We start from the raw sequence: 60,948 nt of genomic DNA, 5'->3' as shown, positions 1-60,948 counted from the left end.
ATGAAATGAAGTAAGTTATTATAATTCACAATATCAGGTCAGCATATTGAACGTCACCTGACTTTCAATGCATCGATGAAGATATTAGGATTTGCTTATTTTCTTTTTACAGGCGCTAAACACAAAAAATACACACTAGGGTATAATTAATAATTATTGATTTGACACTAAATTGAAACGTTTAACTGAATTTTAATGTTTAATATTTCAGAAATATTACCAATACCCCCATAAATCACCAAATCCTCGTCACAAAGTTGAGCGAACTTAAAATTAAAAACAAAAATCCAAAAGAGGTTTAGACTTTAGGTGCATACCTCCTCTATATTCCTGCTGCATTTGTGGCATACCGTACCCATACCATGGGCATACCATATACGTATTTAACTACACGTACGACGCTAATCGTACGGCGTGAAATGAAGACCATGTTTGAATGACCATGCGTATTTGTCATATTTACTGATTAGATTAAATTATATAAAAGTTTTTAACTTATGTATTCACGTGTTGACGATTCCTGCCAGAATCAAATATTGCAGACAATGATGATTTTGTTTTTTTTCTATTAAGCTTTGTGTATGTGTTAGTAAAATATCTTTTTCATTAAGTAATAAATATTTGTTAGACAAACAAAGTAGAAATTTAGATAAAATAATGTCAAATAGGGATTGACGTAACGACTTAACTAACGACTGAGCAGAATTCAATTATGATATTTTAGTATCTCTTTGAGAGTTGAATATTATTTATTAGTATACTTAGAGGCAGGTCTAGATAGAGGTCGCGTGGTAACAACAATGAACGCACTATCAGATATAATTGCTGATAATAAAGACATCTTGGTGTCGCGTGCAATATTCTCTTAAGGAGAATACCTGTCACTTATGTTTTCTTAAGTAATATTTTGTTATTATCCTAATACATATCTGCCTAGCTGCTAAAATTGCAGTATAAAATCTATGGCCTGGTATAATTTGTGCAAAAGATTGCAAAAGCGTATCCGAGTTTTTAACGTTCATTGTCTCGTTAAAGTCGAAAAACTGTATTTGATCATTCAGTATTTTTATATATCGGAAGGTACAAAAGACTAGAGTAGATTTTGGAAATGGAACAAAAACAATATCGATAGTAATAATCTATTAAAAAAAACATTTAATGAAATAGTATCGTCGCCTTAAGTTTGATACACACGGCACCAGAGTCGTGTGCAAAAAGGCTTTTAGAAAATAAATTTATTGATTAATTTATTGCTTTAAAAGTCATTGACTATCACAATCATATCGATTCACATAATTCATCACTGATAGCAAGTATTAACAATTATTGCTTATTATTAATTAACCTTATATAATTATTATACTTCATAGTAGCATTTATGAAAACGTCTTATTCATAATCCTTAGAGGGCGGCAATTAATTACGTAGTTTTCTACGTTCTGATACCGAACTGAAGCTGATAAAGCTTTGGGCTTAGTGGTTCAGCCCCTTACTAACCACAGCACATCCTAACAGCTTCTTCATAACTATACAATTTTAATTTTAACAAAGTTATAATATACTCTTAATTTATTAGAACGACATCTAACGTTGACCACTGATAAACTCTAGACTACATTGAAGTAACTGCGGTCTCTTAATTGGTATATATAATGCAGATGTGGTTCTTATTAATACAACTAGATGGCGTAACAGAACCTTAAAGCTCTGACTTTTAGCGTCTATAGTCATAATAAAAAGAGAGGTACGTTTTAAATATCCTCGAAATACCGAAACCTAATCTCAACTATCTATAATCTCGTTACTAGAGATTCTAGATCTTCATTAAAAGTATGGTAAGTAAGATAGTCAATATAATGACGTACCAATATTGAAGAAAAAAATGTTTTCTTTTTCTTATTCTTAAGGCAACATTCTTCTCCAAGGATGTTTAAATGTTTTGGGTATTTTGTGTTTGACATGTATTAACTTAGGTAAATATGTGAATACTTGGGTGTAATAGTGGTGACGCCTAACTCATTTCTGAAACGTAAGGATAAAAGACGTCTGTACCATGTACCTACACTAAAACTTTAGTTGATTATTTCTTATTTTTTGTAAATCGGAAATAGTTCTACTATCCTTAGTTCATAAAATATCCAGACCTCTGTATGTTTGGATACATGAGTAGCTGTTGTAGTTCATAATTTTTAGTCCAATTCGCCGCAGTTGGTGATCCCTGGCTAATTCGCAAAAACAGAGATTTGACCCCGTCGTCGCTCGCTTTTGTAACCTGACCCGGCACGCCCATGGTTCTATTCATGGCGCGGTCAGGATTACACGGCGCCTGAGTCTGTCAACGTTGTTATGATCTATGATCGGTGACACTAAAAACTATTGATGGTTTGCCGACCAATATTTGAGCTCTGCCGATTCTATATCAATAAAGGTATTGAGAACTCAATGTCATGAGATATATATATTACATAGTATTCGCCAATGACTTTACAATTTACATCCAGCGCAGCTTCTTTGTTTTTAATTTACAGTCAAATTCAACTAAATAAGTAATGTTTTTCTAGAATAAATCAAGTAAGTACCTAGTAGTTTATTTAATTTAGAACAAAAACGATGCGACTATCGGCGGACGTAAAAAAGTTTACAACCGAGCCTCCAGGTCCTTTAAACGGGAAATCACTAAGCTAAAGTCAGAGTACATTGCCAGATTTGGGGAGAAAATGGCGCACCTCCCTTGAGCGACTCGAGCCTTCTCCTAAAGCTGTCCAAGGGAAATTCTGTCAGCTTTCCATTCCACCACTGCACAGTCATACTGACTTGCGGGCCCATACCGCGAAGGAAAAGGCCAATCTTCTAGGATGTTTCTTTGCGTCGAACTTCAATTTGAATGAACAAGGTTAGGCACCACAGGCATTATTGCGGAGTGATACTAAGATGTTTGAAATTATATCCATCCATCCAGCAACGTGCTATCCGAAAGATTTATCTTCCTTGGATATGCATAAGTCGAGCAGGCCTGATGGCATCCTCCCAATTTTGCTCCGCACTTGCGCTTCGGAATTGGCTCCGGTCTCCTGGCGCCTTTTCAGGTATACAGGTCGCCCGGCATAGTCTCCAAGTGCTGAAGTGGTGCTGGATATTAGTTGAGTCATTGTTGAGATTAACTCGGGTTAGACACAATTTTATTTTGATATATACATTTTGTTAATTATAATTGATAATAGTTACGTCCACTATTTAGAATTTTATAGTGAGTGTTTAGTGCGTTTTTGAGAACCATCGTGAGACAAAGTATTAGCTAATATCAGTCTAACCTCTCTTTGTTCCCAAACTAATAGAATTTCTCCAAATCCTGATATTATTGTGTGCCTTTCTTCCTGGAAAGAAGATATTGTAACGAGGTATGTACTCAAGACTTATTATTCTAGTATAAAATTGTGTATCGACGGCCACCGAACCGTTCTTTGTGGTACATAATTTTTTGATCTGATCTCTGATCTAACTTAGCAACATTCTTTACTATGTGCACGACATAGGAATGAATTTTGCTATGACGACTGGGGTAGACTAAATCTAGTCTAATTAAACTCCAAGATGATACAAAATTGCGCGCACGAATGTCCGGACCACAGGTTACAACTCTATTAGGCGCAAATTCGTCCCCACATGGAGTAGGTACTCTTCTATCCTCTAAGCGGGAGCTTCCCTGTACCAGCTCCTTTCCCGTATGACCGTATTCAACAAAGAGCGATTCGAATCGTCGTCGGCGGAGCGGCTTGATTCTTTGGCGTTGCGTAGAGGTCTCTGCATCTTCTACCGCAATCACCATGGAGAGAGTTCAAAGGAGTTATTCGGCCTTATACCTGCAGCTGAGTTTTTGCCGCGCACCACCACTATGTGGAACCAGCTGCCCACTGAAGTATTTTCGTACCGATTCGACTTAGGGTCGTTCAAGAAAAGAGCGTACCAATTCTCAAGGCACCAACCGGCACCGCAGTTGCGAGCCTTCTGGCAATGTCATTGTCCATGGGCGGCGGTATCATCCTGCCCACCCCGTTGGCCTTCCGTTACATAAAAACAAAACAAAAACTAAAATACAGAGTCGCGTTTCATAGGAGGCAGTGAAAACAGTTGGAGGAGGCCTATATATTTTATAATTGTAAATATTGGTGTAAGTAAATCATAAGTGTATATTTTTTGTTCTTTTGTTGTAAGTTGTGTATTTCGAAACCCTTGATAAAAATGCTAAACAGTGGCCCGAATAATATTCATAATTTTAATATTCACAAACAGTCGCTTTCCTTTTAATTACGTTGCTGGTGCGTGGAGCCGATCCTGGCGTCAAATGTCACTTTAACTGCGGCCGGGAAAAAAAAATCTAGTTTTTGTTGCCGCGCTTTTTCTGCGCTCGTAAAATTTGTTATTAATACAGTAAAATTTCGGATTAGGTGGTATTAAATTCGAAACAAAGCAACGATTTAATTGGTACTTCGTGTCCGGACGCCGATATTTTGTTCCCAACGTAATATTCCTTTATTGTTTTCGGTTGTAAACCAAACTCAATTCTGCGATCTTTTCATAAAACAATGAAGAAACAATTTCTGACTTTTAACGTTGTTTCAATATTTTTTAATGATTTTTTGAAGCGAAAAATTATCTGTACTACCTATCAATGTTCAAAACTGACCAAACAATTCTGAAGAGAGTGAGAAGAATCTCAAACTTTTTACTAAAATTGTCTAATAACTCTTCCTTATTAGACTATTTAGTCCTGCCATATCGTCTAAGCGGAAGACAGACGATTTCCAGGCATAAATTGACCACGATGGATGATTGCATATAATAATTTTCTTTACATTTGTATTCATTCATTTATCTTTGAATGTAACCAGGCATTCCATTACTAAACATATTTAACTGAAAGTGAAATAAGCCAATACTATCATGATATTCTTCGGTTTATTTATTACATTCGAATGGGCTTTAATATAAATCTTACTTTTGAATAAACCTGGAACTAGGTCTTACGAGTTTCACACGTAGGTAAACCGTAAGTTCTGGTACCTACTGTAGCTGGACGAAGATATACCATTCCGTCTTTTAATCCAAGGAAATTATTTCTTTATAGGTATATCATTCTTTAAGAATATCCTAGGCTAGTTACATTGTATAAAAATATTTAGATGATGGAGAAGAAAACTGTTTTTTTAAGATTACCAATCTCTCATTGTACTTTTTATTCAAGTTTGTTTTTGAACTTATAATTTTAATTGGTTTAAGGAAAAATATAAGATAATTTGTTTCTCAAATACTTTTATTCTCGAAATATAAGTACAACTTTATAATAATTAATAGAACTTACTTTATATGACACATAATACTTACCTAGAACTTATGTAATAAATGTTTAAACGTTTCTCTCAAGAAGATCTGTTATAACATTCATGGTGTGTGTAATAAATTAAAACAAATACAAACTTCTCTTTTCAGCGAATATTTCCTAGCCTAAAACCATAGGTAACAAAAAATATGTTTGTGTAAAATGAAGAAACTTAAAAATAATTTTATTTATCTTCAGATTCGTTGACCCTTTGACAGCTATTTACATGATTTAGGAATTTCTTCTAGTAAATTATAAAGTTAAATACAGCACAAATCGATATTAACTTATCATTACTTAAATATATTTGTTAAGTAACATTTCAGTATTTAAGTAGATTGACCATTTCCGAACCAATTCGACTTAGGGTCCTTCAAGAAATGAGCGTACCAATTCTTGAAAGGCCGGCAACGCACTTGCGAGCCTTCTGGCAATGTGAGTGTCCATGGGCGGCGGTATCGCTTCACATCAGGTGAGCCTCTTGCCCGTGTGCCTGCTATTACATAAAAAAATAAAAAAAATAACCGTTTTTTAAGGCCGTTGATTAAAACTTAGTAATAAATAGGTACATATTTACATTTCGCACCTTTCTGAGGTAAAATATTAACATACATACATACCGGATTATTATTTTGAACTCGAATATACATGTTTAATATTTAAAATACATTTTAACTTTTACATTCACATCTAAAAATAATTGCCGTTTTTTTAGAATATAATTTAACTTTGTATTATCTACTTATATCCTAACTTATCAAATTATTTATAATAGGTACACGCGAAACTGATAAAATTATTATTAGATTATTTACAATTAATTAATACTTGGTCAAAATGAACAAACGACTAAAATATATCTCTACCTTGTGTCATTTTCTCCGTTCACGACTACAAATCTCGAATGACATCGATGGTGTAGGATGTCAATCCAAATAGAAGAATATGCTCGTTATATTGCTGTTGTACCTTTGGTATATTCATTGTATTAATTCATTTAAAATTTGACGTCATCTCACATCCTTGTTGTGGGCAAATCTGCAGAATGACATTCTCGTTGGTAAATTAGGCATGTTAGATGCTGGAATGCTGTTTGCTGTCACTGATGTATTCACCGCCATATTCGTTTCGGTCATGTGAGACGGCGTCATGACTGTTGTAGCTGCTGGCCCTGCAATGAGGTTTGTGGTAGACAAGAACGGAGAGATTGGTGGTCATATGGCGTGGGCATGCGCCTGCGGCCCTGTCGGCTGGTGGGGATGGGGTAGGCCATGCGGCGCTCCTGTCGCGTGTTGACGACCCTGTATAATAAATATTTTTAGTTAAAAATGTTACTCTGTAAAGAGTTTTAGTTAATTTACCCCGATAGAAATGTTATTTGTAGCCTCCGAATGAAAACAAGCTTTTTTTGATTACTGATGACCTCCGAGCAACATATTATTTAAAAGTCAAGGTAAGAACAATCTTTCTACAATCTGTCTCCTATAAATGAAACCTTTGCAGTCTGCTGCAAATATCATGTCCTTAACTTGGTGTCGATTTTAGTAAATTACTTTTGATTTGATAGCTAAGCTCGTACTCACTTGTAGGTACATATAATAGTCGTAAGGCTGATGCAAAGGCCAGCATCTTTGCGGGGGCACGGGATAGAGAGGTGGAACGGGGTATAGGGCACCCCCAAGCTTGTTTCTTAAGATCCGGCTAATACTGGAGACGGAAGGCACGTTGTATTTATCACACACTCCATCCGCAAGTAATCTGTCCCTAATCTCCCAAGCGAATATTCCTGGATCTTTGGCTTTTAACTGCTTAATGTAGGATACCACCTAAAAATACATAAAACTGTAAAAAAAACTAAAAGAAATACGCAAATGCAACTCACTCGTATTTATTAGGTATACTCAATCATAATCTATGTATAAATACAGTGACGTACCTACCAAAAATAAAGTAGGTATCTGGAATACAAAATACTTGTAAACTAAGTATTTCAGATGCAAATAACTTTTTGGAATTGTATCTGAAATACTAGATATGAAATAAGTATGTTTTGAATTATTTTTATAGATAAAACACAATTAAAATATTTAACAGAACGTGTATTTTTTACATATAATTCGTGTTGATTGCGTAAACGTGACAGAATTATTATATTTTAAAGATGAATTGGGACTTAGATAAAAGCAGCCCTTCAAACAAATAAGTCGGCGGTGCGGCTAGTAAGTAGATCGAGAGGAATCGGAATGCATTTAAACCTTTGAATAAGAATCATCTTCTGACTTTGTTTAATTGGTATACGAGATACAAAATGTATTTAAAATAAAGTTTTATAGTTACAAGATGAAAATAAGTATTTTGTATTTGTATTTCAGATACTTGTATCTTAGCTAAGTTACATCTCTGTATTTATAGTAATAGTTTAATGCAATGTTACAATACAATTGTTTGTCAGCGTTAACATTTCAACCGATCTCACCTTAGGCGTCGTAACTCGAGGTTTGGAGCCTCCAATAGCCCCAGGCAAGATGGAGCCAGTCTCGTGGTACCGAGCTAGGATCTTTGACACACATCCGTGAGAAACTCGCAACTGTCGGCTTATATCACACGGCCTACAACAATGTCAACTTATTTATTAAGATTATTTTAGCAGTCGGCTAACGAAAACAATGGCAACGTCCAATTTCGTTAAAGACATATTCTTCCAGAATAACGTACTAAGTCGGTGTAGGTTAGGGTTTTTTGACTAATATTGTTTATTTATTATAAGTTCATTACAATTGAAACTAAAAAAACCTAGTTTAAATAGTATTTTAAGCCGTCAGTACTTTGTATAGTACCTACCTGATCCCTAACTGAGCAAGTTCTACAATCCTAAGGCGAACTGCGTTAGGTAAGGGTCGTCCGTTAACAAAAACGCCGCCCAGCTGGTTCACCTCACCGTACTGCTGGCCCCCAGCAGACCCCATTCCTGTGTTGCCCATCGCGGTTGCATTTGGATCTGTAAGAAATTGAATAAGACTTGAGGAGAAGATAAATTATTTAATTGTACTTCAACTAACGAAGACGATTTAAGTAAATCTATTTCAGTGATCAGTGACAGATGTCAGGCGACGTACGGAGGCGGCAATTTGTTGAACAAGACCGCGCCGACAGACCTGATGAATCGCTGATCGCTCCTCTATTTGTAATGTCGGAATAATTGTTGGGCGTCTTCACACCGCTTATCTTGAAATACTATTTGTTAATAAATTGTTTAGTTTGACGACAGTGTCTGCCAATATATTGGCCGCGCCTTCATCAAACGTTGAGGCTGTTCGCGGTCTATTTATATCTATCTCTCATTTTAATTTAAGGTAATTGTTTTGTTTAATGTTGGTTTTGTTTAATATTTGAATTATCTCTACGTGTATGTCATGTTTGCCTTTAAGTGCTTGTCACATTAAAACTTGTATTTTGTGTGTTTTTTTACCAATGTATCAGTGTGCCGAGCGTTGGCAAGCTTTTATCAATAAAATTAATAAGGCTCAATTTATTTCAGCGTATATGAGTGTATGTTAAGTAATTAATAATGTTTATTATTATTATGTTCATTTCAACTATTTATTATTATAAATTCCTAAGTATAATAGGGATGGATCAGGTAATGGTGTCGTTTGTATTTGAATAACAATATTCACACTTATTGGACATAGGTTAAAAATAATACTTTTGATTATACAAATTTTCTTCCACTTTCCAAACGTTTCCAGCGAAAGTTTAGAATGTTGGTAAACCGCACCTTGTAATGCAAAATCTCAATTAGTCGGAAAGGGTTAGGGTATGTTAAGTTTTATTTAGTTTGAAGTTTATTTTAGTTAAATGTATGTTCTTCTTTTGCTTCCCACTTTAATTAAATTGTTTTCATATTTCATACTACATAGTTTATTTATTTATAGCGTCTGTACACTGAAGATATCTCTATCTTCTGTCTCATTCACTAACTGACTTATATTATAACATTAAAAACCAACATTGCGTTAATTTTAATAAATTATCTATCAGGCAAATCATGTCCTGACAATAATGCACACAAATAATTAGAATAATGCTATTTCATTTACTCAAACTCAAACTCGCAATAACTTTATTCATATAGATATCCAAGTAAACTTATGAACGACAAGAACGTCAGAAAAGATGTTAAATTGATTCTAAATGATGATCGTGTAATTTACAAAAAGCTTTATTGATTAATTTACGCTTAACGTGAGATTTCACTTCATTCGGTGGGAATTATTATTAAAGTTTGTTGTAAAAACGAATAAAATTTCTATATAAGGAGTGGTTTATCTTCTGGAGCCTGGTTAGACGTATGCTAAGACTTGTTCTGTTTCGAGTATTATACTGGTGAACTTCACCATTTCTTTTAAAATCGTTTATATTTTTTGTGTATACAACAAGTCTGCAGCCTACAATAAAAGTCCATAATAAAATATTTAGAACGCTAGGCTTAATTGAACGGTCCTTAACTCATAGCTTCCATGTGTAAACTTATAGCAAGAAAAACTATTCGAACCTCAATTATTGAAGTTTGAAGGCATTTCGTAAATGCAACGATCTCACCTCATTTTATTGGCAACCTGATTACTGTGACTTAGTTGCGTTAATGTTGCCATAAAATAAGATCTACAATTATTCAGTCGACACTCCGTTTGCAACGTTAACGAGCAATGTCTACAATTTACACTTGCTGCTAAATTAGAAGCGGCCTATAAGCAAATGTATTAGACAGCTGGTGACTTCCGCAACTGCTTATTATTTTTTGATGAAAGTATTTTACGGTTCTCAGATCTGAGTAATCTGCTACTGCAGACACATAAATATGTTTTTAGAAACTGTGAATAATTTAAATAATCATCTATATCTATAAGATACTAAGACATGGCTTGGCATGATTCTTAGTAGTATTTAAGTAGTTTTAAAATACCTAAATAGGGATGCCAACTTACATACACCCTAACTTTGGAGGAAACAAGATGCCCAGGAGAAGGGGAAACGATTTAAAAGAAAAAAAAACACAACATTCTATTGAGCCTTGAATCGAAGCCTAAACCAAATATAAAAATAAATATTTAAATATAATACTCCAAGATCGAAATAACAGCAATTTCATAGTAATTAAATGTATTTTAATGCATATTTGAAAATTACTCTTCACCCAACAAAAACTTTAAAAGTTTTTAAACACTATTTACGAGCATTAAATGTTGACCTAGGGTCAAGGGGGGGCTACATTCTGTAGGAGTTAGCATCACTGAAGAATCAAAACTCAAATGAATTAAAAAATCTAATATTACAATTTTTTACAAATTTACCATTCGGAAAAAATCGATTGATAATTTGTATCCATGATAAAGTAGGTAAAGAAACTCAATGAAGAAGTTATTAACTTACTTATGGATAGTAATTATGTTGTTAGTACCTGCTTACCGGATCCACCGTTTTCCATTTTATATAATGTTGGCAATTATTGTTTCTAAAACGGACTACATACTCATTGTAGCAATAAACTAAGGCCTCCCGCGGCGGAGGCGCGGCGGGCTCTTTGATGATTTAGGGGCGTGGAACTCTAGTTCCGAGTGACACACGTGCACTACTGTGCGAAATGGGACAATAACGTTGTAGCTAACTCATAGTTTACTCATTTTATTAAAAATGTCAAAAGACAACACTAAATTAAACAAATCAAACAAACAGAGACAGTCTTCACGCTTATATTGTTCTTCTAATTTAACATCTGAACGAGAAATTTTGTAGGTACCCCGTAATAGACTAGCTATTTACTAATATTTAGTTCTGTACAAGTGCGCATGTTTGTCTCTGCTACTTTATATAATGATGTCACCCACCTGTACCTATTTGCGAACGTTGAATCGACATATCCTAAATAAAAATTGGAACATTATACATACTTATAACTTACTTTAATTTTGTGGTTACTATTAGTTACTAGTTGTGCTTCGACGAAATCAGAATGTTTATAAAAGCCCAATAAAACGAGGGGCTCGCGGCCATACTTGAGTGGGCGTATCTTTGGGCGGTAAGTCATAATTGTTTATGTAATTTTCTGATCTTAATATACCTTAGAAGTTGTCCATCTTTAGAATATTTTTACAAAAACACCTCTTCCTTATATATGTCAAGAGCAGTACAGCAGTCACACTTCGTTGTTCCAATATAATGGTGTGCAACTACTTAAAACATACTTAGCTATCAAATTCTGATAGGGATACACAATATCCATAAAGAATTGAACTATTTAGATCGTCTTCAAACACAATGTTAATTAAGATAAAATATCACTTTAACGTCTTATTATAGCAAACAGTGAAGGAAACTTACATCAAAAAGCGTAACCGTTCAAATTAAATATAATATTTTAGTGGCGTTTCAGAATGTTAATGAACCATCGATCCCTTTGTTCCGACGCAAACCGTGGTTGTTTAACATGAGCAGCGATATATTTGGAGTAATATAAAACCTCTGAAGTTGCGATTAATTCGGCGAAAACACCAGTAACTGTCAACGGTAAAACGTCAAAGAAACATCGTAAATTAAACTCAGAGAAAGATATTTCCCGCTTCGAAGTACGTCCCTCTCTAACTCGCTTTTGGAGGCATTGCGCGGTCTCTCTCTCGAACCAATTAGTATTCAAAGAAACCGATTCAAAAAGACTAGAATGAATGCCTAGTGATGTAGTTTCAGTGTATGTCGATAGCGTGACGATTCTAAGAGACAGAAATTAAGAATTACATAAGAATTGCACAATTACATCTCGTCAGATCTCGAGTAGTTTTCGAAAATCCAATTGTTGAAAGCGAACAACTGAAACACGATAAAAATGGCTTAACACATCTTGTGTTGGTGACGTTAATTTAGATACGACATTATTTAAAAAAAAATATCTCGCAGTAACACGTGAAGGACTTTTAGCTACTCTCAGAGCTTTAATAACATCGGCACGTAATTTTAAATGCTCTGCAATAATTAAAAACTTGGTTTTCTGTTGCGGCGTCTCATTACCAGCAGTGGGAGCGTCTATCTGGTTGATACCAACTTTCTGATACTACTGCCGCTTAATCCCGTTAGTGGTATAGGAGCTCGTCATGTTACGCTTCAGGATTGATCTCAAAAAAGGGCATAACATCTCGCGCAACCGGGATCTGCATTCCCTACAATGTCAGACAAGATTATCCTTTTCATTGACCAAATATTAGGACCAACACGCTAAGTAATTTTGCAGTTAATTACAAAAAAGTATCGACAAAGCTCCAACAACACTGTAAGTAATTCATAAATTATCAATTTAACACTTTCAGATTTTTATTTCAGAGAAAACAGCATGAAAAAGTTTCATATTTACATTCATTTTCTTGGCGTTAACGATATTTAACGGAGCTGTTATTATTTATTACAGAAAACAAACTTGAAAGAATTCCTCGCTGTTAACATTGCGTGTTATTAAAAATTATTGACAAATATTTTATGTGAATTGGCAGACTACAGCGGCATGCATTCGTATTAAGTAGGTATTGCTGAAGTTTTTATATTCTATTTACATAAGAATCATTCCGTTAATTCAAAATACAATTAATGTGCAGCTCGAGTATTGGTATAAATAGTAATAGGAGGCCACGTCCTTGTTAGCGTTATCGAGACATTCAGCAGTTTACGAGCGGTTTTACGAGGCCCGCTGCCCGCGACCAATCGTTGCGCGTTAATCAACTTTCTATTACAGATGTAATGCTGACGTGTCGCTAGTGCTACGCTCTCCATAACTTATGCATATTACATTATTAGAAATATACTATCAACGTCAATCTATCTTTTAATGTCACAACCCGCCCTCATGATTGCCTTCTGCTTTCAGTTAAATGGAAAACCCTGACGTTCATCTCATAAAATTTCTCATTCACAGCAATTCATGAAACTGTTTAAAGGATAATTGTTTAACTTGTATTTATTATTATTGAAATTATAATACATGCAATGATGTATTAGCGTTTATACTATTATGTCCTATATACCTATGAGTACGTTTCTTGGCTCAGTATCCTATGTCGTGAAATTTTATGAGGACAGAAGCGACAGTCCCGATGGTCGGTAGCTGTTTGTTTTGCGGTTCGTTTGTCGGCTGCGTCTCGCCGTGTGTGGGCCCTTGAAACTATTGTCACGTGACTTCCGCGCCTAGTTCTCTGACAATAGAGACGTATTCCTGTCGAAATCTCCCTCGTCACTCGGGCTAAACGATTAGTACAGAAGCCAGAAGCGTAAGGTCGAGTTAAAGTACCTACTGGTCAAGAACGTACCTATCTCCGAGTGCCTTTATCTTTTTGGTTTTATTGATAATTTCAATAAGTAATTATTTCTTTATTAGATACTTATTTATGGGAATAAAACTGCACTGTTTTACGAAAAGAGGTTATATAGATATTATTTGTTGTTCCCTTAGTACTTATTTCGTTTCAAGTGAGCGTATCGTTACTTTTTTTCAGTGAGGAAGTTCTCTATCTCAAAGTGTAGTTATACGATTATTTTGTATATGTATATATGTAATACAAATGAGAAAGTAATTACTCAAATGTTATCCAAAGTGCAGTGTTTCAAAAATAGACAACTATTTCGAAAAGCAAAATATTTTGTACACATTGCATAAATTAGGATAAATGAATGCGAATGAGAAATGATCTAGATTCCTGCGCGTGACACGCCAGCTGCCCTCTTACCCCCAAACGGTTGTCGCCTGTCAAGGTGACATTATTTACGGACCACTAATTATTATCGATACCTATTAACCTCAGCATGTGCTTGCTGTTCAGGCGGACAAGGACTGTCGTGACATATCGAATATAATTTTATAAGACATCTTCAGTCACCGACTTAGATAATGTATTTGTATATGATGTATCATTTGATTATTTAATGATATCAATTAATAAGCCCTGCCCTTAGAAAAGTTTCGATATAATGCTGTTATGTATAGGTGTTTTATAACAGTCCTCATGTTTATCGGTTATCTTCTCTTAATGAGGTTTAAGATTTTATTTAGATTTAGTTTTTGATGTTTCGTTTTGCTGTTTTGCCTATATTTGTTTACAATGCAGGCCGCTTCTCGCGACATGCCGCATACATACATATTTATATAGAGACATAAATATTTATTGAAATTGGTTCAGCGGATCGATATATGTACTCAGTTTTAATAACAATAACTACGAGTAAGATAGCTTAAATATATATCAATATTATAAGATTTTTTTAATCGACGATGACTAAAATGTTTAATGAAATATAATACTTATTACATTAGTGCGTGCTACGCCTAACACGAAGAAATGCAACGTGGCCGTGGTCGTAGGACCAATTTGTTAGTTCGAGTTTACTTTTATGGGGGAGCGATTTGGATTGTGACGATATTTATAGATTCGCGGCGATTACGTACAGAGCTGCGTTCCTATGTAGTAGGCGATGGACCTATGTCCAAAAGATATTTTACCAGGATCAGATAAAACATGAACGGAAAATCTCAGCGTGGCTCAAATACTTGACATGCTTAGGAAAGAAGAGAACAAACAAGTGCGTAATTGGAAGAGGTCATCGGGTTATAAATAATGTGGTCGGTAGCTGTTTGCGGCCATTATAATGTTGACTCGGGCTCGAGCGCTAATGCGTGCGCAAACATTGCGCTCCAAGCTGCGCCCGCGCACGTCGCGCGACTAACTTAGAGGATCCTAGAAAAACTTTTACACTAAATACTTATTAACTAAGCTTCAGGGAACTTATTCATAATTTGGTTTTCATTATAATTTGCTGTAGACATTGGCGGATCGGTTTTGTGGCCTTGTGCTTTAAGTTCCATAATTTTGATAAAATACGTGACAAATAATGCGGTGTGGCCAGTGTTTGTCGATAAATTCGGTTTCGGTAGCGTTTGCCATGCTCTTTGGAAAAACAAACGGACGTCTCGGCGCGTCGTCAACGGCGCTTAAAAAAACAAAAAGTAGGTACTTATCTGTTTAAAGGTCTCATGCGATAAGTTTTAACTAGTCGACGGTTAATTACATTTCTCACAGTTTTTTCTCGTCGAGTGAAATTCTGATCGGCTGCGTATCACGGACATTGTTTACGGACTTTGTTATTGACCTATTATATATAGGCAAGCTTTTTAATAAGGTATCCATAATACCGTGTAGTGGGAATAATTACATTATAATTTTATGAATAACCCAAAAACATTTGTAAACAAATACAACGGCTAGGAATTTAAGGAGCCAGACGATAATAAAAACAAATCGAACCTACCTACATAAAGCGAATCGCAAACATGGAAATATTGAAATCGGCGACGGTAATATGTAACAAAATACTGCGTCTTACTGTTCCAAGCGATTGTCGTCTTTAGTGTAAGTTAATAGAGACCATATTTTGTCTTGTATTATAGTTTAGGGATAAAAATCAAACTAAACAGAGTCCCTCAAACATTGGCTCTTTAAATACAGCTAATTGACAGGAAATTGTAACATTATTCTTTGTTTAACTTTGTATTTAGTTCTGGCGACTAGGGATTTTATGATTACAAATGACTTATGCATACGAAATATTATGTCTTAATGCATACATGATAATCATTAAATCTTACATTAAGGTCACAAAACTCATAACTGATATAAAACATCCAGCTCAGAAAAGGGCGACTTACTTCGGAAATTCTAATCTTTTAAAAATGCATCCAACGCAGCAGCAAGCTACTCCTGCTAGTTGACATCAAGGTTACGGCCAACTAACAAAGAATCTCACGTTTAAATATTTTATTCTTATATATCAGTAATTACTAAGTTAAAGAGACGCAGTTATAAGATAACCAAGGCTCGATGAAGGCACTATTTGCCGAGCGACCGTCAGCTCCTGTAAGCACTCCGCAAACAAACGCGACACAAACACACTGTTTGTGCTTTCTTATTCATAACTCGACTCCTGCTGGCATTTCAATGCATTTGCTGACAAATATTTTAAATATATTGAGGATGTATTTTCCAAATCAAAATGCGCAACGGAAAACAACAAAGTTGATCGGAATGCGTGTTAGTATCTACAATGTTTATGTTGATAATCAAATCATCAAATTATATTGATTACGGAAATTGTGTAAGTCAATCAAACTCGAGACAAATGCACTTACGGATCTTTGGCACAATAGATTCTCGTAACACTGTGATGTGTGTCCGGCAGAAGGCTGATAGCCTACTTGTCAACAAATAATATTGACCAAGGAAACAGCTGGAACAGATATCTGTAATGCTATTTGTTTTTTATTTATTTATTTTCTATAAAATGGATTGTATACTACCTACTGAAGAGATATATATTTCACATGAACAACAGTTAAAAATTAAACATTCGTACATATACATTTTAGCATTAGGTATGACGGAGCTAATTAAGCGAGTGGCTCGTGCGCTGACGTTGCCACGGATAACCTCAGATAACTTTGATATTACGTTCATAACATTATAATTCAGCTTTTATATTAATAAATAAAATCGAGTTTATTTATTAGGTTTATTGTGGTCTCATCTCAAAATTCAGTATAAAGGATATCGTGTCTATTCTTAAACTCCGGAAAGCAATAGAAACAAAAGATATCGTTAAAAATCTTATCTTGTGACAATTTGATGGTGATAATGTTTAGATAATATTACTATTAAATAGTAATATTATCATTAAATTCCTTTAGGTTTTTTTTATTCCATTAAAATCTCAATTCCTACGAGCGTCAAAGGACCATGACGTTAATACCTATCGATAAAAAGGCCAAGATGCGATAACTCCGCGTCGTGGGTCATAGGAGTGATGTCCATTCATACATGGAGATCTCGACCGTAAAATTTTACTGATATTCGTTATTTATAATATATATTTTGTACTTTAGACATACATAGGGTTTCTCCACAGGACCGTGTATTTTTTTTTCCATAGAACATAATAGGTACATGAAGCTATGTTCCGTTTTGGACTAAATAAAATATAGACAGTAATTTGCGCAATATATTTTAGTTATTATACATTACTGCCTTCGCAGAGAAACTTCGGTTGATTCAAACCCGTTATTGGATGCTCCTACTCCTTATGCATGATGAGAGCTATGGAAAATGTAATGAACTTGGGCGTTTCTTGTTTTCATGCAAGCGCTAAATCGACTTATAGGCATTAGTAAATAATAATTATTTAGAGACAACCGCATACCGACACAATTTGTAATCAATTTTGCCAACGCTTAACTGGCAATTTAAAATAATTTATCACGTAACGTAAACAATCAATTAACTATGTATGTTGATTTATCGGTACATTTATTACCTGTTTTAGTTAAAATTGTAATTCAAACGAAACGCAGTGCTGCATTATCGCGGGTCAGCGGACGGGTTATCTAGGCGATAACTTGCGCGTCACCACCTACTGACGCTAATCACTTGGAAATTTAGCCTTTTTTAAGTCATATTAAATAGTATTGCGATGAGGACGAGGGAGGTACGAAGAAGTAGACAGACCGAAAGTACGGCAGTAAGGCAAGTTTTTGTAGCAAACGGGAATAAATGGATGGAATGGATTTCTTATTTATTATAATCTATATTATGCCTATACATATATATAATACTACCCATAACTTACTTTTCACATGGCAATACCTATGTCTTTTCGCTGTGTAGGTATGTCAGAACGGTATGTCAGTTAACAGGAGCTTTGGAGTATTCTCTGATAGTTCAAAAACTTAGTCCGAAATTCTATTTTTACCACCAAACAAGCCCTGTCGCCTATTTTGCTGCTATCTCATCCCATTGGACAGATTTTGCGTGATGGGAGAAGGCGTAGTTGGCGCAGGAAATAATCTAAAGTCGACTCCAGCGCATCTTTTATCTCATCGGGCCAACTAATAGTCTTATCTTCCGAAATCTTCAAAATAATTAATGAACACACAGACAAGAAACGTAGGTATAATAATACACGTCCCGAACTCCTAAACCATCAAATTTAGCTAAATATTGTTATAATTTTATCTATAAAACGAAACGTAGCCGATAAGATACCTCTATATTTCGAAGAAAACCAAAATTAGTCTGTAAAATCTCACCGCGGTGTTGAACACTTTAAGGCTACCTAATCTTAATATTATTCAAGTCTAAGATGCGTAAACAAACACAACTTTTATGTGTAAAATTCAATTAATAAGACGATGGTTAGAAACTTGAATACTATCCTGAAGCAACATTCTCATATTTTGATAACAAACAAATAACTTATTGTTACTGCAGGCTGTGTTACTGAACATTTCTTATCCGCGATGTAATGCCGGTGCTTCTCTAGGTCAGTCGTGAAGAAGTAGAATTAATTAAAAAATATACCTAAGTTAAAAATAGTTATGTTTTGTACATCAAACTATACATTCCTTCCTCCATGGGCTTAAGGAAGTGCCTGATGTATGATAAAATAGAGTAGATAGTTATGCCGTGTTATTTACACTATACGGGACATGCATACTTCAATTATGGGGCCTACGCCCCACTTCGAGAACCTAAAATCTATCAGAATACAATTTATAATAAATTGTATTTTATTATTTTATTACAGATGAAAACTGTGGGAAAGGGATTAAAGTATTCGGGTTTGTTTTAGTTTTATATTTATTATTAAGAATATTTTAGATATGTACCTACTCTATATTTGTGAGTTATGAATTGAAAATGAGACATTTTGTCTCAGCCCCGATTTTCTCGAAGATCTGGGTATAATAAGATATATTACTAAGACTAAGTATTTGTCTCACCGGCATCCATAGCATATCCTGCAGCGGCGGCTGCTGCGTGCAGGGCGCCGTATTCTTTACTGTCCATGCCGCCCAGCATCATGTCACCACACACACACTCACGATCCACCACCATGCGTCCAACACCCGCGGTGCGTGCCTTGCGACTGAGTCCACGTCGCGCTCGCCTGCGCACGCGCACCCTACACGCCCACACACCCATTGGATACCAACCGCCAATCGCACCGCTCCATTTCCAACGCATAGGAATATCACCTTCTATATGAAGCGGAATCCATTCCTCAAACTCGTGCGCGGACTTTAAACTTTAGACAAAGACAATAAGGTTTCAATTTGTTTGCGTATCATCTCGGATACCGTGACTGTTTGTTGGTTTGGTTGGCTGCGACTGAGCGGAGGGGCATGTAGGTGTGCATAGTGTTATGTACGGTGTAAGTGAATTGTAATTGATATTTTATGTTACTTAATAATTATGTTAACACTTTATGGCTTTGATAAGGGAATGGATAAATTAAATTAAATGTTTTTTCGTTTCAATCGAAGATTGTTTATCCACATGACGCTTTGATTCGGGTGAAAACATGTACGTACTACAAAAATGACAAGAGATTCATGTTTATATATTATAAGTCGATGCTACTAGGTGAATGCGAAATATTAATTAAAACAATTCAGAAGCTCGGTCGGCGCGCGTTTGTGTCTGCGCCGCGATTTGCATGATTTAATAAAGAGTAATTTGTGCCGTGTGCGCGGCAAACTCAAACACAACTTTTTGTAAACATATTTGTGGTAATTAACAGAGGTTTTTACAAGTTGACACGTATCGCAAGTATTTGTCGTAATTAAAAGAAATGGCTTACTTTTTGCCGCTGTTACAGCTTTATTGGTTCCGTCGGGCGTAGGTAGGTACCTACGCAAGTCGCAATGATTTTTTTTACTGTGCTATAAAATTGGGATAAAAACAATTCACGTAATGAAGAAACATAAACATACAATAAAAGTAATAATAGTGCCGTCCCGATCATTACATATCATGTTCAGTAGTAAGTAGTAGTAAGTAGGTATTTATTTAGTTTAGGGCTGGAAATTGGTTTCAATTGTTTCAACACACACCTATATTATTTACAGCTATTATTACAAATTGAATAACTTTATTATTAGCACACAAATATACAGTGTTCACAATATTCTTAACCTACATAGTAATAAATAGAAAATTAAAGCAAATTTAAAAAGTTTGGTCCCTGTGGCTGCATTTGCAGGTTGCATTTCTTTGCTGTATTGCATTACTTATTCATTCAGCGACACGGCACATGGCGAGACTTTTTAAATTTTGCTTTAATTTTCTATTTATCCATTTTTAATTGTTATTTTTTATATTCAAATAAGATTGATTTGGGTGCCATGGAGCCGTAGGTTTTTTTAGCAGGACAAAGTAGTGTTAGAGTTAAGGGTTATGAGAGGAAGAGAGAGCCCTTAGAAAAAACACTTGGGTAGTTATATATGGGTATGCCTTTGAGCTTTTGAATATTTCGCCTATATCTGCTGCCTTCAACCTCCAACTGCGTGGAATTAGGTCAACTCAGTGTCAGCTACAGGTTTATCAAAATCCTCTGATTGTTGAAATGTCGTTAAATTTGAGTCAAGCTAACGTTATTCCAATTTTTTTTGAAAGTTAGTTCACAACGTTAGTTAACAATAGATAGAATTAGTTATTAGTTGGAATTAAAATTGGCACCTACTCTCTGAAAATAAACGTAACAAAATTATCAATAATGTGGTCGTTTGTAAATGTTTAGTGTAAATAAAATGCAGATTTTTGTTTAAGGTTTCAGGGATGTCACAAAAAGAGCCATTTCAAAATTATAATGAAATAATTAACTTAGTTTATATATCATTTTGCGTGTTCACCAACCATCTTGTTCTTGGACTCAAATGTTTCGACTGTTTTAGATTGTTCGATTAAGAAAAATAAAAATAGCTACACAGATACTTATGTACACGATCGTGAAGGTACAGACTTAATACGAAAAGTAGATTTCTCAGATGGCCGCCGTGTGTAATTGGATAGTATAAGTCACACATCAGTCACATGTCAAAATGACAGTTGCAGCGCGGTGCTTAGGCATACATTTTACCAATGTATAGGTAGAGAACTCAATAGTGACAGATGGATCTACATTGAACAACTTGAACCTAATTTACTATTACCTTTCGGCAAGAAACGTAATATTGACCAGAGGCAGCACCGATATTCGGGAGTAGGTAGCCCTGAATGGTGTTGTCAGGCGTGAGCGTGGGCAGTGGTAAGGGCAGCGCAATAAACCTGTGCATTGTGGTCAGGCTCCGTGGAAAACGTCGCATTGTGCGCGACCATTGTTCTGTTATCTCACATTTATTGCCCAACATTAATACACGTACGAATTCGATGGTTGCCTGCAATGCAGAGTTTTTAATTTTTACAAAATTACTTACAAAATTAGTTTCAATCTACTGGCGTAGTTTTTATCTGATATTATTACAACTAGAGAATTTAAATTGTAACAATAATTTTAATTTGTTTGAAACTACTCGAAATAAGTGTACTTCAACAAATAGTAGATTAATAATCATAATTATTATACCTATTTTATAAATCATTAAACCAAATAAATTCACTCACTACTTTCGCTCGGGACCAAATTTTAGTACGTTTATGGTCATCTTAGGAAGTAAGATGGCGCACTAACAAAGAATTAATATATTTTAACCGAAATGTGTGGTTTAGTCGGAAACTGAGCTACGCCATCAGTAGTGTCTTCATAATAAGTAGAATGCAAGGTTTTATAAATACTTACTAGCTACTCATCTATTCAAATAGCTCTGCACCAGTCTTCAGCAGTAGCTCATACCTAACTCAATCTATTCGATCTTCTACGTAGATACAAGGATGTGGTGAACTTACAGCAAGCAATCACCTCTATATAATTAGCCAACTTATTTGTTCCCTAGTCCGCCCTATAAATACAGCTGAGACGTCCTGCCTCTGATCTCTGCGGCGGGCGTCACGCTCCACCGCCAGCCCTTCTGTTCCCCTTTCCCCTCGTATATTACAATCAAACATCAACTTTATTTACATGAAAATACACGCTAGAGTACAGTAAACTTGGTTTTAACACTGCCAAAGACACAAGGCAATTTAGACTTTAAGCCATTGAATGAATGAAGCTGATTGCGTGCTCCTCACAGTCTGATTTCAAAATATTCTAAGCAGAGAATCGATACGCTATTGTGTACTTTATAACGTTTGAATGAAACTGAAATTGTCGTGCAGTTACCGAAAAGGGTAAAAGACAGCGGAAGTTGATCGTATCTTTAATTAGCTTCTGTAATTAAGTTAAATTTTTGCCATAATTAGATAAATAATGCGCAGACGGCAGACCAAAAGCAACTTTTATTAAATAAGTTACATTAAAGGAACGTGGATTTTCATTCTTTTGGGGCGTAATATAAGGTATTTTGTTTGGCAAATGTGGGTACGCTAGGCGCAAAATATTTTTCTTTTGAATGAAACGGTAAATAGTAAGATTATGGTTTTTTAAATTATTTATCGATGTTTGAAAATATCAGGAGCTAACAAGAGACATAAAAGGCGAACCTGGTATCCCCCTAAAACTGTGTTTGGTGCAAAAGAGTGAGACAATTAAAGGGAGTGTTTGTACCTCATGAGTATAATGTAAGCTACACTAGCTCGGAGTAGTCCCTGTCAGAGTGACAGCGGCTGGTGTCGATATCAAAAGACGCCGCTTCCCACAACTGATAGTGTCGTGTTAATGACATTGATATCGATTATTTCTATTTATTAATTATTTGTTATTTATACCTCTAGTACCCAATGTGCGTCCAACGAATAATTTAATTCAATTCAAAATCATTTATTTATACAGTTAACACAATGTAAAGGTACTTATGAACGTCAAAAACAGAAATTTATGTGAAATGCGTCTAAATTTACATTTACTGCCAGTTCTCAAATCAAGGGCGTAGATCGGAAGAGAAGAACTGGCAATAAACTCTCCGCCACTCTTTTTAATCGCCAAGTTCTTTGTGTTTCATAATGTTTGTAAGGAGCTGCAACCATTGCATCATGCTCCACATGAATTCTAAAGTAATTAATATAAGTACAATAAATTAAAAACAAATATAACAAAACATATACAATAATGTCCAGATTTCATCCAGTAGAAAGATTGTGGTGATATGTTATTTTTAATGATAAATTTATTTGTTTGTTCCTTCTTAGTAGTGTTCAGAGTCGAGAGTTTGAGTCTGAGGATTTAACCAACCACTAATGTTGTTGTTCACGAACATTTATTATCGAATCCGTAGTTCCCCTCTCTATTGGGTCATGTCGCGTATAGCACGATATTACACAAATAAATAGTGTATGTCACATATGCTCCTGATTAACTCACGGCGCCGTATCATTGTATGTCTGTCTGTCACGAAACACGATCTGTATATGTAACCTATTAAAATACTCAGCCTTTCCGAGCGGCGTTTAAAAATGTGAGCCGGAATTTTGTTAAAGTGTCTTCCACCCGTTACAAAAAGTCACAAAAAATAAAGATTTGAACAATAATCAAAATTCTTAGCAACGTCAGCGCCAGTTTTGTGGTCCACCTATCATCACTATATTGTTAGTTGAAAAAATGTTAGCAAATAGGTATTTAAGCAACGTCCACGTCTACATTATTTATCTGACCAACTTCACAGTTCACCGTAATGCTCACTTAGATGTGCTTGTTTGTGTTGACGTCCATGAGTCGGGTTGATTCTCTCCTGCTATATATAAACACGATGTTTTTATATATTAATGAAGACGCAATACAAACAAGTAATAATACCAAAGTTAATCAAGAAGATTTTAAAGTTAAATTACATATAAAAGATAATGCTTTGCTACACTTTCAATTACATAAAATGTTGCCATGTTTATTTAGTCTAATAGCTGGAATGATAAAATGAGCATTATAATAAATTGTTTAATTTCAGCATCGGAACGTAGAGCGTGGTTATTGATGTTAAATATAAAGCTGGCGTGACACTGCGCGCGCCAGTGAAGCGCGACGTGGCGCGACGACGCGCGCCCGACGCAGCTCGCGCATCGCTTCAAGGAAACTCGCTTTCATCTCTTTCCAACTGCCACTCAAACAAAAATAGCAGCTCAGCTGTCCATTATCTAATTAACGTTCACATGTAACTAGATTATAAGGTTTTCGTGTTCAAGACTGTTCGCGACAGAGAAGTCACTCATTTTAAATCTTACTTAGTTGTGATTACCGTAAGTTGCGGCTTACTCAATCGGTTTTTGTAATGCCTTAATTTAAATTATTTGCGCTGCACTTCATGTATTCACAACAATACAAATTTTAAGCTTTTATTGGCTGAATATTTTGTATAACACATATGTATAACATTAAAGTAATAACCTCACTGAAATAATCCTAATGGGAACACATAAATCAAACAGTTATAAATTATAATACAATTTATTAAATTGTAATTATTTGCTAGCACGTACAAATCATATCAATTAAAACGGCCATTAAATCTTCAACGAGGTGCAATGAACGTAAAGTTGCGTGATTGGATGCCCGTCGCCTCGGCCGGATGAAGCGCGTCGCGGCGTGTCGCTAGTCTCGCTACACCTTGTTGCGCTACATGTTGCGTACCTGAACGCAAACGCAATGATGCCTTAATCGACAACTTTCTGGCTGTTATTGTCTGAGAACAAAAAGTTAAGTCGAAGATACAATAGTTAGTAGATAGTTTTTTCATAATATAGTCACAATAAAGACGTTTAAAGTTATTTAATAATACACCAGTCTCTGGAGGTACCTAACAAAATAAATAATCAAAGCATTTTGGAATGATTCGAACCGTAACGGAGCTAATTACGTCTCGTAGCGGTCCACTACGACTTTTGAGCTACACGTATAGTAATATTTTATAATATACTGAATGAGCAATTTACAGGATTAACAATACAAATTAATATTAGTGCCTTGTTGCTTTAGAAACTACCATGCAACTATAATCTATTCACCTTGGCTATGTGAATATTACCTCTAAGTTTTTATTTCTAAAACATTGTTTCTGCTCAATTTCAAATGCTGAATTATATAAAAACTTTTTCATAAAGAAATTAAGAGCTATTCGCGGCAGAGTTGTAATTAATGAGGCAGTCAACTATTTAACACTTGTTTATTTATTTGTAATCCCATGCTGTTCCGCTACCTACTTCTCAATCTGACAGCTCAGCAAACAGACGAACAAAATGGTGGTTGTTTTTGGCGGCAAACAGATGAAATGGCAACGGCGTAGCAGTTCGGATCGTAACTCGACTTCTTGATATATCGTTGAATTTTAATGGGACGTGCAACGAATTAATTTTATTGTTGTCATAATACGAGATTTGTAATAACGCTTTTTTTTATTATTTTGAATAACTTTCTAAGAGGGTACAGTATTCATCCCTGTAGTATTTATAAAGCCTTCAAATGGTTTGGAACTAGAGATATGCCCAGAAATGTAGTTTTTTTTTAATGTTACATGGGGCAGAAGGCTCATTTGAGCTCTTAAAACAATCCAGTTGACATGACATGATGAGTTTGGGTTAGCATATCTTTCGGACCATAACCTATAAACTGAAACGTATTCGAATCGCAAGACCGATCTAAAGAACGATAACGTATATTATATATAATATTATGCTACATTTTAATACACGGAATGGTCGTTGAAAAAGTCGCAGTGGACTTGGGTAAAATACACGAAATCAACGCCGGCTGAAGCTGGTTTTAAATTAAAAAGTGATATTGTTGGAAAAAGGGTTCAATTTTGTTTGTTATAGGTACTATCTAAACACCTAATTAATGAATTGCATATTATTAAACATTGTTTGTGGAATTGGATGTAGGTACACTGAAGTCTTCAACGAATCAAAGTCGTTGATTTATAGCAAATTATAAACTCGACATCTTCGAAGTCGCTAGAAGGGGATTGACGTCTTTATTCTTATCTCCGTCGATTTTTTTTATATTCACACTTCCTACAATCAAAATTAACCCTAAATAAAACTCTTCAATATCCGTTATATAAAAATTACCTTGAAAGTTTACTGTATACAGTTACATATTACAGTTATTTTTACTATATGAACTACTTTTAATTCAAATATTGAATTTATAAGCTCTAAAATATTAATTGGATCTAACTTTTTAAGAATCGTTTATGGTTTGAAGGCGAAACAGGCAAATTTATTTAACGTCTATACAAAAAGTTCATTGCAATGATATCAAAATATTATTTGATTAGAATTTTTTGTAATACTTACCTACATGTAGGTATAATTTGAATATATTTACACGTTTAATGAGTTAATATAAAGCTCAGTTCGTTTGCATCAGAAGCGATTCATTCTTTTGAAGTCAGAACATCAATAACATGAATAGCGTAACGGAGGGATGCGAGAGGAGGAACGAAAATGCACTCACCAATTATATGTGTACAAACAGTGAGCACTGCCTATATACAGTCATCAACAAATCCAATTTTTTTTTATACTGAGAAACGCTAAAGTCACCTGAGGTCTTAACAAATGTGTATAATTTTAGGTCTTTAGTAAAAAAAAATTATTTAATTTTATTTATTACCTATTTTGAGTGATCGACCTAACTTAAAGAGTGTACCTAAATAGGAACAACATATCTGTTACTAAATATTAGTTTTTTCGAGATTCAAATGTTTAAATTATGAAATGAAAACACGTTTAATCTGGTTAAGTGAATTGAGCACGGTTATAATATTAAATACATTTTCGTCACGCGATTTATGAACCCTTCTGTACATAATGGTACTTATTTGTTCGGTGTGTAACACGTCAGCCATTTTTCATAGCACGGCTGAACGGTTGGTCGCCAGCGAACGAATTTAGACGGAGACATTTCAGCTAATTGCTTTTTTACCTCCGGCCCGACCTAAATAAGGAATTACGCTTGATCTACCGGGCATTGTTTATTGTTCGTTCAATCACGTCACAGGATTTTAAGATCATAATATGCTTGCTACCTTATGATTTTTTTTTCAAAATTAAAGAAAAAATACTTATGTGTACTACAATCCAAAAACATATTTTATTTTATTTAGATTTTTATTTTTACTAATAGGTTAGTAGGTAATATACATGAGAACATAACACGATACATTTACGCAACGCCATAACCTAGGGCATTATATAATGTGTATCCTTGGTCCTATTTTCAGAAAAAATCTATAAATGGATATTTGGACAGAACTGAAAAAGAAGACATGTAAATAATCATCTAACTACGTAACCATTGTATTAAGGACTTTCCGTGGCATGGGCAATGGGTAAACAAGTCTTCGATATAAAAAAATCTACATAAATTTTCTGTAGGTCTTTCCAGTCTTCTACTTTTTTCGTCATTAAGTTTTAACGTTCACAATACTAGGTTAATTGCCAGGGGGCCTACCATAAGCTCTTATTGCTACTCTATTGACATGCTAAAACTGACAACTGACCTGCTTCGCATACCACGCCGTATATACCATTGAATATAGGTCCAGGCCACTTCAGAGGTAATCAGATTTCGTTCATTCAATTTGTATGAAAATTTGTACCACGACCTCGCGACCAAATCTTAATTTGACCCATTAGTGACCAAACCATAGCAAAAGAAGCGATTCTATAATAGTGATTATTAAGAAATCAACTGAGATAAGAATATAGACGACAATCCCCGTCTACTGATTAATGATTCGTTTAAGATTTCAGTGACCCTACTCACAATTGCAAAATCTATGTATTATAATATTCAATGAATGAATTATGTGTAAAGATAGTATAACAAAAACAATAAAACATTTTTAACAAAAATATAAATTTTTTAATTTGATTTCTCGTACGTAGTCGGTCCCAAAGTTCTGTCATAAAAGATAAATGATAAAAACAAAAGTACTGATCAGATAAAGTTATTCGAAATGACCTCCGTTATTTTTAATACAGGCCCTTAAGCATCACGGCTAGTCGTCTACCGCAGCACTCACCATATTTATATCGATTTCAGTGACTGGTTTTTTTAAAGATGACTTCAGACTCTTCAAATTTTTAGGGGGTTGTCACAGACCTTCCTCTCTAAGACGTGCCAAATTGTATAGCTCAAAAGATTAAGGTCCGGACTGGAGCAAGGCCAATCCTCATGTCTAATTAAGTCGATGTTTTGACGCTCAAAACAGGCTTGGCTTTGTGTGCAGGCGCAGAGTCCTGCTGGAACACGAAGTGCGTGCTAGCGCTAACACGAAGTGAATAGCGTGCTGGGCAGGACTTTGATAAGCCGATCCAAAACCGTCTCTAGGCACACTTTTGCACTGGTTTTGAAAAATTTTCCCCCTTTTCTAAAAAATTTGCCTCAGTTGGTCCGTAACACGACACTCCCAACCAAAGCATTACTGATTTTATTTTTATATTATTTTATTTTAAAAGACACACTAACGAAACACTGAAATGTAAAAATTTTATTTTATAAAATCATATTCGAAGACAGAACTTTGGGACCAACTACGTATATTACCAAAGTCCCTTGCGACTTTTTCATCTACAATTCCGTGTAATAAAAGATAGCATAATGAAATCCCAGAAATCATCTTTAGGAATTAGTACACCTAGGTAACACTGAAAATGTTTAGAAAATGAAAAACGGCTTAATGTAGAAAGTTTCCAATACTTAATGTTTTTCGAAGAAATCTCTGTTTCTCTCTACAAATATCGTTGCATTCAATGGAACCACTGAGAAAAGCAGTGGATCCAGTCTTTCTTAGGGGTCTCTTCTATGGCATTTTCGTACGCTTTCACCGCATCCTTAGGGCTCGTAAAGGGAATAAATGAAAGTCGCAGGGCGCCAGATCAGGACTATATTGCGGATGACTCATTATCTCGACATAATTATAAGTTAAACAATTTGAAAAACTATAATTGTAAAACTGAAATATTCCAAGATTGATTGATTGCTATCAAAATTTGACGGAAACGTTTTAAAATGTATGTCTCAACTGCACAAAACTTTACGTTTAAAATCTGTGAAAGATAGTTTCAAGGTTAATTTTTTTTTAATATTACGGCAATAATTTTGATTTTAAGCCAGTTTTAAGTAAAAGGTTGGGAAGGAAAAAATAAACAAAGACATCAAAAGAAAAAAAAACGATAAGCTAATTAAAAACAAAATATGTACATAATCATATTACATCTTAATATTATTATTGATTATGAAAGAAGATACTACATTATAATACAATAATGGATAAAGCAAAAGGAGATGTTTTCGGAAACATGTAGTAATTGTAAGGAATACAGAAAGGAGGTGCGGTCATATTGGGAACAAGAAAAGAAAATATGGTCGAGGTCACCAATATCTTCTCCACACTCACAAGTATTGCTATCAACAACACGTAGCCTTGCTAAATGTTGAAGTGTACATCCTAAACGCATTCTGCAAATGATAGAAGTGACCATTTTAGAACTTTTAATCTCATATAATTATAGTTATTTTGTGCGATTCCAGTTTATGGTACGAAAAATGCTAATGAATTAAGAAACCGAAGGTCTATAGCATCTCAACTGGATTTATTTAAGAAAGATCATAGTAGGCTTCGAGGTCAGGCGAAAATTTGCAGTGATGACAAGCACAGGTGACAACCTTATATTAGATTAAGAATAAATATACGCGTAAAAAGTAATAATTGACACTGGACACCTAGATAATACTTACATCAAACAGTCATGTGACGCAGTATACTAAAAAACAGGCAATGCTCACCTCTAAACATTAAAGACAAATGGCAACACTATTGGTATCAACAAAGTAAAGTTGTCAACATTAACAACCACCAACACCAATCAAATAAATTTTTCTTCAATTTTGTTTTAAGCGAATGAAACTAAAATATTACATTTAAAAACATGGGAACAGAAGTGGCTTTATCATTTAACTCTTTACGTACACAATTAGAAAATGAAAGAAGTAGTTTGTATAAAATTGATGAAAATATAAAAAAAATTGTGCAAACTACGGGTCGATTTTCCAATAATAGGTTAGTTTTTGTTAAATTTTCTTTTTTAAAACACTAATTACGTGGTTTGATTATTATATTTCTCTTTGTAGATATAATGCTTCCGGTGACAACTCTAGAGGACAAAGACAGCCAAATCGGAATTATCATAATACAGATGTGACCAAAAATGATGATGTCTTTAAACGTAAACATGAAACAAAAACTGTTTTTAGCAGGTATGTAGTAATAAGTAACCCTTAATAGAATATGCGGCATCATATAAACTACCGTATATTTATAGGATATCAGCAAAAACTGCAGATAGTGATGGAGAAGATGAAGCGTCTGGTCCTAAACGGTCTAGAGTTTCTTCAGCCGTATGCCGCGAACTCCCAACAAGAGCGGCTGTGCTCAGAGCTCAAGGTGATGATGAGCAAGCTAGGACTAGGAATAGAAGGATATTTGGTTCCTTACTTGGAACCCTTCAGAAGTTTAAACAAGAAGAAATAGTCTTGCAGACTAAAGTATGTTAGATAAATTAAATTTTGTTTCAAACTTCCCCAACATTTGCTTTTTTAACATCATATGACAAAACATCTTTCTTTTGTTTTATTAGGAGGACAAAAAAGCTCAAGTTGAAAGAAAAATTGAGGAACAAGCTCGATTAGAAAAGGAAAGGGAGTTGAAGGAGCGTAGGGTATTGTTTGCTGAGCGTGAACTCAAGAAAGCTACCATTAAAGCTTTAGAGGCTAAAGTGGCACGTGTTCAAGAGTTTGAAACATGGGAACAATCACAACGTAATCTTGGAAACTTTATACTGACTAAAGCTAAACCTCATATCTACTGGCTGCCTAATCTAAATAAAATGTCAGAGAAGGCTCAAGAAAAGTTAAAATCAAGCCAGCGTTATCATGAAAGTGAGTTTTATGTACCATTATTAATGAAATACAATTTAGATTATTACTTATAAGATTATATACTTAAATGTATTCACAATATAAATTTTATATGTACCTTTGTTTTGTTGTTTACAGCAAAATATCAATCAATTTAAGTAATAATTCCATTTTAAAAAAGTAATTGTCTGATCAATATATTATGTCATGCCTAACAGTACTAAAAAGACTTATAAGAATATAATGGTTTGCTAAATTGAAATGTATAGTAGAACTGAAGACAAGAAAACTCAATAATAATAATTAAAGATTAACATGGTATAAGTACTTTGTATTAAATTTAAATATAATTATAAATATTCTTAGAATGCATGTCCAAAAAGCGTCAAGAGCTGGAAGAAGAGTTGCAGAGAATAGAGCAGAGGTGCTTACGACAGAAGGCACCAAGAGCCAAAGAAAACAATCCTGAGGCCAACAATCATGCATCTATCATCAATCCTGATGAGGTACATTCAGAATCAGAAACATTGCTTGTAGCCACATTTATATTATCTTTACCCCATTTCTTATTTTTGCAGGCTGAAAATGGTAATAAGAAGAGAGATAAGTTTGCTATGGATGCTGATGAGAAAGAAGACAGTGATGGAGAGGAACATCCAGAGGAAAAAGAATTGGACCAGAAAACAGGTACACAGAATTAAACATATGAACTATGCTTACCTTGATACATTAGAATTTTTTGCTCTTGCTATAAATGCACCTAGAGCAGAGCTAGGCTTCAGTGTGCGACGCTCATCCCTGAGGCCGTAGGTTCGATCAGCGGCTATCCACCAATGGATTTTCTTTCTATGTGCGCATCTAACATTTGCTCGAACAGTGAAGGAAAACATTGTGAGGAAACCAACTTGCCTTAGACCCAAAAAGGTCGACGGCGTGCGTCAGGCACAGAAGGCTGATCACCTACTTGTCTACTCCATTTACAAATGATCATGAAACAGATATAAAAATCTGAGGCCCAGACCTAAACAGGTTGTAGCGCCATTGATTATTATTATAAATGCACCATACTCTCTTTACTTTTATTTTCTTTCAAATATATTTATATAAATAACTAAACTAACATCCATCATAAACTAACATCTTATTCACATGATTTATTATAACTACTAAAATAATAAAAATTATTTATTAATTCTAGAAACAATAAAAAATAAAATAGATGGAGGTACAGAACTGAATGAAGCTATAATAGAACACCAAGACAATGTTAAAGATGTTGAATTAGAAGTTACAACAGTAGATAATACTCATGAAGACATCAATACCAATGCAACTGAAACATATAATGATAAATCCAATGAATATAATTTAGACCATTCCTAGATGTAGTCAAAAGGCTGAATGGTGGATCTGGTTCAACATATTATACATTTGACATCTATGATCTATTTCAATTGTAACATTTAGAAATTTATTTAAATTAAAAGTATGATATCATTAATAGCATTGTTACACCAATATATCTGAGAAAAAAAAGAAATCTGACGGTGTAGGTTTGCAATTTGATGTACATTTTATGTAACTATTATTATGATACAATTTTAAAGAAACTGTATTTTCTATAATTTTATAAACTTGCTTTTTTAAGTGTATTTATCTTTATGTCCTAGCTTAAATTAATAATTTTAGGATAAACCCAAATAGTTGTATGACACATTCAAGATCCACTACTTGGCCTAAACATGTGTCCTAAATTAAAGTAATATTATTATAAGATTTATCTTCAAATATTGTTTTAAGTCAAATTTGATCAATAAAAATATAATATTAGTCAGTTAGTTTTATTGTATACTGCAGACTATTGTGATAAGTTATTTTTTTTATAATAACAATATTCAAGCTTAGAATATTTGTTAAACAAAAATTTATTCATAAACTATAGCATGGCTAGAAGCATACTTATATCATAAAATTTCAAGCCACTAATCAAGTGTAAATATCCTAGAAGCAATATCATCCAGCATCCAATCCATGCCCTCAAGAAGGTTTTCCCCAGTCACAGCAGAACACCTCACTATGCGCCAATGGTGAGTTTTAATGCTGTCCAAATCTAGTACCTGGAAATATTTTAATTATATATATATATAATATTAGTTCAAATTGTGTGCTCTTAAACAGGAATTTTATTAAATAATTATTTCTCTGATATAATATTATTTGTATATGTTTGTGATTATCATGTAAGCACTAAGTTATATTAGGGGGCATTCTAGTCAGTGCTATGCTCAGGGTTTTCATTTGTTCCATTTCAATGTGTTTACTAATTATAACAAGTTGGTAACACATTCTCGAGTGCTAGTACCATTAAAACTTTGTGAATTATTTTATAAAATAATGACTTTTAGGGTGTTTCAATTTGGCATATGGTTCAAGTGTTTATCTTCTTAAGAAAACCTAACAATAAGGTAAATGAAAATAGTCTAGAATATTGCTTTGTGTGATAATTGGTAATTATTTAGGTTAACACTTGCCTCCCTAATTTCTTGCAAGGAAAGTGCTCCAGGCAGGTCTGATTTATTGGCAAGTACAAGAAGTGTAGCTCCTGAAAGCCTTTCCTCCCTAAGAAGTGAATGTAACTCTCTGACACAGTCTGCAAGTCGTCGGGGATCTGCACTGTCAACTACCCATGCTACACCATCTGTGCTCTCAAAATAATTTTTCCAGTATGATCTGTATAAAAAGAATATATAAGAATAAGGTCAAATATATGTGAACGTCAAAAATGCTTTGACAAGATAAAAAACCCGACTATGTTGTAGGCTGTTGTTTGCTTTCATGTTATCAGTACTTTACTTCCACCAACCTTAAAGATTTCTGTCCACCGACATCCCAAATATTCAATTTATATCCCTTATGTTCTAAAGTCTTGATATTAAAGCCTAAAGTAGGTGATATTGTATCAATGGGTTCACCATTAAATCGTTTAAGTATGGTTGTTTTGCCTGCATTGTCTAAGCCTCTGAAGTATATTTAGTATTAGAAAATTTTGGAAAAATAAATTTAGTTTCAATTAAAAAGGTAAGCTAAACGGTAAAAGAATCTCGATAAAATCTGAAAAACAAACGAAACTAGAAAATGTATATTTAAAAAGGATACAGCATCAGTATTCTCATTTCTTTTTCTTTCTGCCTCAGTTTTTTTAGTATAGTTAAAAAACCCATTTTCTAATGTTTTAACTCAAAAATTTCAATTCAAACAAACAATCAGGCATAACCATTCACAATTATAAAAGATCAAGGCTTTAAAAATATTTTAAACTTTTTTATCTCCTCAAAATTGTGGAATCTTCGTTCAATCATTTGTCAAAACCACATTAACCACAGATGACAGGACCAAAAAGTACACGGAACAAAATTGTTTCGACGTTTGTGATTATATATGTAGGTATATGTACAATAAAATTTATTTTCGCTTAAATCCATTTCTACTATACCGCCTATGTGTTTCACTATAATCCCTATCCCAATTGCACAATCTATTGTTTATTCCAGTTTCTATGTTATAAAAAACTACAATTTAATCTCTTTTCGAATTTCTTCTGCCTAAAAAGTTCTGGAGTTCTTTTTGATGAGTTGAAATTTAAGGGTTAAACGACACCTACTAACTAACTAACTATGTTTACGAATGCTCTGAGAAGAACAAGTTAAGAAACTTGGACGGGTTTCTTTGGTTTTTCGGTTTGACCCACTATGTTTTTAAACCAAAGATTTATAAGCGAGAGTCAGCGCATTTAACTTTCAAGCCCTACTCACTAGACCCACTCAAAACAAAATAAACCTTGTGAGTAGTTGTAGTATAACATTAGATTTGAAATTGTCATACGAAAATAACAGCTTGCCTAGAGATTTGGTTTTAAAAACATACACTTTAGAAGGAATTACTAGTTAAATAGGAACTTTGGGTAAGTTTTGTCTTTCTAACGAGTATTATAATATGTAAACTTAAATTAAATAATAATAAAGTTTATTTGCCTCTTCAAAAAATTTCATTTTATAGGATTACATGCTGTAGGTATTGACCATCTTTGTGAGAGGCTGGTGCCTATAATAAGACTATAGAAGTCACCAGCCTTCAATCGGGGAAATAAAATATACAAAATACATGATATATAATTGATAAGTTATTTAATGAATTGACTAAAGTAACAAACAAATAAAACTAATGAGTGGTCGTCGGTGTCTTAATATGTGAGGCAGAATTTAACTTTAAGTAATTTCTCTTAATAGTCCCATCTCAATTCGACGATTGGCGGCAATCATGGCTACTTAAATTTTAGAAGCCGCGCTTCTGAAAAATTACTTGGTGCTATTACCAAACCGTTTTCTAAGATTCATCAACCAAGACTTCCGTCTGCGGCCAGATTGCCTCCTTCCACCCGTTTTGTATAGTATGAGAAGTTGAACGTCTTTTTGGTGTTACGTTTCCTACGAATTATTCAAGTTTCCTTTTCCTAAGCGTCATAAGCATTCATTGTTCTTCTGCATTCTGTTCAGCACGGTTGTATTTCGTACGCCATCTATCCAAGATATTTTAAGCATTCGTGTATAAGCCCAAAAGTGGGTACTGTTATTGTTTCGATAGGCTTTCCGTGCTTTTTCAGTTCTACAACGGATCTCGATGCTGTGTCGCCCTTTTCATCAATCACTGTGCCTAGACATCGTATTTTCGAGGCTGATTCCATGGTTTGATTGAAAAGGTGTATAAGTTACGTGAAAAGCTCCGGTGTTTGGCTAAAATTTTGCAGGCTATCGAAGCTCTCTGCGATTAAGATCTGCGATATCAGCGTATCTTAAGTTATTTAGCAGTTTGCTATAAATTTCTATTCCATGTGGGCTTCTGAAAGTATGGCATCGGCATATAAGTTAAATAGCAAATATGATAAAATGCAACCTTCACGCACACCTCATCGAATCTCGACTCTTATATTACACACTTGGCACTTTGCGTCTAATATAGGTTTTTACTGAATTCTTATAATCTATGCCAATTCTCTGGACTATTTCCATCCATTTACCATGTTGTATATTATCATATGCCTTCTCATAATCGACAAAGCAGGCTAATATATCCCTGATCATGTCCAAGCTTCTTTGTATCACCACTTGATAGCCAAAGAGATCAGTCTTATTCAAATTGGGGTAGGATAGTGTCGATTCAAATTTTGATTTAAGGTAATAGAGTCCGATAGCAATTGTTTCCAAATCGTATATACCATTAAAAAGCATTGTGATAATCTAAGTAACATTTCAATTAATTTTATCATCTCTATTGGTATATCATCAGCCCCTAAAGCTATCCGAGTTTTTGCTTTTGTTACTGCATACTAGATTTCACTCTTCGTAATAGCCAACATCCTTTACACTTGAGGTTTATATTGTCTGGTCTAGAGTCACAGAAAAGTTCACCAATGTAGAGTACGTTGGTGAACTTTTCCCTTTTCCTACTCCCAAGTGTAAACATATCATCACTGCAGTTTGTATATTTTCCAATTGCAATTGTTTTTAAGAAGAGTCATTTCGTTGCTCTAACGATTACAACCAAAAGTAACATGTGCACAGTGCATAAAAATTACATTACAATTATTACAAGACTATTACCAACTTTTTAATCTATTGTGAATTTATATAATCTAGAAGCTAAAAAAAATCAATCTGTAATCTATGCTATCCATCCATGGCGGATCTTTATACTTACACAGTCAAGTTTCTTTTCCTGCAGAAATTATGAAAAACCTTCAATGATTCGTTTTGGATTTCTATTGTGGATGTGAAGTGTGGCGGTGCGGTCTCGGTGATAGGGCTCGTTGGTCTCCGCCACCATGTTCAGTGGAACGGTGCGCGTTAAGGTGTGTGAGGCTACTGGCCTTAGACCGACGGATTTTCAGAAAAGGCACAACATGACCTTCGGGAAGCCTGGTGAGTTCACCATGCACTATAAACACCAGAGTTCTTCATTTTTGTTATATTCAATTCTATTGTCATAGTTATGATACCTCCATCAAGTTAAACATTTATATTTAATTTTGCCTGAGTGTTGGTGCTATTTGTATATGTATGATAAATTTGCAGACGATCAGCCGATAGATCCCTATGTGTCTATCGATGCAGACGAACATCATTTAGACCGCTCCACTACGAAACCCAAAACATTTGACCCTGTTTGGAATGAAACATTTTCACATGAAGTTCAAAGTGCCACCAAGTATGTATTACTATTTATTAATAAACATATTGTCTTTTGAACTTTTGTTTTATTAGGGATTTATAAGGTATAAATTAAATTTTTATCACTCATAATCTATCAATACCAAACTCATGTATAGTATTATATCTGGTGAGACTTATTAAAGCAGCTATTTTTCCATGGTTGAGAATATTATGTTGTATATTATACTATAATTAAACTTCTGTTTGTTATATTTCCCCTTTAATGATTTTTATTTAATTTGTAGTCTATGCATCACAGTATTTCACGATGCTGCAATACCCCCAGATGACTTTGTTGCTAATTGCACAATTCCCTTTGAAGATCTTATGCACAGAGAAAAAGATGCCACAGACTTTTGGGTAAGTCAGATAACATTTTTTAACTTGCTGCAATAATATATTTATTATTAATAACATTAAGGGTTAGTTCAGCCTGGGGTGAGACTCAGTTCTTAGTATGACTTCCATATTATATGGTCCCATATGTACTATTGTACTTAGTGCTAAGTCTTGACAGTGAAATTGCTAGTAGATGTTGCCTATTGAAAAATAGATATTGCTTAAAGAATCTTAATTAACTGTTTAATACAATTAGAACTAAATACCTTTTTGTAATATTCCTGTTTATACTATTGTATTAATGGGAAATGATGTACATTTATTATTCATCTATACATTTGTATGTGATTGATATAGAGAGAATGGCATTCTTGATTATTTACATCACCCTTTTGACCCAGAAACTGTACAACTATGATGAAAAAAAGCACATCAGATCTTAAGCCATAACTACGCAAGATATTATAAGCAAGATTAGATACTATAAGCAAGATTGTTACATTATTATTTGAAGTCTTATTTAAAATATTGTTTTTAATGTTTGTGTAAAATTATGTTAATATTATTTTAAAATGCACAAAATGTAATATTGTATTCTTTTATTGTTTTTTGTAATATTTTGTGAAGCAGGTAATTCAAATGAATATGTCACCTAAGAAAACTTAATGCTATGTTGCCAATAAATGCTTATATCTGCACTTGCAGTATTATTTACATGCTTAAAAGTATCTATTTAGGTCTGACAATATTGCCTTTATGATAATGTGTTTTTTGGGATTTTATATGAATTAAATTAAGCTAAGATTTAGGGATTGGTTTATTATGTCAAAAGATTAAAGATGGGATTTATCTAAATATCCAATGAGCTTTTTTTGTTTTCATTTCTGCACATTTGAAATTTGGATAATCGTCAAATAATAAGATTCATTTTTAAAATTGGTTCAGGAATGCTTGAGTTTATTCATTACAAATAAACTTTCCTCTTTATAATATTAGTGTGGATGAAAGAGGTATGACAGTAATGTGACACAGATCACGGCTGCATCCTGTTTTCATCCCGTGAGTCATCTTCGAATAAACATTGTCTTTCCTTAATTCCAAAAATAATTTTTCATTCATTATAGTCAGAAATGGCTTTAATCTAATTTCATGTGAGAAAATCATTGTAGATTGTTACTGTTTTAGCAAAGAATTAATTAATTTTTTTTAACTAAAAATATTAGATGGCTGTGTACACAAATCTGACATATTTAAAAAAATATCTTGTTTATGATGTTTGCTAGTTTACCGCATATGTTGCTCCGTTACCCTCGAGCTGCCTACAGGGCCGCGTCTGCTCCATATGGTCATTTTTGAATATCTAAATCATCTATTACTGTAAAGAATAACTTTATTCAGTCATTTGACGGCGCTCATCTCCTATTGTATACAAAGCTTAACGTTGGTATAAATTGCACGAAATTCCAGTTAACAATTGCTGCTTGCAAAATGTGTACAATAGCCTTTTCGTTACCATATTTAACCATCCAAAATTTCTTGTTTTCTTAAGGTGGATCTTGAGCCACAGGGGAAAATTCATCTCAAAATAGATCTTAAATGGAATTCTCAAGGTTTGTATCTATTACAATTTTCTGATTGTTTTTGAAGTTATCCTAATAGTAAGTCTCACATGCCAATCTTAAATAAACAAATAATTCTGATGACTTGTTTTATACCGACTCTATTTTAACATGACAGCAGCGGGCGCGGCGGCGTCGAGCGGGCCTCGGCGCGAGTTCAAAGAGGGTGCAGGCTTCGCGCGGCGTCGAGGAGCCTTGCGCCGCAGGGTTCATCAGGTCAACGGGCACAAGTTTATGGCCACCTTCCTTCGCCAGCCCACGTTCTGTTCGCACTGCCGAGAGTTCATCTGGTGAATTTTACTCACTACTCGTCGTGTCGTCTCATTCTTTCAGAACATCAAAAATTAAACATTTGTTATTTCTAGGGGTCTCGGCAAACAAGGCTACCAGTGTCAAGGTCTGTATAGCATAATTTTGTATCGATAAATTAGTAAATGCATTTATTCTCCTTTGATCTTTTTATGCGATGGAATCGTTTGTGTTCCAGTATGCACGTGCGTCGTGCACAAGCGGTGTCACTCGTCCATCGTCACGAAGTGCCCCGGCATGCGAGAGGACGTAAGTTGTACTTATTAATATATATAAATCTCCTATCACGATGTTTGTCCGCGATGGACTCCTAAACTACTTAACCGATTTTAATTTAAATTGGCACACCGTGAACAGTCTGGACCAACTTCAGAGATAGGATAGCTTAGATCTTTAATTATTTTATTGCAAATTATTTGTCTATAATTAATGGACAGTCACAATTATCTGTTAACTCCAAAAGATTCTAACAGATGTCGATACTTTTCGACTGGATTGATTAAGTAATCAATAGATGGCACTGCTATGGTATACCAACAAACGTGTCATTTAAGCAACAATTCAATATCTTGATTACCACGTGTTATTGAGGCTAAAGTATAAATTAAATTTATTTTGTAGTAAACGAAATGCCGTGAAATTTAATTATTTCTACTTTTTTTAATTTTTGGTGTTAGCATAGCCAACCACGTATTACTTAGACCGAAGTGTAAATCAAATTTAAATTATAGTGACGATAATACAGAGAAATTATTTTTTCGTGTCACGGTATTGAGGCTAACTAAAACCACATTAAGGAGAAACGAAGTTCGCGGGGGCAGCTAGTATATTCTAGGAGAGAATCGGATTTAGTGACGACGTAAAATATGACGGATTTGTAATTTTGAATTTAAAATCTGATTTTTCATCACATTTTAAACCACCTCACAAGATTATTGATTAGAGTATGTATAGGGACTTTTAAAACTATTTTAGATGATTTGTAAGTGACTTTAGAAAGTCATAAAGTGTTATTTTTAATTCGGTGAAGTATTAAAAAATCAAATCAAATATTCATCATTTAAAGAATCCGCCAAAACGCCAGTCGAGATGTCCTGATGTCCGAGTCCTAATGCCGTACTCACGCCTGAATTATCATTCTTGATTATTTATTAAAGTTCAACACATTATATATACTGCATATGCTACAGTACAAGCTATGTTTTCTATATAATGTATATGACAGAAAAGGTAAACATAAATGTTATAAAAAAAAGTGCGTGCGTACAAAGTACACATGACAGAACTGAAACTTCTTTGTAAATTAATTATTACTAAGGTAAAAGCCCCAATAGATGATTATGTACCCAGTATATCGTCACTGTAGAATGATTACCTCGTATGTCAAAAAAAATCTTTATTTTGTATTCGAAGACTCTCATCATATCATTTAACTGGTATAATGAAGTAAGGACTTATTTATGTTATTAATAATAATATCCTTTTTACCATGCAAAACTGTGAACAAAAGCACAATAATATTTTAACGAACATTGACGAAATGAAACATTTTTTTCGTTTCCTGTAATGTTTGGTTCACTGGACATACGACGTTATCATTCTACAGCGACGATATGATCACTCTATATATTTGAAAATCTATGTTTACACACCGTATATTTGCTAATGATAATTGAAATAAATTAAAAATCCGCGTTTACTGCACAAGACGTTGTGGGACAGAATTGCCATCTAAAGTTGTAACATGTAACTGGCTATTTGCTTCATGCCACATTCGCCCTTTATCACTGTCTCTCAATCGGTCTCAATCACTCTCTCCCTTTTCTTCGACAAAAACGCTGCACATCTTCGTGACGCTAATATTGCCTTTTATCCGTAAAAAAAGATTCAATTAATTCGTGCTCCTAAAGAAGTTTCACTTCAAATAACATTTCCAATTTTAGATTTTAAACGGCGGACTGAGTGTCAGATAGGCACTTAACAAATACTTTTTTTTTAATGAATTTATTCATATTTTTTCCCGAAAGTAGACAATGTTAAACATGCCAAGGCACATTATTTACAGGTATTACAGGTCAACGTTAACTATTTGATAAATGAATGATTAACGATTTTTAATGCCAAGTTGTATAGTGGTGCGTATGCGTAGTATTTTAATGACTATAGACGATATAGAGATAGAAGTGGCCCTTACGGAGCCAACAATCGTTTGGATTGCAGCTTCATAAATAATTTAGAAGACACTATTTAAAGTCGGTCGACTCCAAACCGTTTGTAACGAGAAATGAGTACGATTTGCAGCAAAGCGTGTCGGGCGGACAACGTTTCAGCGTCAACGTGCCTCACCGCTTCGTGGTGCACTCGTACAAGAGGTTCACTTTCTGCGACCATTGCGGCTCTCTGCTCTACGGGCTCATAAAGCAGGGCCTGCAATGCGAAGGTACGCCCTCCCTCTCCCTTGGTGTATTCGGATGCGACGACGGAGTGACCGGTACGTAGTAATAGGGACGCCACTGTTTCAGTGTGCTCCATCAACGTGCACAAGCGCTGTCAGAAGAACGTGGCGAACAACTGCGGCATCAACACCAAGGCCATGGCCGCCATCCTCAGCGAGATGGGCATCACCCCGGACAAGAACCCTCGTCCCAGGGCCTCCAAGGTATTCTAGTTACGGTTGCGGTTCCTTGTAAACTAAAAACCTTGCGATCAAGTTATCAGTCGCTTATTCCGGGTCACTTTCAGTACCTGAACACGCCCATGTTGGAAGGCGCACCCGATTTCATTCCCGAAGACGGCAAGGACGACAGACAGGACGACAAAGGTACGACTTGTTTTGTGCGTTTGACTTATCTTGAGACGTTCGTTCATTGATTTGTTCATCGATCACTCATTCGTTCTTTACGTTTTCGTGCACCTAATATTACAAACATTGTAAAATAACTGTACTACGTTTGTTGGACATTGCACCCTCGGCCGTCCTCGTGACGCTTGACCGTGTGAACGTGTGGCCTTTAGCTGCGGAGGAGGGCGTGGCGCTGTGGGGCTCGCAGTGGATGGAGCTCAGAGACATTTTCACCAACTTTGAAGGTTTTTCACCTTTCCTTTACGTAGGGCTACTACGGGCGCTTCGGTGGCGGGACGTTGCTCATTTTTGGCCTTTTTTATCATTTATCTCTAATAGCGATACCTATATACCTATTCCGCTATTATATCAAATAGTCGGACCTTCGAACTGATTTATTTCAATAGGTATTGCTAAAACGTGTTGTTTTTGTTTTGTTGCGACCGTCTTTCCTGCGCAGGTGTCCCCGTGCAGCGGACGCGGCGGTCCCCGTGGGACGAGCTGGAAGATATTTTCGGGTTCAAAGAAGGTTTTTTGATATTTTCATTGGTTTTTATGGTCCCGTGTATTTTCAAACGATATAATTATATGTAATGGCCGTTTCGCGCGTCGCAGGCGGGTCGGGCGGGGCGGAGTGCGAGGGCGGGAAAGTGTCGCTGGATGACTTCCACTTCATCAAGGTGCTGGGCAAGGGTTCCTTCGGGAAGGTGATGCTGGCCGAGAAGAAGGGCACCGACGAGGTAAACCTAAACGCTCGTCGCGTCCGTCGAGCGTCGAGAGCTAGCGAATAACGTTCGAACGATCGACAGGTGTACGCGGTGAAGGTCCTGAAGAAGGACGTGATAATCCAGGACGACGACGTGGAGTGCACCCTGACGGAGCGGCGCGTGTTGGCCTTGGCCGCCCGCCACCCGTTCCTCACGGCGCTGTACTGCGCCTTTCAGACGCCCGAGAGGCTGTTCTTCGTCATGGAGTACGTGGACGGAGGGGATCTCATGTTCCAGATACAGCGGGCTCGGAAGTTCGACGAGCCCCGGGCCAGGTTCTACGCGGCGGAGGTGACGCTGGCCCTGCAGTTCCTTCACTCGCACGGGGTTATCTACCGAGACCTCAAACTCGACAACATTTTACTGGACAGCGACGGCCACTGCAAGCTCGCCGACTTCGGCATGTGCAAGGAGGGCATCATGGGTACGCGTCCTTCTCCCGCTTCCCTCGCCTCGCCGTCGCCGTGTCTCCGACGCGCTTCATGCTACGGCTCTTTTCTCATTGCAGACGGCGTCACCACGACCACGTTCTGCGGGACGCCCGACTACATCGCGCCCGAGGTGAGTGCCGTCGGGTAGCGCCACGAGCGCGCGCGGTTCGCCACGTTCGCGTCCTCACCGAGCGCTCGGTCCCCAGATCCTGCAGGAGCTGGAGTACGGCCCGTCGGTGGACTGGTGGGCGCTCGGCGTGCTCGTGTACGAGATGCTGGCGGGGCAGCCGCCCTTCGAGGCCGACAACGAGGACGACCTGTTCGAGAGCATCCTGCACGACGACGTGCTGTACCCCGTGTGGCTGTCCAAGGACGCCGTGTCGCTCCTCAAGGGCTTCATGACGAAGAACCCGGCGCGGCGGCTGGGCGTGGCCGGCGGCTCGTCGGGCATCCTGGCGCACGCCTTCTTCCGGGACGTGGACTGGGACGCCCTGGCCGCCCGGCGCTTGCGCCCGCCCTTCCGCCCCAAGACGCGCGGCCGCCGCGACGCCGCCAACTTCGACGCCGAGTTCACCAAGGAGGAGCCGGCGCTCACGCCGGTGCCGCACGACGTCTTGCGGGCCATAAACCAGGTGAGCCGTCCGCCGCCCGTTCGATCGTTCATCGTTCGATTCGCACGCGACTATCCTCTGAAATCGTCGTTCGACATCTTCCAGGAGGAGTTCCAGGGATTCTCGTTCGTGAACGCAGACTTCAACCCGCAGCGCGACGAGCGTCCGCCCCAGTGAGAGTCCGCCCGCCCCGCCCGCGGGTAGGCCGACGACCCACCCGAGGACGGAACCGCCGCGCCGCGCGGGCGGCCGAGGGCGCGTCGCGTAGTCCCCTTTCTAGTCACGGCTCGTGGAGCCGGAGTCGCCGTTCGTTTTGTCTTAGCGTAGGTTAAGCCGGCGCCGGCCTCGGTCGAGCGCCTCGCGGTCAAAATAAAAAATTAAAAAAAAATCTTGTGCTCCTAGTCTGTTAAAAAGTATATTTTCCACGAAGATGATCATCGATTGTTGTAAATATTGAGCTGAATCGACGCGACGCCCGAACGCGCCTCGGAGTCTCTCTTTCGGCGTCCCTTCGATGAAACCCCTCGAACTAGGTTCGAACTGCGTCGGCGCATCTCGCACAATACTCAGTGTCTCATCCGAGATGATGTTTTCCATAATGACGTGTTTCAGTAGTCCGAGTGCGTTCGGAGCGCCGGTGTCGTTTTTTTATTACGTTTTATCACACACCGTCGAGCCGTCCGCGGCCCCGGGAAGTATTATTTATTATAGTTAAGTCGATACCAAAGGTTTAGTCGTAAGGAGCGAGCGAACGTGTGGCTTTGCGCAGTGTTAGCGTTCGAGGTCGAAACGTATCCCGGCGTCGTCGTCTTCGCGCGAGGCTCGGGTCGGGCCGATTCTTTTATCATTTGTGTTACTCTCGAAGCGGAGTCGGAGGCCCCTTTCGCCGAGCCCCGGCCGGGGATCGACGACGCGCGGGAGCTACTTTACGTAGATCGCACTTTCGGCCGCACCCGCCTCTACTTTGTAAGAAACGGCCTATGGGTTCGATGTGTGTCTCGTGTTAGGGCTCGTTTTAATCGTTTCGGGTCGAGTCCGTCCGAATCGCCTCGGCGAGGAGGAGGGGCGTGGGGGGCGGGCGGCGCTCGACCCTTCACCGTTCGTTCTCACTTCTCGTTTTGGAAATTGGATATCGAGCATCTCGAAAGCTTTCAGATCTGATTGAGTCTCCGTTCTTTTCGACCTCGGTCGGTCGGCGATCGCTCTGTCGAAGTGTAGAGTGGCGCGTTCGATTATATTACTATTGATATGTACGAATACGCGTCGTCCGCTTTCTTTGCTTTAAGATTCGATTTTTTGGAATCTTTACATTTTTTGTCGATTTGTTTAGGATTTTTTTAGTTTTAAGCATTACGATAGCTGTGTAAGTAGAAGAATTTTATTCGCGGTTTTCCGTGAAGGCTCGGGCGTGTCTTCTTTTGCCTCTCGACGAGAGCGAGTTTTATTATTAATTATACACGTGGACTTCACGATCGATTAATTAATTGTCGTTACGGGTTAACGCTCGGGACCTTCTTCCTTTTTACAATTTTATACTTTAAGTCGTCTTTATTCCCGTTCCCGGTTCGGAGGCAGAGCGCGGGGTGGGATCTTTTTGATTTTACGTAATAGAGGTTTTGTGCCAAATCACACGAAGCGTTTATTTTTGTTTTGCAATTCATAAGAGACCAGAGATTTTACGAGATGACGAGAGTTTATATCTAAAGTTACCTAATTAAGATAATATTTGTATGCGTTTTTATTGATTTTGTTGATTGATTTGATGACGATCAGATGTTTATTATTATTGTTGTTCGATATATATATATATATATATGATAATGACGCTTACTCAATCGTGTTACGCGCCGAGTACGTTGTGTTTTGATCGTATGGTCTTTAGTGAATCGGCATCGACCCGATCCGCTGAACTTTGACCGTCCGCTGTGGCGTTTCGTCCTTCGAGGCGAGGACGTCCTTCCGGCAGATCGGAGAACCGCGCCCGAGGCGATGCTTCATCCGCTCTCGACGTTCCCACCGTGACGAAAACATTTAACGAAACCTCGGGAACGATGACGAGCGTCCCCGAAGCCGAGGACCAGAGGTAGTCTTGCCATAAAATATAGTTATCGTGTAAGTCGCTTCTCGCGAAGTGTTGTCGGATGTCGACGGAGGATATCTCACTTTGTGTCGGGACGGTTTTTCAAAAGTGATGAATTCGGTTTTCACTCGTCGGGAGGCACGCGTAGAGTGCCCACGTCGCCCACGGACGCCGGGGCTCCAAGCCATTAGTCCGAACGACTCCTCGGGCCGCTCCCCGTGGCGAGGGAACCGTCGTCCCTTACAGCCGCAGTTCGAAGATGCGAATCTTGATTTTGCCCAACTGCATCTGCTCAGTTGAGCACGTTAAGTTTTTGAAGGCTAACTTAACCTTGTCTTCCAAATGACCGTGAAACTGAACATCTGTTCTTTTCCTTGAGTCGTGTTCTTTTCGCCCGCTCGCCATCGATGACGTCGAATGAGCTTGAGAATCTCTATATAAAAAGGGCGTTGTCCGTGGGTGTCTCACAACATTTTACAAAATAACACTAAATAGAAAATGAATTCCGACCGACAGACATCGTTTTGAAAAGCCGCCCCCTACTTAGTCGTAGCTAACACGGTACATAATATTGTAATGTAATTGTTGTTTGTTCACGGATCACTATTAGAAACACATTTAGCGGATAAATTAATGCATATAATATAGTTTTATGAAATAAATATGTATATGTAATCCTACATGTCTATTAAATCAGTGAAAACGACATTTGTTTTATTTCCGGTTCTTGACATAAGTTGCTGACAAATGTGCCAACGAGTAAATAGTTTAATGTAATACGTGACTCAACCGATGCCGAGTGGTACCGCCGCCCATGGACACTCACATTGCCAGAAGGCTCGCAAGTGCGTTGCCGGCCTTTCAAGAATTGGTACGCTCTTTTCTTGAAGGACCCTAACTCGAATTGGTTCGGAAATACCGCAGTGGGTGGCCGATTCCACATAGTGGTGGTGAGAAACGCTCAATTCTGGTACGATGGACGTCGAGGTCTTTTGTCCAATAATGAAACTTTGCTCCGGTTATTAATTTCCTCCTCCTCCTCCTCTGAACACATAATGGTAAATGCAGAGAGATCCCGCATCACTACGCAACGCCAAGGGATCAAGCCGAATTGTTCATTCGTGATTTTGGCTATGTGCGAGCTATAACCTACATTTTATTAATAGTACGAGTGGAAGATCGGCTGATACTGATACTGTAATGTCAAATGTGTCCAGGAATTTTGAAAATCATTGGGTGAATCATTATGGATCATATGTGGGTGTAACATTTCCTAATCGAGTTATATCCCTTTTAAAATGTAGTTTTACATTTAACCTACCATCACTACCTCTAGTAGTGTTTCCGTTGAAATACTGTTCACTGTCGCATCATAACTTTGCTACATATAAAGTTTAAGTAAGGGGAAGTAGGATATATATGTTCTATATCTCTGACAAAATAGGACCGTGTATGAACCTAAATATCTAGCGAATACTGACCCAGAAGAATCCCGCACCGATCAGGATGTCTACTGTAAAAGGTTGGTCAAACGTTGAATCAACCAACTGCATAGTCCTGGGCAACTAAAATGGAAATCATTCGGGCCTTTGGGTAATTGCCCTGTTGAAGCTTTTAAGACATAGCCAGACAACATTTAATTACAATTGCTGAATAATCAATTTAATAGAAAGTTTCAGGTAACAATTAAAATAGTAGGAGGTTCGTAGTAGCATACGACTATAAGGTAATGTACCTACCTAATTTACAAAAAAATGGTTTTTAGAAGATTGTGTATTACAATTTTTGAATAGAAAAAACAAGTTGGTGATCAATGTTTAAATCAATACCCAATATTCAAGTTCTGCCCATAGTAATACATTTTTTTTAATTATCGTTTAAAACACACATACATTATAAATAAACTATGTACAAACTTCAGAGTACAAAGCTACGTACGATAATTATAAAGTTGTGCCTAATTCTGAAATGATTGATCCTGCCTGGGTTTGATTTCAGTTTTCCATTTTTTATTTGTATTTAACATAACGACATCTTTTCTCACACAAAGAAACCCACTATTAGATAAAGCAAAATCTACCGAAATAATACTTATAGTTACCACTAGATGTCGCTAATTAACATGTTACAAATGAAAATACATTTTTTAAATGAAATAATGTTAAATTGAGGTATCAATATATAGGTACATATTTATTAAAAAATAAAAATATTCTATTCGAAAGGACCTTTGGCTTTTATACAGGCCTTTATCTGTTTGGCCACGAATCTATGGATTTATGCAGAGTTTCCAAGGGAAACCACCTAGTCACAGTTGGAGCCTTATGACCAGGTGCAGAGTCGTACTGGAAAGTCCACGGTATATTTTTTAAAAGTGTATTGGTGAGAGGTTTCACAACATGATCCAATGTAAATAGACACTCCTTGATCGTGTCTTATCAAACAATCACTGACGCACTATGACGACCATGTTGTACTTTTCTGACCATTTGAGCAGCTTCTTTAGAACTGGGAGCGTACGCTTTATCATTTTGCTTATTTGAAATTGTGGTAAAGAGGCTGGAGAGGTGTGCTTTTCAACTGCATTTCGCGACAGAGCGAGTTTTCATCGAGCCACGCTCTTTAATTGAACATATTTATTTAGCGCATGTCCTATACATAAACGATAAGCAGGTCCCAGTGGTCCTGGTGGTCCTATCCGGAATATTCATTTCTCGCGATATATTTTTTTGCTTCCTAATGGGATTTCGACGAATTCAGGCTTTAACAGCATTAAGTTCTACCAGCACGCGGCCGATCTTTTCTGGTTATCGACAGACGAATTTTTGTTGTATCTTTTGATAGTACGATATACGAACATACGGCTAACGCGTCTGGAATATGACTGACGGCTCCATACCCACTTTATGCAAGGCGATCATTCCAATCCGATTTTCTTTAACGAACCCATTCCATATTGTAATTTGATAATGAATACGGAACACATACGCCTTCCAAATTCAAAATAACAAAAAGAATGAAAAAGAGAAAAGTTTATGTGTAACAGTATTTATGGCCAGATATCTTACACATATAAATTAGCATTTTGTTTTATTATTAACATTTAAAGTAACAAATTTATGGTTGATAAAGGAATCAATCATTAAATCTTAGTATGCATTATAATCTCCTAATCTCTCAATCTACTTATCCTTTGTTGATATTTCTAAGGCGTTTGACTCCTCGGAACATGAATAAATATGGCAGGCAATACATATAAAAAAATGTCAGGAATATATCTAAAAATGGTTAAACTAGAGTAAATTAGTAGGCTATATATATTGGTTATATAGTTTACTCCAAAACTGTTTACGGTTGTCGGGATAAATATGGACTAATAATAAGAGGCGAAAGATTGACCGGCGATTGATTGATTGACTGACTTAAGGTTGCAGATGACCTGATTTTATTTGCCTCAACACGCGATGTATTTGAGAGAATGGCACAGAAATTGACTTGGAAAGCAGCATTGTCGGTCTTAGAATGAATGCCGAAAAAACCAAAGTAGTCGTAACTTTAAAAATTTCAGAATATATTCTATTAAACAACAGATAAAGCTTATGCAGCTAATTCTCGTACCGCTGTCAGACTATATCTATGAAGTAATAAAAAAGAAATTGACGTAAGAATAGCCAAAGCTTCGAAGAGCTTTTGGCCGCTTATTATTAAAAAGAAGCTTTTCAATACTTGTGTACAACCTGTACTAACATATGGATCTCAAACTTGGACACTCACTCAAGCGCAGCATACAAAGCTACAGGTGTCAAATATCTATGGAACGATTTATGATAGGGAAGAGAAGAATGAATAAAATAAAGAATGCATCATTATGAAGAACAACTATCTGATGTTGCAACATAAATAATAAACTTAAGTTGAAATGTATGGGGCACATGGTAAGAGGAACATAATAAAAGAGCAAGAAAGTACAACACCAATAACCGCAAAAGAGGAAGACAATTTAGAAGATAGACTAGATTAAGGAAAGACCAGGCACATGGCAAAGGGCGGCACAGTGGAGACAGGAATTACGGGATTTAACGGCACACAGATATAGAAATAGTGAGACATAAATGTAGTTAAATGTGTCTGTATCTGAATTAAAAGGCTTTTATTAATATTGTATATTTTATTATGTATTTAACAGACATATCATATAAACGCTACATAATCAGAATTCTAATATATTCATATAAAGAGATTTTTATATTTCCTACCAAAAAATTAAAATATGTTTTCTTTCTTGTTATATAAATCTAAAAAATTTAAAATTACAAAACTATCGCGTTTCAAAGAGTTTAATAATTTAAATGGTAATAAATTTTTAAATTTAAATTTAAAAAGTAATGGTACCTATCAAACAATAAATAAATATCAGAGCAAAATATGTTAGAATAAAATGAATCGATAGAAAATCCATTTAAACCCGATTAGTCACGATCGAATAGGTAACGGTAGCACATTAGCGATAAATCGCGATCGTTCCGTTCTAATCTATGTATATAAGCTGTCGAGTTGATGCGATTTCACGGCTCACGGCTCGGCGGACGCAGACATACACACAAACAATAACAACATCTAATGAATAAAAGAGATAAATTAACCGAGGGGCCAACGAGCAGAGCCGCGGCGACTAATCACAGGGCCACCACTGCACGAGATATGTGTTTCCGTGATTGGAATATTTACTTTAGAGGATTTCTTTTAGTTTATTATGTCGTCAATGGTTTTGATTGAAGAAGAAGACTTTCTCAGACTGTTTTTAATATATTTATGAGGTTTACAATAAATATATGTCGGTATAGTGAATTAGATACATTTTTAAATTAAAATATAGATGGAACGTTGATAATAAGTTTTACGTTGTTATGTTGCGTTTTCACACAACATGACATTATCGTCGTACATTTATTGCCCATATCTTATCGTAGACAACCCTGCGCATAATGTATCAATCGTAAAAGCAAAAAAACACCGTATGGCGAAGTGGGATGATAATAAAATTGTATTAAAATAATTGTTAATCCAAAGTGTCGCGGTCGTGGCACAATAGGGTTCCACTTGCGCAGCTGACACGATAAAAAACTCGCCCGCACGATCTCATTCACGCTGCGAGCACAATGAGCGACAACCCCGACTCTTTGAAAGGGCTAAACTCGGTATCAATTACCATTCGACTCTGCTTTTGAATGCGATGCGGTTAATATAAGCGCGAGAGCAGGGCACGTTTGGTATGAACGAGTGGATGCTTAAAGAAAGTTTAGGGGTAAGGTTACTATTTGCGCAAACTTAATTCATTGCTTTGGCGATATTCTATTCGTTAGAAGTGCAGAACGGAGGAACAGCGGCGTCTCGCACGCGATGGCTGGACGCGTGTAATCTGGGGTCAGAGCGTGTCTGCTCGTCTCGCGTGCGACATGGGAGCTGTATCAGCTCATTATTTCACGCCGCAATCAGCCCTCTCCGCGTCGTGACCGCATTACACCTGCTCCGCCTGTTTGCACAATTAATAGCGCCAGATATCACTTTTATTGTTTCGACGTTCGCGAACAGACGTAAAATTATCACTGTGAAATTTTCTAGCTTTCAAAACGCCACTTGTAGTAGTTAAGACTCTGAGATAAGTTTAGGTGCGAATAAAACCTGACAATTATCAAAGGGTCACGGACCTTGGCTCCGAGTTTACAATAGTCTTTAAAGATTTCATTGTTTGGCTGTTTATAGAGTTGGCAAGAAATTCAAATTAGGTACATTTTAATAATAAGTTTTCTTCCGAAACGTTGGAATTCGTCGAAACTTGTACACCCGTGGTAGCGTAGATGTAATCGGTAACAGTTAAAGAGATAAAGGTCTGCCAACACGTTTTACGTTCGAACCCCTAACGATATTCATTCCAGAGATAGCTATCGCTTCGAGACTTGTATAAATCCTTCTTAATAATATAAATAGCTTATTAAGTAGATTTAAGCCTCAAGGCGAGCATGTATGCGCGTGAGTGTGGCTGTCACTTCCGTATCTGCTGCGCTAATTAGTGGTGAACGGGACACTAATGCATGAGCGGGGCTATCGCGCCATCGCCGTCTGCCGCCGACCTCGGCCAGACGGACAGACATATGTATGGACGTGAAGCGCTTTAAATAGGAACTTGATCCGTTCAGTAATTGACGTTTTTAGGTTTAGAAGCCGTGTTAAGCTGTTGGCCGCGAGCTGACTCATGTGGTTGCTATTTATTGGAAGGGGTTGAGGTGTCACAATTTGGTCGTTTGTTCGTAGTACGTTTTGTCTGCTATTGGGCGCGTGAAATGCCTAATGAGATATGTATGATAAAAATTCATTAATAAATACGATCCAATTAAAACATTATATTTCATATTTCATTGCGTAGACAAAGAGTGTGAGAAAAATTCGTTCTCAGTGACTTTTGTGGTGAATTGCGCAGAGAGGTACTTAGAGCAGAAGCTTTAATTAAATAAAGTCATTAATGTATCTCTAATGCTCCAACAGTAGCTATGTAAACATATGCTTATCTCGGACAGTCGGGATATTCCGGGAGAGAAGTTCTCAGATCACAGGTGGTCTGCATTCAGAGTAATTTACGAGCTCGACTAATTATGTTAATGTTAATTAAGAAACAATCTTTATGTCGGAACAATAAGCATATAGATGTATCTAACGAGCGAGTTATCGGTGGCTCAATGACTTAACTCTGACTATATTTTGGTTAAAGAAAGTTCTGTTATCGCGTATTAAAATAACAAATTACCTTGCTCATGGGTGTTCGATATTTTCTTATTATGTCTTACTTAGGAACCGGTCCTATTGACAATTCCAAAAGCCGCATTTTTGTTTACATAATTTGTTATTATTTGTCGTTGCACTCAATAACGTGAATATCAAAAATATTATTCAATGTTATCCTGCAGGTGACGGTCTCGTTTTATGGAGATGCTTGGCAGTAAATTAAAAAAGCAATCATGCTGCATTGCTCTCTTTGTCACAATATATAAATTTTTTTGTCCATTCCTCCGTAATTAAGGCTGCGGGGGGTCGACAATTTATATATCAATCTGTTTTGAATGAAAGGTGAACGCACGGAGGCTTCGCCGCACTCGTCTGGATGTGGAAAGGCCCTGGAGATGGACCAACTAGTAATGGATGCCGCACGCGCTTTATTGAAACTTTTTGTTGAGATACGCTTACATTTACATAAACATCGATAGAGCTAGGAAGTTAGTGGACGATCAGCTTTGCTGAAGCGACGTCTAGAGAGAGACAGAAAGAGAAAGAGAAGAGAGAAATTTATCTATATCCTTCAAAATAATGTATGTGGGTTTATTACATGCTTTATTGTAAATCATCAGTTTTTACGAACGCCATTCCTCTTTGGACAATTATACAACATATGTATATGTTGCTAAGACTAAATATGTTGTAATGCATTCTTGTCCTTTAAATATTCTTCGAATAAATTCAGCATCAAGTGTTCAGTCGTAGTTGTTAAGAGGTAAGCCTTATTTTCTTGGCCACACCACAAAACGTAACAATTCGGTGATGCCGTATTAATATGCAAATCCGTAAGTTATCATCAGGCCGAGGCAGTCACAAGCGCCGGGGTTTAAGCTTTAACATAAATATAGATAACTATTGTTTATGGGTTTGTTAAGTGGCCTCGAACTAACATTTTGTCTCACTGTACTGCTTGTTATTTTCGGGTAGGATTTAATTTTAAGGATTTTTTTAATTAATTAAGGCTACATAACTAAAATAAGTAAGTAAGTAAAATCTTTCCGTTTTAGGTAATAAAACAATACGTTAACTTAGTCGGCTTTTTTTCTTTCATAGCAAAATTAGCATGATATCCCAAATAATTGAATTTATTTAATAACTTCAGAATGGAACAGCAGATGTTGCTGTAAAAGGTGATCCAAACGTAGTTAAGGATATCAAAGTAAACATGTAGTAACGAATACACATTGATTGTTGTTTAGATGTTTTAAATATCTATTCATTCAATCAATCAAGAACTGTTAACGAGTATCAGCCATCTTAAAATAGAAACAAACCGAGCTAATGCTAAAATATTTTTACGATAAAATGGGTCATATCAGGTTTATAGAAACACTAGCTTTCTCCCGCAGCTTCACCCGCGTGCAATTTTGCAACCATCTATATTATAAAAGAAAACATAATGCCTTATATACATTAGGTCCTTACATATGAAATTGGCGTATTTTGTACTGGCCACTTTAATCACGATGCTCTCCTCTTTGGTGAGGAATTTCAAATTCAAATTTGTACAGCTATTTACTCATGTATTTGTGCTTCGATGACCGTCATTCATTTGTTTTTTTCTTCTGTTTTTTCTGTTTGCGTCACTCATTTTACCAAATGGAAAACTTAAAGTATCGCATTATTTACGAGTACGAGCTCCGCCGTGGCACTAGTGCTGCAGAAACGACTCGAAGGGTGAATGATGTGTGTGGCGGTCATGTTGCAAAAGAAAACACAATTCGTTTTTGGTTCCAACGTTTTCGTTCTGGAAATTTCGACCTGCAGAACGAGCCCCGTGGACGGCCTGAGACCCAAGTTAATAATGAAGTATTGAAGGCTATTGTGGAAGCGGATCCATCGCAAACCACGTCCGAGTTAGCTGCAGGCTGCGGTGTTAGTGATAAAACTGTTTTAATTCACTCGAAGCAAATTGGGAAGATTAAAAAGCTTGAAAGGGTACCTCACGAATTGACTGAAGCAAACCGGCAAACGCACATCGACTGCTACGTTACATTACTGAACCGGCACAATAATGAAGGTATTTTAAACCGAATCATTACCTGTGATGAAAAATGGATTCTTTACGATAATCGGAAGCGCTCAGCGCAATGGTTGGATCTGGGCCAGCCAGCCAAATCCTGCCCCAAGCGAAAATTAACCCCAAAAAAGTTACTTGTAAGCGTTTGGTAGACTAGTGCCGGTATTGTTCATTACAGTTTTCTCAAATTTGGCCAGACTATTACGGCTGATGTCTATTGTCAGCAATTGCAAACCATGATGGAAAAGCTAGCGGCTAAACAACCTAGGCTGGTCAATCGCTCCACGCCACTGCTACTTCACGACAACGCTAGACCACACACTGCACAACAGACGGCTACCAAATTAGAAGAGCTTCAATTAGAATGTCTAAGACATTCTCCGTACTCCCCGGACCTTGCTCCAACAGATTTCCATTTTTTTCGAAATTTGGACAACTTCTTGCAAGGGAAAAAATTTTACTCTGATGGGGCAGTCCAAATCACCTTCACAGATTTTATTGATTCCCGTCCGACTGTTTTTTTTAGAAAAGGGATCCATGAACTACCTATGAGATGGCAAAAGTGCATAGAAAACAATGGTTCATACTTTGATTAATTAAATATATTATATTTAGAAATATTCGTTCCTTTTTGTTCCTCCCATACAAAACGCCAATTTCATATGTAAGGACCTAATATATATTCAACCCAAGCCTTCCTCAGATTAAACTCCCCGTGATCTTCTCTTCTATTCTATATATAAATAACGCGTGACTGTATTTACTGAAAATAAGGACAAGGAGAAAAAGATATTACGCCGGATAACTCGTAGGCAGACCAGACTTCACTAAAAGATTAATCTTGCTCCGGAGAAACATAGACGCTACATTATTGAAAATGTTTAACAAGAAAAAACTACCACTGAGGATTGATAAACCGTTTACACACTAGATTAATATTAACTAAAGTTATCGTCGTTTATTATATGTTTATTTATTTAATGTTTTATGAATTATCTTAAAAGGCAAGAAGGTGATTTTCTCGATTGTCTCATAATCCTCTATGATTAATTTGCAAATGTTTTACATAATATTAAGAATCCATATCTCTCTTTATAAATAGAATAATTTTGTTTTCCTATTTCCGGATTTATCACTACTTCGATAACGTTTGGATAAAAATAACTTTACAGCATGTCTGCTCCGACGCATCTGTCATTGTCATCGATCGCACAGCAGTAATTACTAGATTATTATACATTTTATAGGCTCCTTTATCGTTAACGTCGGAAATAAAATAGCCTCCATTAAAAGTAACGGCTAGTTTATGACGGGCCGCCGTTAATCAGCGGTCGGCTCGTGTAACGAGGCGATTATTTGTATGCTTACATGAAGTTCACTAAAGCTAACATTTTTCTAATAAACGTTATCCGATTAAGTGGTCTGCCGACACCCGTTCGTGCGAGTTCATCATTTGTCACGGGAGTACGTGTCAAAAGTCATATTTAATTTCTCTAACTCCCCGTAAGGCCCTCGTTAGCGGCTCCTCTCCGGGGAACCATTACACGCTTCGACAATAGGTTAACACATTTTTCTAACAGTGGGCTCGTTTGTATCTCAATGCTCTTTACTTTATTACTCGTAATTATATATTCACTTTATAATCGATCGGTTTCGCTTTGTATACCTTTGAACTTTTTAAGTTAGCCCATTACAAATGATGAATGCAGATTATTTGTTGGGGAAATAGAGAGTTAGAATTTAAAAAAAAACAGCATCATATAATATATAGCACAATGCCAGCCGCGTGACGTGTAATTGCGCCCGGTGCACGGAATAAAGTGAGTCGTGCGCCCGCGCATCGTCATAGGCTAACCGTACGCAATAAGATTTTCGCATACGTATAGGACTATGCGATCATTTTTTAAACACACATAAACATACGAAGACTTTCAACAGTCATTCATTGATTTATATATGACACGGTATGGGTTCCTGATTGGAGAGTCATTACGATAAGCCCACGTGAGGGAAAATGCAACCACTATACACCAGCTGAACATATTTCCACGAAAATACTACAATAAGCTGCGGGCCTACGTCCCTTGTAAGGACAGAAGTCGCAGGCGTGTAAACCGCCTGCGAATCTCCGCAGTCTGGAAAACAGACTCCGTTTTGCAACCGGAGATAGTTTTATTTATGCCCCTCACTTGAATGTAGTTTTTGACTGATACCATCTCTCCGATCTCCGCTATTAACATCACGAGCGAGGGGCAGCGGGGGCCGGAGGGGAGGCGCAGGGGGGCAATCGCGAGGTCTGTTTATCATTACGTCGTGCCCTCTTACACGGTCGATGGAAGTCCTGTCTCAGATCATTAGTTATTGAGAGATTAATGGGGGCAGCTTCAATTATACACTCGATACCGTAAATTATTTATTGATAAATAGGTCTGACGCATTCTCAATCGTCTTTCGTTAGCGCTACGCCATTGCCGAATATTAATTGAGACAACTGGACTTACTCTAAGAATAGATACGCATCGGTCTTTCAGATAAAGTCGTCGAATCTGTCTTTCCTGATTTCATGAAGCGTCAGCCCCGTTTAGTTCTTTTGTATGAACGCTAGCCTGCTGAGAAAGGAGCAATGTATTTTAATAGGTGAATTAAATTTTATCGTCTATTATTGTAGTACGTTCGAGTGACAAACGCAAGCTGTTTAATTTGACGATCCAGTAAATTAATTACGTTTGTGCAACTTGTACAAGGTGCGGAGTGACACTAGTTGCATCACGTTGCGTGTCGCGGTGTCGTTTGTCGCCGGGATTTATAGAAATCGGTGCGATATCGCACACTGCAAAATCTGGTTTCAGTGCGTGCTGGAAAACAAAACAAGCACTTAACATTCAGATATTTCGCTTTAACTGTTTTATTTACACGTGAGAATTCTCTCTTCTCTCTTGCTTGTATAAATTGTTTTTTTATTTATTTAAAAATTTTGGTCTACAAAAGCCTTATAGTGTTAGTAAATTTCACATTACTATACTAATATTTTTAACTTAAAGCTAATTTTAAATTTAATCACTGAAATTTTGTCATGGAAATTCCATTTCTGGAAGGCTGTGGATCTTAAATAACGCTGAGAGAGATGCGGAGCGTGAATGAGAAACTGTAAAAATATTTTTTTTCAGTTGACAGACGACAAAGTGTTTGTGAACTTAATTTAACCATTTCATTCGCATCACTTTGATGGCTTAAAGTGCCACGGTCCGCTTCGCAGCACATCTTCTTTTGCAAACTAGCTGGTGGGGATCTTCCCAGGGAGATACGACCTCCTATCAAAAAACAATCCTCCCTCAAACGCACGCACTATTGGGGCCCATGGGCTGCGGTGACTACCTTTTTTGGGCGTCCCGTTATGATAGTGGTTCGTATAAAATTTATAAATAAATAAATATGTCGTTGTCCAATTATTCAATTACATACATTATGAACGTATTTTCCTCTTGAAATCATTTAATTTCACTCTTAGGCAACTTTAAAATGACAAAACATAGTCAATAATCAAGCGCGTATTTAAAATGTGGTGCTTAATAGACGCGAGTGAAGCCGCGAGTAGCGGCTCGTTTAAACATACATCACAATTTGATAATTTTAAAATAAACTCACGAAGCTCATAATAATAGTGTAATATATTAGAAAGCAAATTTTAATTTAGTTGGCACGTTCTCGTGTAATATTACGTGTAGAAAAATCTTAATCGTGTAACGTTACAAAAGAAAATGTTTACTGCGTCCTATAATAACATAAAGCAAGAGCAACAAAAGGCCAGTTGTATATGAAGTGGCAATTTATCGGTGGACACTGACCGCGGTGGGAGCATGAAGCCTCTCTCGAATACTACGAGCATTCTACGTTAGGTCTTACATACTGCGCATGAACATTTCCTACACACCTGCAGTACAAAAGATGTAATTGAATTAAATAAGTAATATAAAATTATCTATATATCCAACATAATTAATTAATTACAACATGAGTGTTTAGATGTTATGATACGAATTTAATTAACATTCAGAAGTCAAAGTTATAAAAATTAATGTCAAGAATTAAACGTTGCGTAGAGAATTCAATTGGTTCTATGACGAAATATCTCGGTGGCTTGTCATTATGGAAAGGGCAAAGTAAAATATGCGCAGTGTGTTCTAGCGGAGCCAGCTTGACCTCGTGACAGGACGGTAATTGGCCACTCTGCGAGAGCCGGCTCAGTCATCTGCAACACTTCTACCCCTCTCTACGTCAGTAGAGGCCTGACGTCTCAAATAGTAAAAGAGTTTGAGTTCTTTTTACATTATTATTATTGCAAGCAGGTTTTTAAACGCTCAACAGTGTGTGGCGTCCATGGAGATCACTATGATAATGATACTGTCTTGAAGTTAATTTAAAACCAATCCAGCACAGGGCATAATTCAATAAATCTTGGGCCACGTTTTTGATATTGAATACCTGAAATGGTGTATGACAGGTGTTTTCAATACTAACGTAGATGGCTCGAGGGACATACCCATAGATAGATTGAACTCCCGAGAATTCGATCCCCTCGGCTTGATCTTAAGCAACGCCAATGGATTCGACGATAGATTTATACAGTAACATTCTAATGTTCTAGTTTTCTCACAGTGCAGAGTGGCGTGCAATCTGCGCGCAAACCTTATAGTAGTAATGTAGAGTATAGCCTACACTCTCAGGGCACTCCTTGATCTTAGATAAGTGATGTTTGATCGTGCGCAGTCGAGCTGAGAGGAGGGGTCTCAGAAACCTCGTGAACGTACACAAAAATGGCGTGCTCTGATTCTGACTAACAGTGAGTTAGTCAAATAAGTTAGTTAATTAGGAAGATGATTATTATCTATGTATTATTAACAAATGTTGGAAGGTTTTATTAAAATTGAAACTGTTATTATTCATGAAGGTTTTGTCCCGATATTTGACGTGCCATAGAGCCTTCGCCCTCCTCCCATAGTCTCCGCAAGGCTCGAGGACCGAGGTGAAGTAAACGCTGTGCCCTGAAGCGTGAAGACGTGGGCGGGGCCACGTCGTCGGGCGTGGCCTATCCTGGCTGCGATTGGTCGGTGAAAGCGCGTGCTGAACAGCGATGTGGTCAGGTCACAACAATGGATGAAACGTGACCCCGCGTGGGGCCACAGCTTAATTAATTTTTGTAAAACAAAATGTAATCTGATAAGCACACAACATTATATGAATAATGTATTACATATTTAAAAAGCACAGTCGGAGATTCGAGATGGCGATTAATGTTATTAGGATGCAGTTCATACTCTTACCGTGGACTCGTTTTTTATCGTGGGTTATCTGACAAATCATCTCTTTTTAAATACTGTCCTCAAACATGACTGCGAAACGATCCTCCTAATGCTTTTCTCCGTCTGTGAAAGTGCGAAGGTGTCTCATTTCGCTGACGAGTGTAACTCTGCCTTTCCCATATAATGTAAAGAAGTATAAATCCTTGGTGCTGTTCATTACCATCCGGGAGAGGTAGTAGAGCATCAGTCACGTCGGTCGGACTGCACATTTATTACGTCAGCCGTGTTTA

The 60,948-nt window shown here is 36.7% G+C and overlaps 4 protein-coding genes across 7 annotated transcripts; 2 read left to right on the top strand and 2 right to left on the bottom strand.

Moving 5' to 3' along the window:
* Positions 1 to 5,293: 5,293 nt before the first annotated feature.
* Positions 5,294 to 19,621, bottom strand: LOC123720664 (paired box protein Pax-1). Its single transcript, XM_045677367.1, has 5 exons — positions 19,239 to 19,621; positions 8,219 to 8,375; positions 7,854 to 7,986; positions 6,961 to 7,203; positions 5,294 to 6,678 (listed from the first exon to the last, which is right to left on the bottom strand). The coding sequence occupies exons 1-5, from the start codon at positions 19,480 to 19,482 to the stop codon at positions 6,592 to 6,594; spliced, it is 864 nt and encodes a 287-aa protein (XP_045533323.1). The 5' UTR covers positions 19,483 to 19,621; the 3' UTR covers positions 5,294 to 6,591.
* Positions 19,622 to 30,152: 10,531 nt separating this feature from the next.
* Positions 30,153 to 33,042, top strand: LOC123720391 (pinin). Its single transcript, XM_045676981.1, has 7 exons — positions 30,153 to 30,389; positions 30,461 to 30,586; positions 30,652 to 30,874; positions 30,967 to 31,267; positions 31,613 to 31,752; positions 31,825 to 31,933; positions 32,445 to 33,042. The coding sequence occupies exons 1-7, from the start codon at positions 30,259 to 30,261 to the stop codon at positions 32,627 to 32,629; spliced, it is 1,215 nt and encodes a 404-aa protein (XP_045532937.1). The 5' UTR covers positions 30,153 to 30,258; the 3' UTR covers positions 32,630 to 33,042.
* Positions 33,043 to 33,071: 29 nt separating this feature from the next.
* On the bottom strand, positions 33,072 to 34,617 carry LOC123720392 (ADP-ribosylation factor-like protein 2). Its single transcript, XM_045676982.1, has 4 exons — positions 34,403 to 34,617; positions 34,110 to 34,265; positions 33,778 to 33,976; positions 33,072 to 33,363 (listed from the first exon to the last, which is right to left on the bottom strand). The coding sequence occupies exons 1-4, from the start codon at positions 34,465 to 34,467 to the stop codon at positions 33,229 to 33,231; spliced, it is 555 nt and encodes a 184-aa protein (XP_045532938.1). The 5' UTR covers positions 34,468 to 34,617; the 3' UTR covers positions 33,072 to 33,228.
* Positions 34,618 to 36,954: 2,337 nt separating this feature from the next.
* On the top strand, positions 36,955 to 47,216 carry LOC123717672 (protein kinase C). Of its 4 annotated transcripts, none has more exons than XM_045673810.1 (17): positions 36,955 to 37,221; positions 37,375 to 37,507; positions 37,758 to 37,872; positions 39,401 to 39,461; positions 39,592 to 39,760; positions 39,836 to 39,867; positions 39,958 to 40,028; positions 42,081 to 42,219; positions 42,302 to 42,438; positions 42,522 to 42,600; positions 42,795 to 42,866; positions 43,082 to 43,150; positions 43,237 to 43,361; positions 43,431 to 43,812; positions 43,897 to 43,949; positions 44,026 to 44,451; positions 44,536 to 47,216. In XM_045673810.1, the coding sequence occupies exons 1-17, from the start codon at positions 37,125 to 37,127 to the stop codon at positions 44,605 to 44,607; spliced, it is 2,232 nt and encodes a 743-aa protein (XP_045529766.1). In that variant the 5' UTR covers positions 36,955 to 37,124; the 3' UTR covers positions 44,608 to 47,216. The 4 variants fall into 4 exon arrangements, with proteins under 4 accessions (XP_045529766.1, XP_045529757.1, XP_045529775.1 ...); XM_045673801.1 differs by having other exon boundaries at positions 39,589 to 39,760; XM_045673819.1 differs by lacking the exon at positions 42,795 to 42,866 and having other exon boundaries at positions 39,589 to 39,760.
* The last annotated feature ends 13,732 nt before the right edge of the window (positions 47,217 to 60,948 follow it).

This window comes from Pieris brassicae, chromosome 2, assembly GCF_905147105.1.
Source record: "Pieris brassicae chromosome 2, ilPieBrab1.1, whole genome shotgun sequence".
Lineage (NCBI taxonomy): Eukaryota > Metazoa > Arthropoda > Insecta > Lepidoptera > Pieridae > Pieris > Pieris brassicae.
The sequence above is the reverse complement of the archived record's forward strand: the minus strand, read 5'-3'. Positions and strand labels throughout refer to the sequence as shown.

Excerpts from the sequence above, each read along its gene's own strand:
- LOC123720664 (XM_045677367.1), bottom strand. The coding sequence starts at position 19,482 with ATGCGTTGGAAATGGAGCGGTGCGATTGGCGGTTGGTATCCAATGGGT. Across the intron at positions 8,376-19,238 it reads AGGATATGCTATGGATGCCG|ATCCAAATGCAACCGCGATG; the intron begins GTGAGACAAATA and ends AATTTCTTACAG. Across the intron at positions 6,679-6,960 it reads ACTATTATATGTACCTACAA|GGTCGTCAACACGCGACAGG; the intron begins GTGAGTACGAGC and ends TTTATTATACAG.
- LOC123720391 (XM_045676981.1), top strand. The coding sequence starts at position 30,259 with ATGGGAACAGAAGTGGCTTTATCATTTAACTCTTTACGTACACAATTA. Across the intron at positions 30,875-30,966 it reads AAATAGTCTTGCAGACTAAA|GAGGACAAAAAAGCTCAAGT; the intron begins GTATGTTAGATA and ends TTGTTTTATTAG. Across the intron at positions 31,753-31,824 it reads CTATCATCAATCCTGATGAG|GCTGAAAATGGTAATAAGAA; the intron begins GTACATTCAGAA and ends TTATTTTTGCAG.
- LOC123720392 (XM_045676982.1), bottom strand. The coding sequence starts at position 34,467 with ATGGGTTTTTTAACTATACTAAAAAAACTGAGGCAGAAAGAAAAAGAA. Across the intron at positions 34,266-34,402 it reads GAAATGAGAATACTGATGCT|AGGCTTAGACAATGCAGGCA; the intron begins GTATCCTTTTTA and ends AATATACTTCAG. Across the intron at positions 33,364-33,777 it reads CCTTGCAAGAAATTAGGGAG|GTACTAGATTTGGACAGCAT; the intron begins GCAAGTGTTAAC and ends AAATATTTCCAG.
- LOC123717672 (XM_045673801.1), top strand. The coding sequence starts at position 37,125 with ATGTTCAGTGGAACGGTGCGCGTTAAGGTGTGTGAGGCTACTGGCCTT. Across the intron at positions 42,220-42,301 it reads GCAGGGCCTGCAATGCGAAG|TGTGCTCCATCAACGTGCAC; the intron begins GTACGCCCTCCC and ends CCACTGTTTCAG. Across the intron at positions 42,601-42,794 it reads CGACAGACAGGACGACAAAG|CTGCGGAGGAGGGCGTGGCG; the intron begins GTACGACTTGTT and ends TGTGGCCTTTAG.